General features: G+C 36.2%; 2 protein-coding genes across 5 annotated transcripts; one reads left to right on the top strand and one right to left on the bottom strand.

The window, feature by feature from the left end:
- Positions 1 to 18,280: 18,280 nt before the first annotated feature.
- Positions 18,281 to 24,824, top strand: LOC131594830 (phosphatase IMPL1, chloroplastic). Its single transcript, XM_058867039.1, has 10 exons — positions 18,281 to 18,565; positions 18,656 to 18,723; positions 18,795 to 18,928; positions 19,877 to 19,965; positions 21,795 to 21,852; positions 21,987 to 22,039; positions 22,128 to 22,226; positions 22,305 to 22,418; positions 23,482 to 23,583; positions 24,523 to 24,824. Exons 1-10 carry the CDS (start codon positions 18,326 to 18,328, stop codon positions 24,619 to 24,621), a joined length of 1,056 nt encoding a protein of 351 aa, XP_058723022.1. The 5' UTR covers positions 18,281 to 18,325; the 3' UTR covers positions 24,622 to 24,824.
- Positions 24,825 to 35,648: 10,824 nt separating this feature from the next.
- On the bottom strand, positions 35,649 to 46,518 carry LOC131594829 (putative lipase ROG1). Of its 4 annotated transcripts, none has more exons than XR_009281544.1 (10): positions 46,098 to 46,518; positions 41,751 to 41,818; positions 41,242 to 41,312; positions 40,818 to 41,096; positions 39,009 to 39,172; positions 38,867 to 38,922; positions 38,524 to 38,576; positions 38,314 to 38,434; positions 37,523 to 37,615; positions 35,649 to 35,991 (listed from the first exon to the last, which is right to left on the bottom strand). XR_009281544.1 is itself a non-coding variant. In XM_058867037.1 (10 exons), exons 1-10 carry the CDS (start codon positions 46,403 to 46,405, stop codon positions 35,920 to 35,922), a joined length of 1,290 nt encoding a protein of 429 aa, XP_058723020.1. In that variant the 5' UTR covers positions 46,406 to 46,517; the 3' UTR covers positions 35,649 to 35,919. The 4 variants fall into 4 exon arrangements, 2 of the variants coding, with proteins under 2 accessions (XP_058723020.1, XP_058723021.1); XM_058867037.1 differs by having other exon boundaries at positions 37,523 to 37,620; positions 46,098 to 46,517; XR_009281545.1 differs by having other exon boundaries at positions 35,952 to 35,991; positions 37,523 to 37,620; positions 38,314 to 38,382.
- Between the last annotated feature and the right edge of the window lie 25,571 nt (positions 46,519 to 72,089).

Below are 72,089 nucleotides of genomic sequence, written 5' to 3'. Positions count from 1 at the left end.
TTCCTAAGGTTCATACAAGGTCTTGATATTTTCTAGACAAAATAAAACAATCAATCAATTAATAACAATCTGTTTGACACTGTCCCACTGGGCGTGCCAATTTGTTTACGGTGATTTCCGGTAAACAACCGCTAGTCCTCCAAACTATAAAATATACTTTGGTTACTCGTAGGATCGACTAGATTGATCCTAGGACATAGTCAAACAATTGTAATTTGATATGTTTTGGTCCATATTTGTTTGTTCTTGCTTCGAAAACTCGTTTGTGATATGATCATATGACTATTCATGTGAAACAACACTTGTTATACATGTTAATATAACTTCGACAAAGAAAACATAAAAAGCGTGTAAATTGCAGAAATATAAAGTGCAAGAATATAACGTGCAAGAATGTTAAATGCAGAAACGTAAAATGCTTCGAAATGAAAGTTAAACGAAAACAATAAAGGAATTGGAAAGATACTTGAATAAAGAAAGATACAAATGTATTTAAAATGGTGTTGGTGTCATACGTACATTTCTCAGCGAACTCGTTCTCTTAACACTTGATACTTGAGTAATTTGTGAGTGATTTGTACAAAATGAACACACGGAATCCTAACATTAAGACCCTTATTTATACTAATTTCGACCCTAACGGTCCTACACTAATCTGATGCCGCGTTGCTCACATGAATCCTTGGGATGCCATATGTCCTTGTTCGGTTACACAGACTATTTCGAAATTCAAATCCTCCCGCCTGAATCCTCTTTCGATACATGGCAATGTGATCAGAACCGAGAATGCCACGAAAACACGTCAAGCTTCAGTACCCTTCGTATTTCGCAAAACGTTTAAGTCTTAAAGACAATTCACTTCGAATTAGCTCCAATTCTAACCATCTTTACTTCAACTTAAACAACATCCTCGAAACATGGCCATCAGTAGCCATTTTTAATCTCAGAAATGGTCATTAGTAACCATCTTTCTTTGAATTCTAACTCTTCAAAGAATATTTTCTCTAAACGAAATCTCTAGCCAACACTACGGAAGTAGTTTAAAATGGTAAATGTTGGGAAAAATTCAAATTAATTTAGTTCAGGGAATCTTCCATAGATATATCTCCGGAAAGTCTCAAAAACAAAATATTTCGTAGATGTACCTACAGAACGTTCTGTTATATTTTAAATCAACTATGTTTCAATCCAAAACTCTAATTTTTTTGTTCAACGACAGAATAATACAGCAAAACAAAGTTCATAAACTAGTGTAATGTCAACTCAATGTTATATAATACATCATATACATCATCCAACGAGTGATATGTCATATACATAATCAAAATAAAGTAATCAATGTAATAAAAATACAGACATCAAAATAATCAGCACCATCACTACTCCGTGTACTAGGCAACATCTGCATCCTCTCATCTTCCTCTCGCACCTCCTCTGTATCCACCACCTCCTCTGTCGGCTCCTCTGCCTCTACCGTCTACTACCCCACATGTCCTGGCACGATGTCTACGGTACACCAGTGCCCCTTATGCCACCTCCATGATATCATCTTGTTTACGCCTGTGACCAGACCCCTCAGGGAAGAAACCGTCGTCTATGCCTGCCCGAGCTATATCAACTATCCGATGACAACGAGGAAGCGCATCCTGAGTTTGGTCCAACAGAGACTACTCCTCCTGCAATATATCCTAATGAGCTGGTATGGGTGGTGATCCCGCTGCAATGGGGACCATGTAGGGGAGTGACACAATGGAGAACCAACTGAAGTACCCATCGACGCAACTCCAGTCTGACTCTGCTTTGGTCACCCTTGCCTCTTCTGGAACCATGTGATGCAGATAGCCAACAAAGATCTCATCTATTTGCCAACGGGTCAACCCGAGAGGAGTGGAGACAAAAGAGTGGTGAGGTATCATCTAATAGTAGTTGAAATGCCGCATGACGCACTCCGGAATATAAGGAACAATGATGTTCGAACTGAATGCCAGCCATCTAGAGTATAATGCAATGTCATCCAGCGGGCGCGTCTCACGGTGAGCAGCGTAGTAGTCGTAACGGGTGTCCTCGACAACCATGCGGTCCAGATATACTCCATATGGCTCCATCGCCTGGTTCCCTCTAAGGGGGGATGAAGGCACGAGCACGTGGCCAAGCCTCAGTATAGCCATCCACCTCTCCCTAGCCAATGATCATCGAGAAGTGTTGTAATATCCAACCCTGAAATGAAAATAAAAACACCGGGATAAAACATTATCACGAATATAAAATGAAAAGTAGTGAAAAAAATATAAGGATATAAGATTGTTACCACTAAGAGTGAACAGATGCCTGCGACAATTCTGGTCTTCCACATGCATTCCTCTCACAGTCTCGAATAAATCTACACCAGCGTTGTCGTCCCTTAGTTGTACTCGTGGATTTGTGCGGGATCTAAAAAGTACCTCAGGTAAGCGACATTCGTATACGTGGATTTCGTGTCCATAAACAGTTGAGTGCCAATCAAAAATAGGAAGTAACACCTAAGCACACGATGTCTGCGTATCTCCACCTCAAGTGGGTCACCAACAGGTTGTCGTGCCGCACCTAGCTCCTCATCATATCTCCGTGTCAAGAAGGAACATGCGCATCGGGGGTCTTATCGACCTCCTCTAGCGCATCGAATGGATCAGCCCCGAGCTCCTCAATCAAAATCTCTCTCGCTTCCTCCTTCGTCATCCTACCGTGACAGAGGAGGGTACCCTTGATAGGTATATGTAGTAGGCATGAGACGTCGTCCAAGGTAATAGTAATCTCACCATGAGGCAGAGGGAATGAGGACGTCTCTGAGTGCCATCTCTCTGCAAATACCATGAGCATCCCGTTGTGGATAGTGGTGTACCCAATCTGGCATAGGTCAACAGATGAGATGCTATGAGGACATCCTGGAACCACGGCTCCAAAGCTGCTCTAGAGATAATATCTTCCGCCCGTGGTTATTGAACTTCTTGGGCGCCCTATCCTAAAAATTTCCAATGAAAACACTGTTAATAATAAGCAATATTATAAATAATAAATTTCCATTGAGGACAATGTTAGAAAAAGGTTGAGAATCTGTGTTCAGAATCTGGTTTTGATGATAACAAACATATATTTTGTTAGTAACAATTTTACTACTAATGTTTTCATTAAGTGTGCAGATATTATGCTATAAGCCTTATACAACAGCATCAGAAAGAAAAGCACAATATCAGAAAGAAACTCAAACAAGCTTCAAGGAATTAAACAGAAATATCAGATACATGAAGTCTAAAGTTACAACAAGAAGATCACATGAATAGATGATTAGAAGTTCTGAAGGTGTAACGCAGTGACATACAAAAAGCAAACAAAGTCATATGTAAACCAAAAAATACAATCTCATCATACAAACTACAGATGTTCAGAATCAAGAGGAAAGCCGTTAAAAACATCATCATTAGCAAAATGGTTGCAACAATTAAATGGAACAACTCCCAAGGTTGATTGAAGAAGCAACCCACATGCAACGCGTTGAAAAAAACAACTTTAACCAAGGAAACACGCGACCAATTGTCATCATCATGCTAGAGATAAGATCTTGTTGTGAACACGTGCAATTCCTTATCCAATAGAGACAAATATTCAATGAAATCCTCAAACAGATTTCAACGGCTATGTTCCAACAGTAACACATCAAAGCTATATAAAGAGAGCAAACTTCAAACTTGAAGAAATATGGACTAAGGATAGCGTGCAAGATAAAGAAATATCATACTCCAGAAGATACACAAGAGGCAACACATACTCAGTATGTGATGAAATAAACAATAGTGTTGTCATACACGAATCATAAGCCTATGTAAAGAAAAGACTCCTTTAGAAGAAAATTCCGCAAGCAATGCAGATTCATTTGAAGGGAGCACTGGGTGAAAAAGAATGAAAAGATTAAATCATAATTCACTCTACATTAGATTGACTTAGAAAAGTTATATACACTGAGTTGATGCTCAACAGTGTAATAATTATGTCTGAGATCATTAAACTGCTATTTGCTTTTCAAGAGAATCATGATCAGCAATTGAAGATGAAGATCAGTTCAAGAAGCAACTCAAAGCAGAGCTGTAGCTCTGAATCTGCTTTTAGAAGAAATGAAGATCAAATCAAAAGCAACTTACAATAGAGTTGTTGCTATAAATCAGCTTAAGAAAATTTGAAGACGAAGATCAGCTTGAAGAAGCACTCAACATAAGGAGCTGATGCTCTTATTCTGCTTACCACCAAGAAACAAAGACTCGTTTAGAAGATGTAGACAAGAAGACTCCAAAGGTTATTCATTCACTTGAAGTGATTACTTGTCATTGTATCAAAACAATTGTACTTAGACATAAGAAAATCTACTTACTGAGAAGCATTATGTTGTAATCATTGTAATTGGTTAATGATTTCTTGAGCGACCATGTAAAGGTCAGAAGCGTAAGAAGACAGTGATGGTGGTCATTATGGAAATCCTCTTGGAGACCAAGTTAAGTTCAGAAGTCCAGAGAGGTCAATGAATGTTATATTTCTGGATCAGATCACTGAACAGTTCATTGTAGTCAGTTACAACAGTTAGTTGTGCAGGGTTAGTCACGAGCAGTTGGCTTGTGCAGGGTTACTAGGTTGATGAACGTTATATCTTGTTGAGATCACAGAACGGTTCATCATCTAGGGGTTAGTCACTTGGGGTAGCTTGTACATGTTTAGTCACAACAGTTGGTTGTGCAGGAAGTTAGTCACAACAGTTGGTTGTGCAGTTGTAATCAAGTTTGGTTATAGTGGATTAAGTCCTCTGATGAGAGAGGCAAAATCACATGAGGAGGTGGACTGGAGGTAGCCTTATTGAGAAGGTGTACCAGGATAGAAATGAATGTGTCTTTTACTTTCTGTATCTTTCATTTTAACTCAGAATATTCACGCTGAATATCTTTAGAATTTTACTAAGCAGAGTCAGAAGTTCTGATGATATAAAGAAGTTTAAAATGAATGTCTCATTGGTTATGCAACACTATGTCAAACGTGCTTCCGCAACATTAAAGAATATCCATAAGATGAGATTCTAAAAGTAAGAAAAGAATTTTAAGAAAGGGAAAAATAAACATTGAAGAACACAATTCAAACCCCCCCTTTCTTGTGTTTTTCTCCACCTTCAATTAGTATCAGAGTATGACTCTGTTATTGACTTCAAGGTCAAACACTTAATCGTGTAGAGAGATCCACAAGGAGAAAAACCACACTGAGTAGAAAACAAAGTCATATTCCAACACTCAGTATAATCAGAAGATGTCTGAACAAGATCTCAAGACTCTGTGAACATTATTTACACATCATAAGGAGTTTTTGGATAATTAGATAATCTTAAAGAGGCTCAAGACATCATAAAAAGGAACATGTGCTAAATGAAACATTCAAAGACAAACAAATACAGCTGACACTGGTCTTCTGGTCAAGTTAAATTCTTCAGAGCAAAGGGAGAAAACAAGGGAGTACAGACCTTCTGAAGCAGGAACATACATAACTTCTACATAAGAAGATGCTCTCTCTCTCAGAAAAGGCAGGAAGAAAGGTTTATCTTCAAAACGGTCAGATCTTTCTAAACTCTTCTCTTATAATTCAGCTTATTAAAATATGTAGATAAAATACTTTTGCATGTCTCGTGTTTGTCGCCACCTACTCTACTATTTGTACTATTTCTCTATGCGTGTGCTATAACTCTAAATTAGCCTTAACAATTGTGTTCATTTCATATTTATTAACTAAACAACCACCTCATTAACTCATCTATTTATCTTTTAAAAACTCGATTCCCTTAGAGATATAAGTTCCTACATCATAAGCTCCTCAATAAGCCACGCTCTTCTTAAAATGCCGCTACTAACCTATCTAGGTAACGAAAATCTTCTTGAAGTAATTTTAGAAAATCAAGTTGAAATCTCATCTGTTGAAAACAGTTTTGCATGTAGTCTCATGGGTGTAGTCTACTGTAAAAAATGGACAAGATATCTCTCGATGCTTGAGAAACCTATCTATGAGAATCTTGTTAAAGATTTTTGGAAACATGCCTCTCTTAACCCTGAGGATAACTCAATCTCGTCCTTCATATTTGATATTCTGATTTCTATTAACTGTTTCTCTTTTGTTCTTGGAACTGGATGTGAGAACCGAGGAATCACTGTTAATTCTTTTGAGACTCAGTTCATTAATCGTGAGATGTTGAGGACTCTTCATGATGTTTCCTTAGGATACAATCCCATTGATCCCTAAAATCTTCTAACCATTCCAAAAACCTGTTTTAAGCTTGTTACTTCAAATTTCCTCCAGAGAAAAGAAAACCAAGATCTTCTAACATATGGTGATCAGGCTTTCATCTATCTATTGATGAATGGCACGCGCATTAATCTGCCTCAATCTATGTTCAATCATCTATGGAATTCAATTTCTGACTCCAGAAATCGCACTAAGTCCTACATTTCGTTTGGAAGAGTGCTGTCAGAAATCTTCATTTAAGATGGAATTGTAGAACTCATCAAAGAAATGATAGAGGAAGATGAAGTTGAAAACTACCCTGAGAATATGTTATTAAGAACTAATGGTAATTATTTTAGAAATTAGTAAACAGAGTCAAGTTTGTAATTCTGTTTTCAAATGAAAATATGCTCTGATATTTGCATTAGGGTTTACATTTTTTACTCTGTTTACTTGGATATACCATAAGGAGTTAGACATTCTGATCTAGCTAAATTACTTAAGCATAAACTACATTAAAACATGCTCAAATACTGTCATCAGAATCTGAACTATGTGTGAAAAATAAACCAACTAAATTAAGAGAACAGATAAATCAAAGGGATTAGAAGGTTAAGAAAAAGTTAGAACTTAACCCAGAAGTCATGAGTAGAATATCTTACAAATCAGAAGTTCATAACATTAAAATTTCTCACACCTGCAAAGACACGTGATTAATGAACATGTGTTCGAAACCTCCTGAAAAGACACGTGCGGTCAAGCTACTGAGACAGATACTCTAGGAAATTGTTCCAAATCTCACAAAACATGCCACCCTTTTCGAAACGGTCAAATTCAATTAATGCCCGACAATAATTGTTTTAACTCACTATTTTCCTTCCATTTCCAATACACAGACACGACTGTTATAAATCCAAAAACCCTAAACAAATTCAACTCCCATTTCTCGCTCTACTCCGTTGTTCTTACCCTTGTTTACTCGTCACTCCTCAAATATCTTCTTCAAATGGATTTCCAACCTCGTCTCACCATCATTAAAGAATAATACATAGGACTGGCTGAAAGAAATGATTACTTCATGGAACTTCTGGAGAGACAAGGAGGGTTTGACTATGTTGTCCTTCTTAAGGACCAGTCTTCACCAATTTTGTAAAGACCTTATGGATGGAAGCATTCGTAAGAGAAGACAACCGCAGCATTAACGCCAAAATCTATGGCATTCCGTTTATCATTACGGAAGAATCCATCGCTGAAACGATTGGATATGAACCTAACCCCTCTGCCATATGCCTTGCTGCGTTTGAGTGTTGGAATGCAAACCACACTATGAGTAGAGATAACATACGCATTTTCAATAATGCTGCATTTCTGACTCCTTTCAGACAAGTTCTGTTTAGGTTTGTGTTATCCAACATAACACTCAAAGAAAATTTCCATCAAATTCTATCGTGTAGAGATCGCTTCCTGATTCACCGACTTAAAGATGGTCGTCCACTGCATCTCCCCAAAATCATCTTCTATCATCTGAAATAATCTCTCACTGCATTTGGTTGTGGTCAGAGTTTTCACATTCCATATGGAAGAGTTCTATCCGCTCTGTTTGGATCTGCTAAATTAGTTCAAATCATTCACAATGCAGAGTGTGAAGACAATGATGACATCCTTGTTGAAGAAGAATGCGAAGCTTTTTATGCTTAAACTGTTGTATTTTTTCTATTGTTCAATGAAATCAATTCTATCTTATTTCTACACTAAAACTTCATATCATTCTAACACTGTGTAATTAAGTAAAGCTTAGTTTAGAAAATAAGTGAAAAATCTAGTTGAACTTATTAATAGATATATATCTCTAAAGAAGGTGAAAATTGAAAATTAATAGAAAAATACTTCTGAATGATCTGAACATGATCTGACAAATCTTAAGGAATCAAAATATCAAACAATCTCTGAACTTATACACAAGAAGTATTTGCTTTGAAAGTGTGTAGGAAAATCTTAAACTAAAGGAATATATCTTCAAAACTTCTAGAAGATGCGTACATGCATAGCTACATCTATCAATCTTATGAAGAAACAAACTGAAGAATTTACCTCAGGGGGAGCTATAAATCAGTACTTAATTCATATGGTTATCTAACTCAGGGGGAGATTATACATCTCAGAGGGAGAAATCAGTCCTTGAACCTGTTTCATCTCACCTGACCCTCTTAAAGCTTTTTGATTATGACAAAAAGGGGGAGAAAGAGAAGAGTAGATTTTGATGAATTAAATTGTTGCTTGATTGGACATGTAAAAGGGAATGAAATATACTTGCTTAATTATTATCTTCTCATAAAATTGTTCCATCAAAATACATGGTTTTTGTCATCATCAAAAAGGGGTAGATTGTTAGAACAAGAATGAGAATCTGTGTTCAGAATCAGGTTTTGATGATAACAAACATATATTTTGTTAGTAACAATTTTACTACTAATGCTTTCATTAAGTGTGCAAATATTATGCTATAAGCCTTATACGACAACATCAGAAAGAAAAGCACATCATCAGAAAGAAACTCAAACAAGCTTCAAGGAATTAAACAAAAATATCATATACATGAAGTCTAAAGTTACAACAAGAAGATCACGTGAATAGATGATCAGAAGTTCTGAAGGTGTAACGCAATGACATACAAAAAGAAAACAAAGTCATATGTGAACCAGAAAATACAATCTCAGCTTACAAAATACAGAAGTTCATAATCAAGAGGAAAGTCGTTAAAAACATCATCATTAGCAAAACGGTTGCAACAGTTAAATGGAACAACTCCCAAGGTTGATTGAAGAAGCAACCCATATGTAGCACGTTGAAAAACAACTTTAACCAAGGAAACACACGACCAACTGTCATCATCACGCTAGAGATAAGATCCTGCCGTGAACACATGTAATTCGTGATCCAATCGAGACAAATATTCAATGCAATCCTCAAACAGATTTCAATGACTATGTTCCAACGGTAACACATCAAAGCTATATAATTGAGAGCAAACTTCAAACTTGAAGAAATATGGAGTAAGGATAGCATGCAAGATAAAGAAATATCATACTCCAGAAGATACACAAGAGGCAACACATATTCAGTATGTGACGAAATAAACAATAGTGTTATCATACACGAATCATAAGCCTATGTAAAGAAAAGACTGCATTAGAAGAAAATTCCGCAAGCAATGCAGATTCATTTGAAGGGAGCAATGGGTGAAAAAGAATGAAAAGATTATATCATAATTCACTCTACACTAGATTGACTTAGAAAAATTATATACACTGAGTTGATGTTCAACAGTGTAATAATTATGTATGAGATCATTAAACTGCTATTTGCTTTTCAAGAGAATCATGATCAGCAGTTGAAGATGAAGATCAATTCAAGAAGCAACTCAAAGCAGAGTTGTTGCTACGAACCTTCTTTTAGAAGAAATGAAGATCAAATTAGAAGCAACTTACAATAGAGTTGTTACTCTAAATCAGCTAAGAAGATTTGAAGACGAAGATCAACTTGAAGAAGCACTCAACATAAGGAGCTGATGCTCTTATTCTGCTTACCACCAAGAAGCAAAGATCTCATTCAGAAGATGCAGACAAGAAGACTCCAAAGGTTATTCATTCACTTGAAGGGATTACTAGTCATTGTATCAAAACAATTGTACTTAGACATAAGAAAATCTGCTTACTAAGAAGCATTATGTTGTAATCAATATAATTGGTTAATGATTTCTTGAGCGACCATGTAAATGTCAGAAGATTAAGAAGACATTGATGGTGGTCATTATGGAAATCCTCTTGGAGACCAAGTAAAGGTCAGAAGTACAGAGAGATCAATAAATGTTATATCCGTGGATCAGATCACTGAACAGTTCATTGTAGTCAATCACAACAAATAGTTGGGCAGGGTTACTCACGAGCAGTTGGCTTGTGCAGGGTTACTAGGTTGATGAACGTTATATCTTGCTGAGATCACTGAACGGTTCATCATCTAGGGGTTAGTCCCTTGCGGGTATCTTGTACAGAGTTAGTCACAACAGTTGGTTGTGCAGGAAGTTAGTCACAACAGTTGGTTGTGCAGTTGTAATCAAGTTTGGTTATAGTGGATTAAGTCCTCTAATGAGAGAGGAAAAATCACCTGAGGAGGGTGGACTGGAGGCAGCCTTATTGAGAAGGTGAACCAGGATAAAAATGAATGTGTCTTTTACTTTTTGTATCTTTCATTTTATCTCATCATATTCACGTTGAATATCTTTAGAACTGTACTAAGCAAACTCAGAAGTTTTGATGATATAAAGAAGTTTAAAATGAATGTCTCATTAGTTATGCAACACTATGTCAAACGTGTTTCCGCAACATTAAAGCATCTCCAGAAGATGAGATTCTAGGAGAAAGAAAAGAATTTTAAGAAAGGGAAAAATAAACATTGAAGAACACAATTCAAACCCCCCTTTCTTGTGTTTTTCTCCACATTCAGACAACAAAATAATAAGTCTAAGCAATGTTACCTCTCTATCCCAGACAAGTCTGGCGATATGATCAGCGTACCCTTTCAACAGGGATAAATTAGAGGGACCCCCGGGTAACCCTCAGGCGCATCAGCATGTAGTGGCACAGGAGAAGCAGCATCACCTAGAGGTGGCACAGACATGTCCCGACGATGTCTACGTACAGGAGGAGGGCGCCCCTGATGTACCCTCACCATCATCCCGATGCCTCCAAGATGAAGAAGTGCAAGTGGAAGGCGTGTGTCCACTAGGATGCGGATTGCTCTGCAACGTGACCTTCACGGTCACCTATACAGGAACAGAGGTATCAGCTACCTCTAGGACTATCTGGCTCCGTGCACGTCGCACTGAGGCATGTTGTACAACCATCCCATGTATCAGTCAGTCAGTTTCATCAGCTATAATGTCTACACGGTATAACAAATAAATACGAATTAGATACAATTAATTGGTGAAAACAAAATTTAAAAAAAAACAAATTTTAACTCCGTAGATACAAATGTGGAAAGCTTCCATAGATACAGCCACGGAAGCACCCAGCATTCTAAAAAATTGGGTTTGTTATGGAGTTGCATCTACGGAACATTCTGCAACTTCAGAAACGCAACAATGACGTCCATAATTGTTCACTTCCTTGAAAAAAATAATTTTTGAGGCCATGGTCATCTATTTTACACAACAACCAAAACCTACATTGTCTCTAAACTATGTTACTAAAACTATCTAATGATTTATGCACCTAAAAGTGTATTCTAACTATATTATAGGAAATACTCGGAAATACCTCAGAAACTCAAACACTTACCGATTAAATTGAATTTTAAACGAGTTAGACTATGGTGATAGTTGATGTTGATGTTCACTACTGAACTCAAGGGAAAAAACAAGTTTGGTGGAAATTGATTTTTGAGGTTGAGAGAGAGTTTGAGTAGAAAAGATGAAAAACGTTGAGAATGAGGGAGGAGACGAGTCTGGCGTGAGTTTAACATCAAATTATTTCGGAGGTACAAAGCTGGAAACATTTTGTAGATATACCTATGTGTGAGATATTGGATCGAACTCTAGTATGGCCGAAGGATAGCTTCTTGGTTCGACAGGGTTAAGCATGAAGTTGAAGGTTGTTCACATGCTTGTGTCGAAGATGCTAGGGTTGTTAGCATGTTAAATTAGGTTTTAGTGTTTAAACCCTAATTTGTTAAGTTAGCTTGTTTATTAAGTTGGCTTGTGTAATGGGCCTTGTGGAAAAAGCCCATTAGTTAGTATGTTAGGTTTTATTATAAATAGCATACTAGTCTCTCATCATTGCTAAGCTGCAAATCCTAATTTAGGGTGAGAGAGGTTATTTGTTATTCTTGTAAACTTGTAATCTTGTTTTAAGAGAAAGTAAAAGAATAGCAGTTATAACCAATATTTGTGTTCTCCTCTTCTTCCTTGTCCTTTATTCATCCCTTATTTTATACTTTGTTCGTGGCATTGAATTCACAACAAATTGGTGCAGTGAGCGTGGAGAAGATGCCTTCAACAAAGTATGAGATTGAAAAGTTCACCGGAGTGAATGATTTCGGTCTGTGGCGCTTGAAGATGAAAGCCCTACTGGTTCAGCAGGGTTGTTTGGAAGCGTTGAAGGGAGAGGCATCCATGAATGCAGAATTGACGGCAGCGGAGAAGACGAATATGATCGAGAAAGCACACAGCGCAATTTTGTTGAGCCTTGGTGATAAGGTTCTCCGGCAGGTATCAAAGGAGACGACGGCATCAGGGTTATGGGTGAAACTTGAAATTTTGTATATAACCAAATCACTGGTAAATCGACTCTACCTGAAGCAAGCTTTGTATTCATTCAAGATGATTGAAGACAAAGTATTAGCTGAGCAGTTGGATATGTTCAACAAGCTGATTCTTGATCTTGAAAATATTGATGTGAAGATCAATGATGAAGATCAAGCGCTGTTACTATTGTGTTCTTTGCCTCGATCACATGCTCACTTCAAAGAAACTATCTTGTATGGAAGGGAGTCCCTGACGTTTGAAGAAGTTCAATCAGCCTTGTACTCTAATGACTTGAATGAACGAAAGGAGCATAAACCTTCGACTGTTGGCGAAGGTTTGACCGTTAAAGGAAAACTCTTACGAAAGGATGGTAAGTTCGACAAGAAGAAAGGCAAAAGCCAGTCAAAGTCTTACAGTGGCGAAGCATCTAGCATTCGATGCTACCATTGTAAGAAGGAGGGTCACACAAGAAAGGTGTGCCCTTAACGCCTGAAATATCATGGAGGTAAGGATAATGGCAACGCTGCCATTGTTCAAGATGATTTCGAATCATCTGATGTTCTTGTGGTTTCAAGCAGTGACTCTAAGAAGGAGTGGATTATGGATTCAGGTTGCACTTGGCACATGACTCCAAACAAAGACTTGTTCGAGGAATTATGTGATCAAGATGGTGGATCAGTATTGCTGGGAAATAACAAGGCTTGTAAGATTGCTGGTGTTGGATCTGTGAGATTCAAGCTCCATGATGAGTCAATAAGGTTGTTGACGGAAGTCAGGTATGTTCCTGATTTGAAGAGAAATCTGCTTTCTCTTGGTGAATTCGACAAGAAAGGATATGTTTTCCAAGGAGAGAAAAGTATCCTAAGAGTCATGAAGGGTTTGAAGGAAGTCTTGAGAGGCGTGAAGAAACAAGGCTTGTATACCCTTGAGGCTGAAGTTGTAAGTGGTTCGATAAATGTTGCATCCACGAAACCTTTGTCGAAAACAGAAATCTGGCACATGAGATTGGGCCATGTCAGTGAAAGGGGTTTGGTCGAATTAGGGAAACAAAATCTGCTTGGTGGAGACAAAGTCGAAAAGCTGAAGTTTTGTGAACCCTGTGTACTTGGAAAATCTTGCACATTGAAGTTCAACAAAGGCAAACAAAGAACACATGGATCCCTTGATTACATCCATGCTGATCTTTGGGGACCTGCAAGGTGTCCATCACATTCAGGAGCAGGGTATTTTCTATCCATAGTAGATGATTATTCTAGAAAATTATAGGTATTCATCCAGAAGACTAAGGATGAAACTTTTGAGAATTTCAAAAGTTGGAAGACTCTGGTTGAAAATCAGACTGGCAGAAAGGTCAAGAGGTTGAGAACCGACAATGGCCTTGAATTTTGCAATGAGGCATTCGACAGTTTTTGTGCTTCCTCTGGTATTGCAAGGCATAGAACTACTGCAGGTACTCCACAGCAAAATGGTTTGGCTGAAAGGTTTAGTCGAACTATTTTGGAGAGAGTCAGATGCATGTTGACTAGTGCGGGGTTAACGAAGGTGTTCTGGGCTGAGGCTGTTTCGACAGCAACATATCTGATAAACAAATGTCCTTCGACAGTGTTAGATATGAAGACACCTGAAGAAGTTTGGTCGGGACATCCACCAGATCTCGAAAAACTGAGAGTATTTGGCTGCGTAGCGTATGCTCACATTAGGCAAGACAAGGTCGAACCTAGAGATCTGAAATGCATGTTCATGGGATACCTAGAAGGATTCAAAGCTTATAGGCTATGGTGCCTAGAGCCAGGTCACAGGAGGTGTATCACCAGTCGAGATGTAGTTTTCAATGAAGCTGAAATGGCTTTTAAGAAAACTGATGATGTTGGTCGAAGTACAGAAACATCGGACGAAGAGCTGGAACAGGTAGAGATTCCTGTTGAGGTGGAGCATGTTGATGCTGAATTGCATATCCCTGATGAAGTCGAAGAAGAAGCAGAAGATGCTGAGAAAGTTGAGGAAACTGACGATGACTACCTATTGTCAAGAGATAGGTCGAGAAGAGTCATAAAGGCACCTCAGAGGCTTGGGTATGCAGATCTTATAGCTTATGCCTTAATCTCTGCAAGTGAGGTTCTAGACGAAGAACCTAGAGACTACAAGGAAGTTATGAAGAGTCGAAATAAGACTGAATGGCTGAAGGCCATGGATGATGAGATGAAATCTCTTCATGATAATCATACTTGGGAACTGATCAAGAAACCTGTTGGGGCAAGGTTAGTCAGCTGTAAATGGATTTTCAAAGTTAAGGAAGGCATTGAAGGAGTGACGTCGAAAAGATACAAGGCAAGGTTAGTTGCAAGGGGTTTCACTCAGAAAGAAGGTGTCGACTTCAATGATGTGTTTTCTCCTGTTGTGAAGCATAGGTCCATTCGAATGTTACTTGCCATGGTAGCACAGTTCAATCTTGAACTGGAACAGATGGATGTGAAGACTGCGTTCTTGTATGGTGATCTAGATGAAACGATCCTGATGAGGCAACCTGAAGGGTATGTCAAAAAGGGAAGGAAGATTATGTGTGCAAGTTAAAGAGATCTTTGTATGGGCTGAAACAATCTCCTCGACAGTGGAATAGGAGATTCGACAAGTTCATGGCACGCATAAGTTTCATTAGAAGTCAGTTCGACCACTGCGTTTACTTCAGATTTCGACCTGGTAATTCATTTGTTATTTTGTTGCTTTATGTGGATGATATTCTCATAGCACGCAACAATGTTGAAGATGTGATGAGGGTGAAGGCTGAACTCAATAAGGAGTTCGATATGAAGGATCTGGGAGCTGCTTGCAGAATTCTTGGAATTGACATTCGAAGAGATAGAAAGAAGTCTAAGTTATGTTTATCTCAAGAGGCATACCTACGGAAGATTCTTGAAAAGTTTGGTATGTCGAATTCGAAGCCAGTTGTGACTCCAACAAACCCTCAATTCAAGCTGAGTATTGATTAGTGTCCCAGTACTGATGTCGAAAAAGCTTATATGAATAGCATCCCATATGCTAATATAGTTGGTTCTTTGATGTATGCTATGGTCTGTACTAGACCCGACATAGCATACGAAGTAAGTCTTGTAAGCAGGTACATGGCGAATCCTGAAAAGGCTCACTGGTAAGCATTGAAGTGGATTTTAAGGTACATAAATGGGTCTCTGAAAAGAGTCCTAATTTATGGTGGAGCCTTGGGTGAAGATGGTAAAGCAGCAATTGGAGGATATGTCGACTCTGATTATGCAGGTTGTATGGATTCCAGAAAATCTATTTCTGGATATGTTTTCACTATGTTTGGCAAAACAATTAGTTGGAAAGCAACACTTTAGAAGGTTGTTGCTCTATCAACCACTGAAGTGGAGTATATTGCATTAACTGAAGCTGTGAAAGAAGCATTGTGGCTTGAAGGTTTTGCGAAGGAGCTGAAACTTCAAGGTCGAGGTATCACTGTTAAATGTGATAGTGAAAGTGCAATACACCTGTCGAAGAATTCAGCCTATCATGAGCGAACTAAGCACATTGATGTGAGGCTGCATTTCGTCAGAGGAGTAATCGAGCGTGGAGAAGTTCAAGTGCTGAAGGTTTCGACTGAAGACAATGCTGCTGATATGATCACCAAGACATTACCGAGTTGCAAGTTTTTCCACTGTATGCAGTTGCTAAAGCTGCATGAAGAAAGCTAGTTTGTTCCCTTGATGTTGTAGAGTTAGATCCAAGGTGGAGATTTGCTAGATATTGGATCGAACTCTAGTATGGCCGAAGGGTAGCTTCTTGGTTCGACAGAGTTAAGCATGAAGTTGAAGGTTGTTCACATGCTTGTGTCGAAGATGCTAGGGTTGTTAGCATGTTAAATTAGGTTTTAGTGTTTAAACCCTAATTTGTTAAGTTAGCTTGTTTATTAAGTTGGTTTGTGTAATGGGCCTTGTGGAAAAAGCCCATTAGTTAGTATGTTAGGTTTTATTATAAATAGCATACTAGTCTCTCATCATTGCTAAGCTGCAAATCCTAATTTAGGGTGAGAGAGGTTATTTGTTATTCTTGTAAACTTGTAATCTTGTTTTAAGAGAAAGTAAAAGAATAGTAGTTATAAACAATATTTGTGTTCTCCTCTTCTTCCTTATCCTTTATTCATCCCTTATTTTATACTTTGTTCGTGGCATTGAATTCACAACACTATGAAACAAATAAGGGTGTGCATGGTTCTAAAACCAATCCAAATTGAACAAAATATATGGTTCAGTTTGGTTCTTAGAACTGTTTATATAAAATCGGTTTATGTTTTTAAAATCAGTTTATATTTGGATTAGTTTGGTTCAAAACCGGTTTCTATCAAAAACCAGTTTTTAATTTGGAACAGTTCTAAAACCAGTTTTATCAAAATCAATTATATCATAATCACTTTTCTGTCATTTACAAGTTAAACCATTTACCATAAAATCAATTTATCTGTTAAATAGTTTCAAATCTGTTCAAAATTATGTTTTTTAACTATAAATTATGTTTTTTAGTTCAAAATTAGTTTCTATTAAAAATTAATTTTCTGTAATATTTATATTTAAGGAACGAGATTTATTCATTTATGGGTACTTAAATGAAATGGAAGGCTCTATTAAAGAATTATGATGGAAAGTGAAATGGATTTTGAGCGAAAGCAGGTACGAATAGAAGAAGGCCCTGAATAGCCGTGAAATTGCAAAGGATTTTTTTCAGAAAAAACAAAATGTTAATGAAACACTAAAGAACACGGAACCAGTATGGTAAAAGATACAGTATAAATGAAGTATAAATGAGGGAAAATAAAGTTAACCGTGGTTCTTTATAATGGGTACCGGTTTTATTTTGGTTTAATAAAATGGATCTGGGTCGGTTTTTAACTAAAGTGGTTTGGGCTTTTAAAATAGGTGCACCAAATTTTTTAAAGTGGTTTGTATAAACCGGTTTTTTTCACACCCCTAGAAACAAATCAACTTTGAGAAAATAAAAAGGTGCGTCATGAGATACACCTCCGGAAGCAAGGGGTATTTTTAGAAACGCACATGGTGCCTAAGTACCTTCATGAGATGAGATGAGATAAGAGTTTCTCAAATTAAAATCATAGCATGCGACATATGTTTCTTTGGAATACCAATCATCCACATAGTCTGATGTGCTTTGGTTCCTAAAACCTAATGCAGACACCGCATGTCTACAACCCTTGTCACATTAATTTTGCAAGTGTTCCCTGAAATGGCCCTCCTTAATTTTGCAAAATATCTCCACAATAGGGTATATTATTTTGCTGCATCTACTTCAACCAAAACTTTGGCAATTTGCTTTGCCTTTCATACCCTATTCATAGTTATACCAAGAAAGTAAGTACTCCTAATTTCAAAAACAATATCACAAATCTTAATTTCATCAGAAGATGTCTTCCTAGTCGTCACAATATTAACAACCCACTTGAAATTGTCTCGACTTCACACATCAAACTTGAAAACAAACAACAAATGCAACCAAATTTCTAAATAATATTTTTTTACCATTAATTAAAAATATTTAAAAATTATATAATTACTATGAATGATTTCTAGAAAATAAAATCCAATAATAATAAAAATAAGTGTGAATAGCCAATAGAAAATGAAGATGATAAAAACAATATAAATTACAAATAAGTGGAGGAGTTTCCTTATATTTGAGAAAACACAGTCTGAGAACAAGAGCTGACTAGCAATCGTGATGTCAATTGTATTCTCCTCCTCCGCTACAAAACTTTCTCAACTGTTTCCAACTTACCGTCAAACCTCTCCGTGCCGTCGTTGGAGCTTGAAATCGAGAACGCATCTATGTAACAACTCTCTGCAATCTGAAATTTACACCAATGACAAGTTTCCAAGAATTGCTGCAACCTCCACCGGACCTATTCCACCCGCTCATCTCATTCAAGTCGCTACACTTGCTGCGAACACCGGTGCTCAGGTTCCATTTTTTCCTAGTTGAGTAGGGTTTTGACTTGACATCCAAATTCCAATCGTGTTTATATGAATTCCACCACTTTGTTATATACAGGTTGTGATGGATGCTGTTAATAAGCCGAGGAATATTACATATAAAGGATTAACTGACTTGGTGACTGAGTAAGGTCATATTGAATCTCCAATTAATGCTTATCTCTTTAACCAAACAAGAGTCATTTGTAAATTAACAGGACGGATAAAATGAGTGAAGCTGCCATATTAGAAGTGGTGAAAAAGAATTTTGAACATCACCTTATTCTTGGGGAAGAAGGAGGCATTATAGGAGAAGTAGCTTCTGATTATCTCTGGTGCATTGATCCCTTAGGTTTGTCATTTCTTTCAATGCTCCTTTAGAAACTAAAATCTGCCTTTCAAATATATTTCTTCACACAGGCCTTACTTGAATTTGGAGTTTTTTTATGATAGAGAGGCATCAATTGGACTTCTTTATTGTTGGAATTTCCACCTTCATTGTGGTCTGCCACTAGTCGCCTAATTGCCTTCACTGCAACCTCCAACATCTTCATTGTGTTGGATTCGAAGGGGTGAATTTAGCCACACATTGCTTAGAGATATGGTCTGTGTTGTGTTTATAAGTGGAGTTAATCATCATCTTACAAGTCAGTTTTGTATGGATGCCCAATCCAAATTCTAAATTGGTATCAGAGCTTATCCTAGATCCGTTATTGGCCTATCTGCTTCAGTCTCATTGAGACATGATCGTGAGGGGGGACGACCTCCTACACTTCCCACATCGTCCATGCTTCAGCCTCATTGAGACTTTTGCGTGGGGGTGTGTTGGATTTCTACCTTCATTGGGTTTGCCCCTAGTCACCTAAGTGCGGCATTTGGCTTGCCTTTATTGCAACCTTCAACACCTTCATTGTCTTGGATTTGATGGGAAAGATTTAGTCCCACTTTGCTTTTTTGAGACATTTATCTACCTTTTCCGACACTTGACAGACTATTTCGATACATGTTGTATGAGCAGTGTAGTCGATGGCGGATGGCCACAATCCTGCCATACCGACCGCTTTGTGGCGCTGTTATAGCGGATTATGGTAGAAAACCTGGTATATCGGACGATATTTACTATTGCAGAGAGCCCAAAAACCGCCATTATATCCGCCGTAGTGGCCTTGGCGCCGCTATTTGATAACATATAACATATTATTCCCTCTGTATTAAAATACATTATTTCTCATGCATTTGTTGTAATATGCATCACTTGAAAGTTGAATATTTCGATTACAAATCTTGTATAATTTTGTAGATGGGACAACAAACTTTGCACATGGCTATCCCAGCTTTGCAGTCTCTGTTGGGGTTCTATATCGAGGAAAACCTACTGCTGCTACAGTGGTGATTTATTATTATCTTTTACTTCTATTTCATGCTGCTTAATGCAAACTTCATTGATAATAACTCACTCTTGTGCCATAACTTGAAATTGATCAAAAAACTACACTTTATTTTTTTTTCTTTTCCATATGACAAGATATCCTCTAAAAAGCGTATCAGAATGTGTCATTTCTTCTATTTACCGCTATGTCCTAGAAGAACCTCCATTCACACCACTAAATTTCCATGTAGAAAAGCAGCTATTTTCTGATGGAGTGGTATGAGGAAGGATATTAAATTCCACGGCAGAATATTTGATTTGCTGAAGAAACAAATACTTTAATCTTTATCCCATTGGGGTCTGGCAACCACTATCCATCTTGAGTCATCTGTGGAGTGACATTACTCTGATGATGATTGTGGATGAGGTATCTAACTCATAGATGTCTAGCCTAGATAGTGGAGCGGCGATCCCGAAACTGGGATAAAGGGATAGCTGTGGCAGTATGTTATTTGAATATTTTATTTTATCATCTCTAAACAGACTTTAGATAGATCAAACATACCACAAACAACTCAAAATCATAAGCATTGAACAATTTTCAGATCATTACTCTTGTGATGATGAGAATCCAAACCATTTGTCACTGCACTGCAGTCATACCCCTTGCTCATACAAGGGTTATCAAATACAATTAAAAGCACAATTACACAACTAGGAGTCATGAGAGTGTCTAACCCCAACTAATATATCCTCGTATACATTAGCCACTTTCTCTCCCGATATCTTAACCTTGTATTGAAATCGCAGATCCAAGAAGGAAAATAGGGCTGGCATTGCAAATTTTGGCGAAGGTTCTGCCACACGGCGACATTTGTCCCAAAAACATTCTATAATTAAATGTTAAACCTGAAAAGGTATACAACACCAACAAGTCAACAACTAAGTCTTACTCTTATCCTACTAAGTGGGATCGACTAAGTGGATCAAACAACGCCATAATGTTCATTCAAAAACCAGAAAAGGCATAAGAGATTAGGGATAGAAACACATATATTACTTGGTTACAGAGACTGAAAATCTCCGAACAAAAGTCAACAATAGCATGGTAACAATTTCAGCAAGCAGCAATGGCGTCCTTAACAAAGAATATGCAAAACATAACTCCTTGATTGATGAATCTCAAAGAACTCACACTAGTAAAATAAATCCTAGAGAATAGGGTTCAATTTAGAGGCACAAGGGTTTTGCAATGTGATTAAGGTGTTTGAACATATTCTAGAATGGAATGGGCTGGAAACAGAGAGCCAGTGAATTTTCTGCTAGATAAACGCAGTCTAATCAATTAAATCTTGAGTTCTAATCAGCTAAATTAGCTGTAACTCATCCTAATCGAATAAGGGTGCTAGCCTAATCGATTAAGTTGTATCAATTTTTAAAAGAAAATATCCATAACGTGTGTTAATCAATTAGGGGCTTCAATCTAATCGATTATCTATTCTACTGCTGCTAAAATGAACATTGCTAAGGGTCATACTACCCCAAGTTTATTCTAAACAGCTATAAAACACAAACATTCAATGAAACATAAAGTCTAGGGTGTTACAGAAATTATGGTATTAGTAGATAATTTGGATTTTTAGTTTTCAAATGATCAGAGGCCAAACTTTTTTTGGAACTGTTTAGTCTTTTTTCCTTCATTTTTCATAATTGAGAAATTCCCATTTTCTCTTTCCTTTTCGTTTAATAGGATCTGATGTCTACTTAATTTTCTATTATGCTAAATATTGAAAGAGAAAACATAGTTAGGACAAAAGAGGATATGCTAATAAGATTTTATTAATTTCAGGTTGAGTTTGTTGGCGGTCCTATGTGTTGGAATACTCGCATTTTCTCTGCAACTGCTGGTGAAATAAATTTCCATTCCAACTTTTATCAACCCCTTAGAGAAACTACAAATTATTTAGCAAACTTGTTTTCTCTTTTTAGTGAATAATTGTATAGTTTCTGCATTGATATAATTCTCTTGCGTACCTTGTAGGTGGTGGAGCATTCTGCAACGGCCAAAGGATCCAAGTTAGTGCAACTAATCAGGTGATTATGACTAAATAATACCTTAGAATACAGAAAGTAAACTGCTCAATCCTGTATCATGTTATTATTTTGGTGTTTTTTTTCATAGGTGGAACGATCTCTTCTAGTAACGGGTTTTGGGTATGATCATGATGAAGCCTGGTCTACTAACATAGACTTATTCAAAGAATTTACAGATGTCAGCAGGGTATTCATCTAATATATACAAAATATGTTTCTCATTTCTCTGCCTTTCACTAATCATTTTCTTGACTTTGATTATTAGGGTGTAAGACGGCTTGGTGCAGCGGCAGTGGATATGTGTCATGTGGCTTTAGGAATTGTAGAAGCTTATTGGGAATATCGTCTAAAGCCATGGGATATGGCTGCTGGTGTTTTGGTGAGTTATACATTATCAACAATTACTCTCGAGGGCTACTTTTGATATTGAATTAAGTGTCTGGGTTTTGTATGGAAAAGTAATTTTCCTAATGAACAAACAAGCTAGAATTTATTTGTCTAAGGATTATAACAGGAAAATCTGTTAGAAGACTCACAAATTCAAAGGCTCTAGATTAAGAACAATAAGAGCGACTGAAATCTGAATATTTCATGTAGTTTTCAAGAATTTATAAAATCAAATATACAAGTGAAAACAGAATCAGGATCCCTGGATTTTGGGATTAAATCAATGAGCCCAGACTATCTGTGGTAATCGATGACGCAATGACACGATACAAGTATCGGATATGATGCATATCCGATATTGTAATACGTCAGTCATTGATACAAGTATAGGATTCGATACATTTACAATTCGTATATAAAAATTAAAAATTACTCCAGCAAAAATCAATTGAATTTGCAAAATTTGATGATTGGTAAAGTCATTATGAAAAATATAAAGGTAGTACGAGTATATATATTCACGAGAGATGTCATTGAAATAGGAATGTGGCAAAACTAGCTGAACCCGACCGGCCAACCCATTCTTTAGGCGGGATGAGTTGATATGTTAGAGCATACCACTCAACTTTGTCCGTCCAGCTTAACCTGCTAAAAATGGGCAGTGACAGGGCGGGGCTGGTTAGGCCTCTTTCATTAAAAATAAAAAATACTTATTGACTGAATCACTTATTTTTACAACCCATTAATCATTTGAGGCACATTTTCTCTAAGGAGAAGTAAATTAGGCTAGTTATAATCATTTTATACCCTTCTTCAGTTCTTCCCAGTTCCTCTTTATCTTTCTGCGCCGCCCACAGACGGCGCGAGCCTGAACCCTGCTAGTCACCTTCCTGCGCTGCGCAGCCGCCGTGATTTCTTCTTCAGAGTTAACAAAAGCAGGATTATAATCAGAAACATGGCTTATGAGCATTATGATATCTATGAAAAGCTTTCAACATTTATTGAATCATATACTTGTGATAATTTTGCTCACAGTTTTTTCCATTAACTTATAGATGGTAGAGGAAGCTGGTGGCACAGTTTCTCGGATGGATGGAGGAAAATTTTGTGTTTTTGATAGATCTGTTTTGGTTTCAAATGGTGTGCTCCATGGAAAGGTTAGCCTCTGATTCTGCTGTTGGGATATGTGAAAAGTAGGAATAAGAAATTTTCTAAATGTGCATGAGTGAGTAAAGCACTCGGCAACCATGATAATTATACACACTTACATATTATGTTTACAAAGAGAAATAAATACTAGTTCAACTCCCTAAATGCATGAATCTAATCAATGAGAAACATACAATGAAATTTACTATTTCCAACAGGATATGTTTAAGTTGCAACTTTTTTTCAACTATGAATTTGTGGTCCATTTCACCCGCTCTAATGAGTTTTATTAACATTTTGAAAATTTGCCTACGGCTACTTTGTCCATTCGTTAATTCATCCTCCAATGAATATATTTGACCACATATTTGAATTGTGTTAACCATTTTACTTGTTATCGTCAAAATTGTCTAGAAATATGTTTTTGTAAAATATGGTATCCTCAGTAATCGGTTTTTTTCCGGTTGTGGTGTGCTGAAATGTGAACAAATATAGACAAACACTAACTTGGGGTCAGCCTGGTCTAGAATTGACAACTAAGCTAGATATTATTGTAAAACCCCTTAGTGGTATTGAGACTCTATTCATAACACACTGACAGTTTCATGTTGCCTCTAACATCTTTGCTATATCATAAGCTAATATTAAATTATTAAATTTTATATTCCTCATTGATAGCATTACATAATGAAGAGGAAGTTAGCAGTTACTTACTAGGCTTTTAGTTAGTTATGATTCAGTTAAGGTTAGTTACTTGTCATGTAAGTAACAATCATCTAGAGCTTAGAGAGCTTTGTTAGTTGGTTCCAGTGATCCCTCACTATCTTGTATAATAACTCTTAACTGAATTGTGCTAATGCAAGAGAGATTGATTCTTTATTCTTCTAATGTTGATGTTCAAGTTCCTTACGAGTTCATTGGGGGTGTTTTATATGTGTATTTGACAGCTTCTGGAGAGAATTGGACCTGCGACTGAGAAATTAAAAAGCAAGGGAATCGAGTTCTCATTATGGTACAAACCTGAGGACTACACAACTGACTTTTAACGAGACAGCAAAGGCACCAACAATTGTTTTTCTTGTTTTACGCCGACTCGGGTGATATTAATGTTCAATTACATTTTCTTATCAATGGTAGAAATCTTACGAAAATTGTTGATATAAATTATTTCTGAGTATATTGATTTATACTCTTTGTTCAAAATTTCAATAATTTGGACATTGGAATGTCTCCAGTATATTTCTACAAATGCGCCATTTCCAAATAGCTGTACAAATTTGAGAAACATTTATAATTTTTCACGGAAGTGTGTAAGCACTACTAAATATACATTGAGCAACCCCATTACTTTTGTTAGTGTTGGTTTGCCCACGTGATATACATACCCTTTCTTGTAGGATTGAAGAAATAAAAAAATGTGTTACCTCATCTTCAATCATATTCTCATTTTTGTATTAAAATTAATACTTTCTTAGTTTCTTATATGTTATTAAAAAAGTTTGATTTTTTTTTAGGAAAATACTATAATTTTTTATTAGAATGAAAATTATAAAATAAGCAACCAATGTCCACCAAAATACAAAGAGTCCTAGCAATTAGCATAAGATGTATCAAGCTTAAACCACTAAACACATCAAGTAAAAGTTTTAATTGCAATTTTTGTTTCCCTATTATTCTTTTTCTTTTTTTGGATTTTGATCTTCTCATTTTAAAATTTAGAATTCCAATCCTTTTATTTTAATTTTTTTTGAAGATTTTAGTCTCCTCATGTCATCAATGTGAGCTGTCATATCATAAAAAATGCATGCAAAGCTGTAGGGGGACTAAAATCCCAAAAAAAACTAAAATAAAAGAATTAAAATTTTGAATTTTAAAATAGAAATCAAAATCCAAAAAAATTATATATAATCAAAATTGCAATTAAATCAAATAAAAACTAACCGAACAAAATGAACAATCAAACAAAATAAAAAAAATCACAAATACATATGATAAATCAGCCATTTTATCAAGCAAAAAAAAAAAAAAACCAAAGCAAAAAAACTCTACTTCTAAGTGTTAAAAGAATCTTATGAAAATCCAAAAATATTCTTTAAATTCTAAAAATATAGTTTTCGAACACATTTGAATCACACCAAAATATATTAAACTTTCATATTTTTTATAACTCATATTTACAAAACCGATCGGTAAGGTGAGGAGTGTCCCTTTATATATACTCTTTCAATGCTCTATCTCCAACCAATATGGAACATTAGGATCTTCCTAATACTCCCCCTCACGCCCAACACTCTTTTTGGGCTTGGTGCGTGGATATTAACGATGAGCGGCCCATGATTCGGTCGATAGGCTCTGATACCATATTAGAGATTGACCTAACTCATCCTTACAAAATTGGTTGGTAAGATGAGGAGTGTCCTTCTATATATACTCTTTCAATGTTCTATCTCCAAATAATATGGGACTTTATGATCTTCCTAATAAGAAGTACTGATAGCACCCCGCCATAAGAACAAGGTGAAAGATTCTCAATTGTTTGATTCAGACATATGATAGAGTTTTAAGTCAAGCAGAGAAAGCACAAGAGTTAACCACATATCTATTAAGATACCATTTTTTAAGTCAGGAAAATATTTTTTCTTACACATCCTTGACATTAGTTGATGAACCAGAAAAACTAATATCATTTTTGAATTTCTAAATCAACCATACTACAAAATGTCAAATCATAGCAAGTCTGCTCCAAATCGTAGAACCCCACCTAGAGAGATAAATAACTCAAAAAGAGACCTAAAAACCTTAGGGAAAATCAATAATCGCTCTACCCTAACCACTTTAAAATCTTGGCTTAATTATAATTTTAGTCCCTCTATTTATCTTTTTTTTCGACTTTGATCCCTCCATTTTAAAAACCATGATTTTGGTCCATTTTTTAAGTTTTGTGTTGAATTTTAGTTCCCTCTCCAATTTGAGACTTATTTTTAATGATGTGGCATTCAATTTGCTGACGTGTCAATGCCAAGTCATTTTAAAATTAATTCAATTATTTTTCTGAATTTATATATATATATATATATATATATATATATATATATATATATATATATATATAGAGAGAGAGAGAGAGAGAGAGAGAGAGAGAGAGAGAGAGAGAGAGAGAGAGAGAGAGAGAGAGAGAGAGAGAGAGAGAATGGGATATGCACTGACAGTGTAAAATATTTTTACACTGTCAACCAATCACAACCATGTATCTAATTAAAACACAATTTTAATTTAAAAAAATTAATCTGACATGGCATGTGTAAGGATTTTGATTGGATGTATGTGTAAAATTAATTTACACTGTCAGTGCACTATCTTTAAACTCATATATATATATATATATATATATATATATATATATATATATATATATATATATATATATATATATATATATATATATATATATATATATATATATATATATATATATATATATATATATATTTTAAATTTTCAAAAATTTTAACCTAATATCATAAAATAAAATTTTAAATTATTTATTTATATATATTACTGTTTTTTTATAAATTTTCAAAAATCTTAATCTAATATCATTAAATTATTTATTTATATATGTTAATGTTTTATTATAAATTTTCGAAAAAAATTAATCTAATATCATTAAATAAATTTTTAAATTATTTATTTTGGCATATACTGGGAGTATTAATCCTTTTGATTGATTTTAGATTTAATTGTTTTTACCTTTATGTGATGAAAAATAGTTACGGATGAGCATAACCAAACTTATGTTTTTTTTGTGAAATTGTTGGAAGAATGGTTTAAGAAAGAAGATGACTTTTGAAAAGGAAGTGACCAAACAAAATGAAAAGTAGGAGATTTACATGCAATAGAGGAGGAAGAAGATGAAGAACTGAAGTTTATCTTGTGTTCTATAGATATTGAATCCATGCAGAAAAAGAGGAATTTTTTAAGATCCAGTTCTTCACCCACATCCGAAAATCCAGTTGCCATGGCTATTCTTCCTCCACTTACAGTTTCATATTGTTGTATTTTAAAGACTAAAACATATATCCTAAATCCAACTTTCCTTTTCCTTTAATTTTTTATCAGATCTACAACACATATCTCACAAATAACAGAACATATTTAAATCTCCTGGTATTACAAACCCAGTTCCAAACACAGATATAAAGCTTCTTGTATTACAAACCCAGAACACAAACACATATTTAAATCTCCTTGTATCACAAACCCAATTCCAAACACATATCTAAAGCTTCTTGTATTACAAACCCAGAACAGAAATTGATGGAAGGTGAAACACATTCTATTGTTAGGGTTTGTAAGAAAACATTTTGGGAAGGCAGTTAGGGTTTGTAAGAACACATTTTGGGGAGAAGGCGGAACACGTTTTGGGAGAAGAAGGAGAACACGTTTTTGAAGATTCTATAGTTTACAATTTTTAATAGCTTAAAATTAATTTGATTAATATTTAAATGAATACTTTTATTATTAATAACTAATGAAATAATTTTATTTTTTTGGTTGAAAGGAGGGCCGAGGCCCAGAAAAAAAAAACAACTACACCGAAAGCTCCAGCGAGCCGAAGATTCCTAATGCATCATCCTCCAGATAGCGACTTAAAAAGTGAGGCGGCTGATCAAAAACAGTAGAAACCTTGTTCAGACACCCATGGTTAGCTAGCATATCTGCACTTCTGTTCGCATCTCTGTATGAGTGAGAGATAATAACCACTTCATGATCTTCAATAAGATTTTTGATATTTCGCAAAATGGTAACACAATCTAATTGTCGTATCATACCATCCTCAATGGACTTTATAACAGTTATCGAGTCCACATTCATTTCCACCCTTTGCATTCCAAGCATTTTGGTTAATTTAAGTCCTTCAAACACACCCCAAAATTCCGCGAGTAAAGAACTGCATTCACCTAAATATTTAGAGAAACCAATTTTCCACACACCCGTATGATCTCTAACAAGCCCACCACAACCAGCCATTCCATTGCTCTTTCTAGCTCCATCAGTATTAATCTTTACCATGTTCATTGTTGGAGGTTGCCATCGACCATCTGCCACGTTTCTTCTATCTCCCTCCAAGGATCGATAAAGTTGCTGAGCTTTAGCATACTCACTTTTCCTCTTTAGAATATGCATGATAGGTTCATAAGGCCTTTCAAATCCTTCAATGTGAGTTTCCTTATTTCTCCACTCCCACAGAGCATGACACGTCATGGCCCAAACAATCTTCCACTCCTTATTTTGAACACCACGATATTTAATGTTTATAGTAATCCACTCTTTGAGCTCTGCAGCAAAGAATTTTTCATATATGTTACTAGGCACCAAACGTTTCCATATGTGATTTATCTTGTAGCAATCCCGAAGAGCATGCAAAATATCTTCACAAACAGCACCACAAAGTTGACACCCTGCATCACCTAATCCTTTTCTACTCTTGCTTAAATTAGTCAACAACCTTTCATGCTTCAGCAACCATAGAAAACTTCGACATCGCTCCGGAACCTCCAACCTCCAAATCAACTTCCATTCATCATCAATGCTTATATCGTTATAGCCTTCAAGTTCGCGGAACATCTCTAACTGAAAAGTTGCCATCTCCAGTACCTGCAAAATAAAACACGTCAGGGTTTTCTCCGTCACACGGAGGAACACAAGAACGAAGCTTGTCAATCCAGTATTCAGGAAGCCAGTTTTGTAAAATATCAAAATTCCATTCTCCATGTTGATCAACTAAGTCACACACTCGAGCTCCACAAAGATTGTTCGGAATTGTAATGTCAGAATTGGTCAAACAAAATTCAGCTCCCAACCAATTATCACTCCATGCCTGAATACTCGAACCATTACCCACAGTCCACCTTCCTGTTTCCTTCATGATTGGCATCAAACTCGTGAGATCTTTCCACAAGCTTGATTCATAATTTTGAGCGCTGTTAATGTTCATATCATCCTGAACCTTTTACTTTTTACGCAGGATTTCGCACCACAGCTCCTTCGAGCCACTGCAAATTTTCCAGCTCAACTTCATTAGGCACACCATATTTAATTTATGGAGATCTCTTAGCCCTACTCCACCTAGATCCTTTGGTGTGGTTAAAGTATCCCATCCTATAGCATGTATGTGATTCTTATCATGGCTATCACCCCATATAAACTTCCTCTACAGCTTATGAATATCATCGATACACGCCATTGGAATCATATTCGTCATCATCGGATAAAGAGGTATTGCTTCGATGACGCTTTTAGCCAAAGTTATCCGTCCTGCCAAAGATAAACTATTCCGCTTCCAACTATTAAGCTTCATCGCAATTTGATCTACAATGTATTGTAGCTCCGGTTTCCGCAACTTCTTGCCACTAAGAGGAACACCAAGGTATTTTCCAAGGCTGTTTGTAACTCTAAAATCAGACAGCTGCACCAGTCTTGTTTTGGTACTACGAGATACATTTTTGGAGAAAAGAATGCTTGTCTTCTCTTTACTAACTTCTTGCCCCGACATCTCGCCAAACTCCTTTAATATTTGCATAACACATTGCATCTGCTTTTCGTCGGCTTCACCAAATAAGAGCAAATCATCAGCAAACATAAGGTGTGACATCGTCAAACCGTGTCTTCCTACTTTAATGCCTTTCCACTTATCACACTTGCTAGCATCTTCTATTAAATGAGATAGTTTATCCATGCATAGCACAAATAAATACGGGGATAAAGGATCACCTTGGCGAATACCCCTTTGAGGCCGAAAATACTCATTCCTTGTACCATTCCAATTCACATTTGTCTCCACGCTTGTGATTGCATGCATGATAACTTTACGCATATGCTCCAGGATACCAACTTCGTTCAACACATTCCATATGCAATCCCAGCTCAGCTTGTCATATGCCTTGGATAAATCAACTTTAATAGCAAAGTATCCTTTCTTCCCTTTCGCTTTCTCCATGGAATGTAACACTTCCTTAGCAATAAGGATATTTTCATGAATTAATCTCCCTGGTACAAATCCAGTTTGAAATGGAGAGATCAACTTGTTCATATGTTTCTTCAGTCTACTCACCACTATCTTACTGATTGTCTTATAAATTGTGTTACATAAGGATATCGGCCTGAATTGTGCCACTGAAGTAGGATTTTCAACCTTTGGAATTAAGCAAATATTTGTTTGATTAACAGTGGCTATTGCAGCTGGATTCTCCCAAAGTTTCTGTACAAACTGACATACATTATCTCCCACTAGCTCCCATGATTTTTGATAAAAGCCAGCAGGAAATCCATCGGGTCCCGGAGCCTTCCATGGTTTCATATCATGAATAGCATGCTTAATTTCTGCCTTTGTAATCTGAGCATCCAATATATCAATTTCCTCAGGATCAAGACTAGGAAAAGTTACTTTCGTTTGCTGCCAGCTTTTCCAAACATTATTATGCTTGAATAAGTTAATGTAGAAAGCATTAACCATAGTTTTTATATGCTCCTCATCTTCTACCCATATACCTTCATCATTCTTTAGCATTACAATTTTATTTCTTCTTCTTCTTCTTGTAACAGCTTTTAGGTGATAGTACTTTGTATTACGGTCTCCGTCAGCCAACCATTTGGATCTTGATAGTTGAAACCACATCAGCTCCTCCTGTTCAAGAATAACACTAAGATCTTTTTGCAGCTTTCTCTCCAAATTCAGCAAGGCTCTCACATTCTGTCTTTCTTGAATGTTCTTTTGAATTCCATTCAGCCGAGCCATGATTTTCCTTTTACTTCTTATGACATGATTTAAGGTATTGCAACTCCAATTCTTTGCATCACTCTCAATCTGTCGTAAGTTATCCAACAGATCAACTTTAGTTTTCCAAATGCCTTTGATTCTATCATGATAATTGGCTTCAACCATCCATGCACTTTCGAACCGAAACTGTCTATTGTTTCTTGCACCATGACATTGCAGAGAGATCATGATTGGGTGATGATCGGAAAAATTCACTCTAGTAAGCACTTTAACATGTGCCTCACTGAATGATAATCTCCAATTTGCATTACTTAGCGCCCTATCCAATCTTTCGTATATTCGCTGATCACCATGAAATTTTGGTCCCCTCCAAGTATAGATAGGTCCACTAGCTCCCAAGTCAATAAGGTTACACTGCTCTATATTATCTCTGAAAATCTTGCATTTTTGTCCTACTGCCGAGGCTCCTCCTTTCTTTTCACTAGCTAGAGCAATATCATTGAAATCACCTACAAGTAGCCAAGGTAGCTGGACATTCGAGGCTATCACTTTCAATTGATCCCATAAGAGTTTCCTGTGAACATTATTTGGATTGGGATAGATAATTGTCAATAGCCACTGCTTTCCAGTCTCATCCTCCACATTGAGATGAATGAATTGATCCTGTTTGGCACATAAAGTAATGTTCAAAGTATTATCTTTCCACACAACAATAATTCCTCCCGAAAAACCATTATTATCAACATTTATACAATGTTGATATCCTAGCTTAGATAGAGTTGTTTGAACTTTTTTTGGATTGCACCGAGTTTCCATAAAAGCAAAGATCGAGGGTTTATAGATATCAACATAATGCTTACTATATCTATAGAAGTCTTTACCAGCTGCACCTCTGCAATTCCAAGCTATTATGTTATGATTTATCATCATCATAAAGTTGAAATTATGTTGAAGAGCATCCCCTTAAAGTTCAGCAAGTCTCAGGTGTCTCCTGGACATACTCGACCTCATTCTCCTTTTGAATATCCTCTTCCTCTACCTGATCCTTACTTGTCTCAGCATCTGTCCCAATACTTTCCTCCATCTCCCTTTCCATAGCATGTATATCTGGTGGTCTCTCTTCTTCTAGTGTGTTAAAGGCTCGAAACTTATGTTGTTGCCCTATATTACTTGTTGCTTGGAGTTTTCTAGCTCTCTGTTTCATGTTTCTCCCACCATCTCCTTAGTGATACCTTGGCTATTAGCATCTATTGCATGCATGTTAACTATGCTGTCCCCCATAAATTCTAGATTTTTGTCTCTTCCATATAGTCCTTCTATTTTCTTTTTCCTTATTGGCTCTTCCTTTTTTTCTTTAAAACCACTGGCGCCACGCGTTGCAAGTTTGTCTCCCATTATTTTGCCTTTTTTACTTTTAGTACTACGTTTCTTGATATTCTCTATCTTGCTTCCCTTTCCTTTTTCTGTGACTGTTTGAAGACTGGTCCCACCATCACCTGCCTTTATTGCTGTAGCATCCTTATCTTGAACATCTAATAGTTTTAAGGAGGCAATTAAATTCTCATCATTGCTCTTTAATCCCTCATCACTATTTCCTGTATGGGGCATTGTTGTTTCCTTAATAGCATCACGTTCATTTTCAACCATATTTTTTTCTCCACTAACTTCACATTCATTGTCTCCCAGAAAGGCAAATCTCGATCCCGATACCATTTTTGCATTTTTCTCATTAATACCTCCCGGAGTATTGTTCCTCCGGTTTTCCGGCATCTTCCTTCCTCGACGTTGCTTCTGGACGATTTGCCAAGGTCCATCACCCACATCCAGACTCTTCTGTGCAGCTTGTGGATTTGGATTGCCATCACCTCCTCCTGTTATCATCTTCATATTACCATCATGGGCATTCACTTCTTTTCCTTTAATGGTACTTTGGCAGCCCTCTTTGTAGTGACCAAATTTACCACACTTGAGACATAGCAGATGCAGCCCCTCATATTCGATCTTATACCTTCTTCCTTTGATTGTAAACATGGCCAAGAGAGTCTTGGTTATGTTCAGCATACTTGCCACGCTCTTGTTGCAGTGTGTTTTTATCCACCTTGATTGTCTTTCCTACCCTATCTCCCACGAAATGAAGAAATTTAGGATCATAATACTCAATGGGCAATCCAGCTATTCTGATCCATACGGCTACATTCACTATCATATCACTATTAGGTTGGAAATCCGGTAACCATTCCTTCACTGTCAAGTAGTGATCGTAAATAAACCAAGGTCCCTCAGCCAATGCAGCATTTTTATCATCCTCATGTGTGAATGCTACCAGGTAGTAATCGTTTCCCACGTCAATGATATTGATGATTCCCTTTCGCACCCACATTTGCTTCAACCTTGTGTCCAGAGCTTTGTACCCGATTTTTCTCCCTAGAAGCTTAACAATGACTCCTCTCCTCCATGGTCTATGCATACGTGATTCTTCATACTTCGACAAAACAAACTCCGGACAATCATATCCTCCGATGCTAACTTCGTTTACCTTCATACCTTGGAGATCAACAACAGATGTATCATGTTCATCCTGATCTGTTTCTTCTTCCTCCTCAACCTCCTCACTCATATGATCATCACTCTCCTCTCCTGTAACAATGTTTTTGTACGAAACTACACTTCCTTTCCGTTCCCCCAGTGCATCCACCCTCATCACCATGCTCATGTTGCCAGCATTCTCCTGCTTATCAGACGTAATTATTCTTTCTAGTATGGGGCCAGAAGGCGGATTCGGTGGCACCACTGGAATTGACCGTTCAGACATTGACAAAACCTTGAAACCCTAGCAGAGCTCTCACGTGTTAAAAAAATAATGAAATAATTTTAATATAAAGGAAATATTATAAATTAAAAAATAGCCGGAATAAATTAATAATGATTTGTCAATGACACATCATCAAGTCTAGTGCCATGTAGTTAAAAATAAGTCTCAAATTGGAGGGGACTAAAATACAACACAAAACTTAAAAAAAAATCAAAATCGTGATTTTTAAAATGGATGGATCAAATAAAAAAAAAAAGATAAACAAAGGGACTAAAGTTACAATTAAACCTAAAATCTTATATCACACAATCAAAATCATCTCACAAATAATGAAGAATTGATAAACAGAATCTACCAACCTCTTACGCATAGTATAAGAAATCTCAATTGAGTCAACTAAAATCATATGTTTAAACAAATTATCTATAGTATTGATCTTTTCTTGCAAAAGTTGTTAAAAAAAACCATCACTTTAAAAAGGATTCAGTTTACCCAAATGAGAGGAAGGTCAAGTTAACATACTAGAAAGAGAGTGCATCATATTATCACTATCTAGGTATCGTGTCATTCCTTGAATAATTGAAAGTATGTTAGCAACCATATCCTGCTCATAAACAAAAAGAGATCTCTTTCATCTTAGATCTCAAACTAGAACATTGTCCTCTCACGAATCTACCTCACCCACTGATCAATTTTGTTAAAAAAACCTAATCTTAAGGGAGGTAGACCTAACCCACAGGTCAACTCAAAAATAAGTGTGAAGACCACATCACATTCTCTTACTAATATTATCCAAAAATCAATTAGAGGAATCATTTACTTTGAATCCAAAAAGATATATTAATTTCTACTAAGTAGGCACAAAACGAAAGCTAGAAGACCTACCTACATGAAAAAGAAAACGGCATGAACATCATATCTAACATATAAGATATCACACTAAAGACCAGAGGCACTTAAGATCAGCCTCCACCTCCATTTATTCAAAAGAGTCGAATTAACAAAATAGAGATCTGGGACATCCAATCCAATTTTTGTTGTTTTCTTCCATAAAAAAGAATGTTCATAGTTGAATACTTCATATATGTCTTAGACTATGTACAATGGTTACATTATTCAACACCCTACTTTTTCACTTATTCTAAAACCTGGATGATGACAAGACGATTTTGATTGATCAAACAACAAAAACAACAAAAATTCATAGTTGCAACAATAGCACTTCAATACTATTTGAATATGTGGCATTGTAACATAGAAGAGAAATTCTAGTGAAGATTTGAGTTTGAATAACTCAAACAATACAAGATGGGGCTATATGGGTTTGTTACCCTTACTAATTTATCTTTACAAAAGTATAGTAAGTAGAGCACAAATAGTAAAGAAATTGCGTGAACGCTTTAAATGTTGGAACGTTAGGTTGTATGAGAACAAAAAAAAAAATCATTGCATAAATAGATGTGCAGTTATTAGGAGTTAGATTGAAGTCACCAAATCCAAGCATGCTATAGGAGTTGTTTGAAAATAAATCACAATGGTGTACAGCATACAAAAATATAAATATACACAATAAAATATATCAGCTTTTTTAATAAAATTAATAATTTATGAAGAAATCACTAAATAGTAGGTCTCATATACATAGAAAGGCATTCAAATATATAAATCTAACAGACCATGATGCTACAATAAAATGTGCAACTCTTCATCCGTGATGATGCAAAACATACAACCAACATTGATTTGTTGACCTCAAAGATGGAAGTTGTCTATCATATGGTAAACCACATCAGCACCATCTGAATTCAGCCAGTACGTTTTCACCTGAGAGCAACCACGCACACAAAAAAAAAAACATAACAAGGAACATCAATCTAAAGTGATATATCTTTGAAGCATTTTGACACTAGAGTTTTGCAAAAACAGCCTATTCCAAAGCTTGAAAGTTTAATGGCTTCCTCTCCAAACACAAAATGTGAGAGAAGATTCAGAGCAAGTAAATAATACGGAGAAGATGGCATGATAACGAAGGATTCACTACCGGAGGCCATGATAAACTTTAAAGAAAGAAAGAAAATTCTATCAAGAAAAATATCCAAATCTTAAATATATATTGGAACTTCAGTAAGATGTATCAATGCCCAGCAAGTGCCAAATTCAAAATGATATTTTGACACCATTTTAGATGTTTAACGCCTTGTATGTATACGGTGTAGATACAATTTTAATTTTTAATTAGTTTTTTCTCTCTCTCATCTATCAAATCAATAATTATAAGTAATGTATTTTTATAGTGTCAAATTTTGGATGTTCAAATAACAGTATAACACTATTCTATTGGCATGTAACAGAAGCGAGCAGAAGCAATGTCAATAGAGTACACAATCCCCTCATGCACAGCAATGAAATTATTATAGCATAAGGTGAAATTTCCATGTGCTATTTAGAGTATTGTTTTTATATTCAGTATTACTAGATTGCAATACTTTATAGACTTTACCAAACCAAAATTGTTTAAGATCATCAGGTTTAGTCTTAAGACCTGGTTATCTGCAGTTCCTGTTTATAGTACCAAACTGAATTTGGGCTTTAGTTAAAGCTTTCGTATTTTTTTGAATGTTTTCCAAGTGTTCCTAATTGATCAAGTTAGAAATATATTGTAAGACGTGAAAACTTCAATTAGTTGTTTGGCATAATGCTCTTCTTTCAAGAATAATCATCATCACTGTTCACAAATTTATTTTATGAAGTCACTATTTTCCAGGTAGTGTATGAACAAACCCCGCAAGCACAGTGTAGAATTTTAAATTTAAATAGAGCGTTCTAATACGGCAATACCCCTTATATTTATCTTTGTATGAGTCAACTAACCCAGACTTATCGCCTTGTCGCACAGAATATAATACTTTATCTCATAAACCTAACTTAACTTTTAGGAAAATGTTCCCCACCCCCGACATGAGTTTGTATGTTGAAATATGATTGATTTGTATACCATTAGAATTGATTTGTATACTGATTTATCCCCTTTAATCAAGAAAATCTCATTGCACAATACTCAATATAAATAACCCCGGTTTGTGTGATAATTCACTTTTCTAAATTCACCACGGACAGAAAATCCACTTTTGGATATTGCGTAATCATTGGACATAACTTCATTTCCTATAAAAGCAGAAATTGAATGTTGCCACAAATAATATGATAGCTAAAGCAGAATATCGACATTGTAAAGTACACAAAATCTATCTATTTTCATGAGTCAAGTACAAAACATGAAGAAAGCATTTGGAAAGACTGCATCAAATGGAAATCACACAAATTTTGTAATGAAGAGCTAAGATACAAAGCATACCTGAATTGTACTGTGAGCAACGTATCGCTGTTTACTTGTATGAAAGCTAACATCCACACGCTCCCAAGATACCTTAGTGAGACCCCTTATCATCTTCTCTACATTAAGGAAAAATAAAAATATCATAAAAATAAGAACTTGATAGTAGCCTAAGAATCAAAAGAATCAGATACTGAATAGTTTGTTCACGCCAATTCATAACATATCAGAGAGGCAATTAATTTTGTTAACAGATCCCAATCCACTTTGAACATTATTTCTGAAAATTAGAACTTCTTAATTAGGGACCAGCTAACGTATTTGCACAGATTTAATTAGAGAATACCAAGTGACATATCTAAGTTTAACATACTCCACTCATCCAATCGAGATAGACAAAAAAGGGGAGAAATTTGAAAATATGTTTTGTCCTTTTAAAATAGAAAATTTTCAATTTTGGGTCCATATATAAAATCTATTCTGCTTAACAAAATCAATAAGAAAACTGTTACATGCTTTAAATATTTTTTTATGCTTAATAGTATAATTTGCAAAAGGTCATAAAACATACAGGTAATGAAAAACAAAGAATAGAAGATTGCACTTATTTTATTTTTTTAATTCTTGAAGAGCTAAACTTTTGTACTAATTATCAATAATTAAGAATAACGCATATCGACCCTCAAGACATGGATCCAAATGAAGTAGTTATGCTCCTAGATATTCAGTACATCCTCCTTTGTGCAGGAGCAGTACAGAAAAACAACACAAATCATTATTATGGAATTAATTTGCGTCATAAAAGAAAGAACCTTCTAAGTCAGCTGTTTGGCCTCCAACATTTGAAGACTCTGTATTATAAATGCCGTTGGTGTTATCTCCTTCAACATAAACAATGTGTGGGTATTTTTCATCATTTACAATAAGATTGGACTAGCACAAAAGGAAACAGAATTTAGTCTCTGAAGGCTAGGTGAATTATTAAGGTAGAATAATATTATTAGATTGGACTAGCACAATACCTTTGGAAGTTCGTGTTGACGCCGGATCGATGAGGTACGCCATCCAACCATCTCTTCAAGCTAAGTCAAGAATCATCAGTGTGTAAAAGTATTTCCTTATTTGAAAGTTTTATCAGCACCTTTGTGCCAATTTATACTTGAAAAATTACCAATTCATTATTAGCCAATATGCCATGGTTTCTAGCTGTCTATAAACACTTTACAAAGCACATAAAATTGCCTCTTCATACTTTGACATATGTGGTTGACTCTAGATTCGTAAATCTTAAGCTTTTGTAATATTGGAAATTTAATAAACATCAAAGATGAGTTATTATTTAATACCTAAATTAAAAAAGGATACGATCATAATTCGCATTTGCATATGCCACCCGACGCTTGAATGCATGTAAAGCTGACCTACATCATCACAAAAAGTTACATTGGCAATATTACAGAAATGGATAAAATGATCTGTTGAAATTAACTGATGCATTAGTACTAACATAAATTTTAAATCGTCTGAGTCATCAACCATCCGCAGGAGCAAAGGAGGTTTTCCACCATCATTGTCCATGAGGAAGAGATGCTTCCCAGATCTCCCGGCAACTAAGTGTGCAGTTTGGGATGCTCTTCTCTCAAGGAAAGGAAGACCGCAAAGTAAGGGTAGCTAAAACAAACAACCAATGGAGAAAAGCAATGAAAGATTTTACTGCAACTTCAATATATGTACTTGAATATTAGTGTTATAAAATAAATAGGTTAGTTATAAGTTTTATAGTATTATGTAATTAAAAGTGATTATGATAACAGCAAATCATTGTATTTGTTGTTTTAATTTATACACAAGGTAGCCTACTAAGTAGTTGAGACACATTAATTCTATCATATACCTCCTTTATCTCATTTTATTTTCTCTTAACATTGTATCTAAAACCTAAACATGAAACAATCCTAATCCATGAGAAAACAGTAGAACTATGGCCTGCAAGTATACAAGTATAATGTAATTTGCTGAAAATTGTGTTTCACCTCTGCTTTCCAGCCTCCCTGCTGTGTATATCATTCTCAGAACTTAAAACTCATTTTTTTCGGTTCGCAATTCCCTGCTATCATCAGTCGCCTTCCCAACCAGCAACCACTGGATCTGAAGCGCCTTGTCAAGCCTAACCCATCATCACTAATGTTGTCTCCAACGGACCCCACTAACTCACTGTTTTGTCTCCATTTGCCTTAGTTTATTTCAGTGTCTGTCATATTGTGTCTACATTGGGGGGAATGGATTCTCTCAAGTGTGATTTACACTTGATAGAGTAAAGTGCAGGAAAATATTTCTTCTTAAACATAACCAACTTTCACGAACTGCGGGAAAATTAAACTACGATGATATTGGCCTAGACATTGTTCTTATCCTAAAACAACCAACTGCTGTTTGGAAGATGTCATGTTAACAGTTCTGTGACTGCTTCCAGCAGCACAACCATGGTGATGATCAGACGACAAAAACTACCAAAACAAACTTAAGTTGGACAATTCATTTTTTACCCATGCTGATGAATCAGCTTTAGACGTTTGCTGCTCTAAGGGACTACAGGAGACTATTGAATGTTTTCTAAGACCAATGACTAGATAGTATGCCATTAGATACCAAATTAGGAAAAGGATAAAAAGGACACTAAGTTAAAAGTGACCTAGACATATGACATGACCAACAAACAACTTGAATCTGACAGCAAGACAAACATAGTCATTTGGCTTGAGAGAAGAAAGAAATAACCCACAAAGATGTGCAAAATCTAGGAAAACAAGCCTAAGACTAAATGCTAATCCCTATTTATAGGCGTAGAAGACACCTAAACGTAAATATATAGGGAAATAAGGAACAAATCATAATAGCTAAAATATTTTATTAAAAAACTAGTCCTAGTAGATAATCGAAGATATTCTACTATTATAATTTGATCCTACTAGATAAACTAAGGTGATATTCGAACATAATATAAGATATTTTCTAATATTTTAACAATATCTAATGGGAAAAGGATACAAGTGTAACCAAAACAAATTAAAAAAAGTATATCATTCTAAAGCTGTACCTATAGGGTATAAAATGATTGTCAGAAATTAAACGTCAAAAGCTATAACCAAACCTAACAATTTCCCTAATTGCAATGAGTTTCGTCTTAAATGCAATCCACGTTTGTGTTTCTTCTAAAAAAAAATTTAAATGACGAAGTTTTTTTTTGTTCAACAATTTTAAGTGATTAAGCGACAACCTCAACCAAATCTTGAGCTACTGTTAAATATAAAAGTACCTGTTTATTTCCTCTTGAACCAAGATGAGGTGTTGCAAATGTTATAAAGTTCATTGCTTCTAAACCAGCAATTTTGGCTTCATAACTTTGTTTAAGGCATTGCGTTGAATAGTCTGTCTTCTCTTCATTGAAACAATTTCTGGTGGTACCAACATGTTCCAATTTTGAAGAATTATCATAAAGTCTCCCAATTGCATATCTTGCCACCAAGCCTCCTAAAGAATGTGCGACAAAGGATATCTTCTGCACCTCTGGCCATCGTCTAGCAACCGATAATACCTGGTCATATACGAAGCAAAACTGAAGGCTTAGATACAAGTGAGTAATGGCATAACAAAACCAACATTACAAATGAGATTTTAAGGGAGTATAAAAACTTAAGATGAGCAAAGAAAAAAAAGTCATATTATTATTACCAAAATACCTCTTCAGCTAGCCTCTCACCCATTGTGTCAACACCATCAAATGTCAATCTTGAAGAATTGCATTCACTGCCTGTCCATAAATTGTCGAGTAAAATGAAACAGATGGTTTTTCTTAATAGACAGTGCAAAAGATAATACAAGTTAAAGATTGGAAGACTTGGGAATGTCAGGGCAAGAATCAGATGAATATTAGAGCAGGATGATTTAATATTTTGAAAAATAAAAAAAATAAAAAAATAGCTGATAAATTTATCTGTCACATTTCGGTTTGTGAAAAATGTTTATATCATCTAGGTTACAGAAAGATGGAGAGAGTTCAGCCAAACAACAAACTATCCATTTGTAACTCAACAACTGACCCAGATCAGATCATAAACCCAACCAAAAAAATTAACATTTCAGTGATATGCTGCATTTCAAATTCTATAAGGTATAAATGTAGCAGATATACTTATGAAGGAAGGGGGAATGTAGCAGCTATATTTATAAAGGAAGTGGGAAAGCTTACGGTGCACAATAACTTTATCTGGAAGCCTCTTCACAAACTGCTCTGCAGCATATCTCCAATCAGAAGCACTGAAAAACAAAGCATGTTTCATTGTAAATGTAATCATAGCCTCTCACATTTCAAAATATCGACTAAAATTCATCGTACCAAGGAAAAATGAGATAATGTTGAATAGGTGTTCAACTAAATTACCCAGCTAACATCATCATAGAATAATGGAATTCTAGTTAAAAAATCAAACTGCTCCAGAATCATTTCTTTTAATCATTTCTTTTTATTGGCAAATGTTAATAATTAGTTGTAAGAAATGTTAATGGTGTTAACGATAGATAAAACAAAATAGAGAAGAACGAGGCTAGTGTTTTAATAATGTGAATATCATAACTCATGAAAATTGTTAGAATGTATGGGTTGGGCCTAACTCATCCCTAAGGTGGAAATTCCGCAATTTAGGCGACTGGGGGAGAACCACAATGAAGACGAAAATTCCAACAAAAATAAGAATTACAGAGAGAATATATAATAAAACATAAATAGACTAAAATATTAGCCCAATTAAAACAAAAGGCTCATTACATATATCATCTAACATCTTTCTCTCTCAAACTCACAAATTACTAACATGAAGTACTAAGACTCAGTCAAACAAGAAATCAAACCAAAACAACTAGCATCATAGTCAACCCAAAGAGAAGTAGCCAAAGAAAGGAACCAACCAACATAGAGAGGAAAAGCAGCAACCAAACTGCAGTCAAACAGAAGAACACATAGAGAGAAGCAACCAAACTGCAGTCAAACAGAAGAACACATAGAAAGAAGCAACCAAACAGAATAACTAATAGAGAGCAGCAATATGGACAGGAGCAGTCAAACGAAAGAACCAATGGAAAGAAGAGAAGCAGCCAATAAGAAGGACCATCCGACACAAGAACCTCTGTTGTTAAACTCGGCTGTTCCGACCATTATCTCGGTACGGAACAGCAAAATCAAGAAAACCGCGTCAGGCCGTACCGTTCCGTCACATATGGGCGACTCGGCTGGAACGAGCGCAATAATAGGATTGGATTCAGAATGATGCCATGTCAAAGCGGCCACTCCCGCCGCGTCAGTCCTAAATGATATTACCCTTAAATTTTTATGAGTAGCAAGGTTATTTTATTGAATTTTATCGGCATTTGCAAATATGTTTTGCTCAAGACTTTGACTTTTATTTCTAAATATGAATACTTCATTAATTTTGATTAACTTATTTTAGTTTTTGAGAATTATGTGTTTATTAAAATTAACTATATTAGTATCCGCATCACTAAAATATCGGTCGTTCTGCTTCCATTTTTAGAGATGGCCGCACTGTGCTGCTATCCGAGATTGATAACATAGACAAGAACCGGACCAAACCAAACTATCTGAACTAACAAATCCAAACTGTTAAGAAGTGTGGTTAGGCCTAACTCAACCCTACAAAACCGGCTTTAAAACCGGCTAAGTAGGGTGAGGATTGTCCCCACTTATAAGGACATGTTCAGGCCATATATTGTCCGATGTGGGACTCTTAACACACCCCCTCACGCCCAGGACTAGACAACTGGAGCGTGGAAATAAATGGTGGGTGGCCCGATAGCGGAAACCATAGAAGGTGGCCCACCGGATCTTAAACGAGGCTCTTGATACCATGTTAAGAAGTGTGGTTAGGCCTAACTCAACCCTACAAAACCGGCTTTAAAACCGGCTAAGTAGGGTGAGGATTGTCCCCACTTATAAGGACATGTTCAGGCCATATATTGTCCGATGTGGGACTCTTAACACAAACCAAACTGATTCAAAACAAACTAAACGAAACCAAACTGACTCAAACCAAACTAAACTAAACGATACCAAATTGAACCAACAAAAAATTCAAATCACAATGAAGAGAGAGAAGCAACTGAAAGGTATACATGATCAATGCCAAAACCAACAGTGAAAGGATCAACCGAACTCATACATAACTCAATCTCGATCTTCAAGCATACAACAAAGTGGAAGACGGCATGCCGAGAACAATTTAACGATTGAAATCAGTAATCAAAACAAACATATTCTCAAACTTTTGGAAACTCAATAGCAGAAGCAATAAGTAGTTCAAGGAAAATCAAAACAAGGGTTACAATAGATATAACATATGAAAATAAGGGTTGCAAAGAAAATATATACTAAAATATAAATAGATCAAACTATGCTTAACACAATTAAAAGAAAAGGCTTATTACATATTATCTACTACTACCTCAGAGTCATTGAATTGAACCCACAATCAGTTATTGCTCCAGCTATTGTGTTCCTCCCCTCAAACTACCTTATCAGTTATCACACTTTCCTACAATCATAACTGTCATTTGGTTGTTTGTGGTAGTATATCAAAGACATCTATGTCTAAGACTGATGGCTTGCCTATCTCGGGTGTTAGTTAAGGGACCTGGATTCGCTGCAATAATAATATCATGCTGTAATTAACCTTGCCAATAACTCAAGATTGAACGACTTAGATTACACATTAACTGAATCGATATTAAAGGTTTTTGATAGTTGATTTAGTATATTAGTTCGGACAGTCACGGTTGAGATTGATAATTGCATTATGCAGAGAATCTCTTTTGTTAGTTAAGCCTCACTAATTAGGATTTCGTCATTCCTTAAGCCTTCTATAAATAACTAATTAATGTATCGGAATCAACCAAAGAGTCTTTTTTTTTTTTTTTAATTTTAAGCACTTACACCAAATATTAAGAGTTTAATTATCATGCACTCTCAGTGTAAAAAATTTTAATGATGATACATCACAATCATTCATATGTGTTATTTTAAAAGAAGTTGAAATAAACTTCAAACATTTCAAAAAATTCAACGGCGGTAATTAAATGATGGTATAAGTAGCCAATAAAATATCGAACTAATGGTTGATATTGTTGGGACTTGGGATAACTCGAGGAAGAAGAGAATAAAACAGTAATCCTTGATGATTAATAAAAAGTATAGTCTTATAGAATTTGAAGAGTATATGGATTAATTAGAATTGCAAAAACTAAAAAAGTTACATAAACTAATATGCAGCTTATATATGAGTTGCGTTCTATGAAGCACGGACACTTCTAGAAGTAGGCGTGTCACAATGTCCGATACTTGTATGACACCCGTACAACAGGTGTCGAAAAAGTCAAACAAGTGTTGGAAAAGTCAAACAAATGTCAGAAAAGTAAGATAAGTGTCTTCAAAAAATTGATTTTTTTTCTTTGCTTCGACACATTTTGAATCGGTGTCTGATACCTATATGACACTCATACAACACGTGTCCGGTAATTCAGACAAGTTTTCCTTTAAAAAAATTGTGCTTTTCTTTTCCTCATCACACTTTATACATTTTGTAGACAAAGCTCACGCTCGATTAAAAGACTTAAACATGTATATCAATCAAGAATTAAAGACATTAATTTTGATTAGAATATTTTTAACTCTTCCTATATCAGATGAAAAAATGAAACTCAAATAATATGACAAATACAGCAGTGTCGGTGTCCTGTGTTTTTGAAATATCGGTGTTGGAGGAGTGTCCATGTCCGTGTTGTGGTATCCGTGTCGGAGTCTGTGCTTAATAGGTTGAGTTTCTAAGTCTAACTAATTTAGCTAACTTGCACAATGACATAACAAAACAACTTCCTAACTGATTAGTGTTGCAACAAAAGTAATCCTTAAGATATTATATGCATTGGATAACAAATCATGAGTAGTTATAGTATACTTTACCTTTCTCATTTTACTAACTACACGGGGCAAATCTTAACTATAAACCATTCTCAGAACTACTGATGTTTAAAAAAACAAGAACTGAACCGAACCGCCAAACAAAGCTGATGTTAAAATAACCAAACCATTGTGTTTGGCTATAGAACCAAACCATAATGCACAAACAGTTCAAGAACCAAACCGAAACTGAAAATGAAAAACACTCAAAACAAGTTTTAAATTCTTTTAAAAAAAAATATAGTTTTACGGTTCGGTTCTTTAATAAATGATTCTGTTTGGAAAATTTTGTAAAGTAACGGTTCAGTACGGTTCGGAATGATTTTGGTTTGCTTCAGTTCCGAGTAAATTGAAACCGTTCAGTTCAGATCAAATAATTTTTTTGTTTTTTACTATGATTCCCTTCGGTGTTTTCACTGAACAATAGCGTGAACATCAGTATAATCTAAACAATGATCAAAGTAATAAAAGCTACTATAGTTATTCCTAATTCCAATAATCCGAAAAAGGAAAGCAAATTTACGCGAAAATGAAACAAAACCCTAAAATGTATTAAAACCATTTCATTACCTTCCAGTTATACCATTAACCATAATAACAAGGTGATTCGGAGTTCGTTTATCCGTGGCAGCAGCGTTGAACAAGTCTTCACCGCCGATTTCGGCCTCAACCTTGAGGCGGGGGCTATTGAAGCAACCGGTTCGGCGGAGCAGTTGCATTTTGATAGAATTGAGAGAAAGAGTGGGACCCACGGAGAATCTGGGTCTCGATCGAGTTCCTCGTGAATCGAAGCAGCAAGTGGTGGTGGAGGTGAAGAGTGAGCGGGTCGGGTTGCGAACGGGTATTCGAAGCACGACGGTGGGGTCCGTGGCGAGCATGAAAGAGTTTATTTGTTTATTGTTTAGTGAAGAGATGAAAGTTTGAAGATGTATCGATAGAGGTTGAAGTTGAAGAAGTTGAGCGATCACGAGTTTGCAATCACAATCAATTTGTCAACTACTCTTATTCAAAGTCTAAGTATTACTACTACCCACGTTTTTCTAATGAGCACGTGTAAAAATTAAATTTTTTGTTTCATTTTGATTTTAATTAATAGTTTGATATAAAACAAGTAGAATAAAAAGAATATGTAAAGTGTTTTACATTGTTAGTGCAATACAAATTCAGGTTTGAAATAAATTAAAAAAAAAAAAAAAGTGTATTGGAATACTTTCATTTTGTGCTAGAGAAGATAAACTAAAAGAAGGTAAATTATTTCTCGGCGAGCAAGCATTGTTTTGCCGCCCAATGTTAAGGTTTAGTCGCCTCTTGATTATAACGTGCATCTATTATCTGTAACATTCGTCCTTTAGTTGAATTTTTCGCCTTACAATGGGTTTGGATAAAACTTTGAGTTTTATGAATGTTTATTTTAGCTATTATTATATTAAGGTGGATGTGTCCAAGGCAGCATTCATTTCAACCATGGAAACTACTACTACTACAATGTCATGTCTTTGTGGCTAGAGAACATAGGTGTCACCTATCAAAGGCTTATGGGCGCTTTATTTTCAAAGTAGATAGGGAATAACCTAGAAATCTACATTGACAATATGATTGTAAAGACACCAAAAGGGGGGAAAACCACATTGGAGATCTAGAATGCATCCTAGAGTTAATCATGAGGTATAACATGCGCTTAAGCCCTATAAAATGCTCTTTTGGCGTACAGGTGGATAAATTCACGGGATTTATGTTAAAATGGAGAGATATAGAGGAGAAGCCAGATAAGTGTCAAGCCATCATCAAAATGAGGAGTCCATTAAGTGTCAAAGAGGTTGAGCAACTAACAAGAGGTTTAGCCTCCTAAAACATGAGGTATATGTGAACACTATAACAACCAGAAGGAAGAAAGAAAATAAGAGCCCTTAAAAAATTTAGAGGATATTTCGACACCATTTGAAAAGGAGGTTGTCTAAAAGGTTAAGAAGGAAACACCTTACGTTGCTCCTTATAACACCCATATATAAATACATATATCAAAGCATATACATATACATGAATCCAAGTATTTGGTACTGAAAATACTTATAAGTTCCTAGTCAACACATTATACATATTACCCTAAATACCAAGTTCTAACAACGGCATAATACATACAAGATGTTCAAAACAAAATACTAAGAACTAGATCAACAATGATCACAAAAGAAAAATCCACAACGGAAGCTTCGCCATATCCAAAACAAGCATAAGGAATAAGGAAATCAAACTGCTTTCTCCTTACCCTTCGCGGAACCTATAGTACCTGAAATCAATATATAATGGGGTGAGATACAAAATCTCAGTGAGTTCCCTATCCTATGGATCCTCTCGGCTTTACAAGGTTCTAACCTATAAGTCTCAAGTCATAAAAGGAACTAGACCTTGAGTTCTCATACTAACATTATATGGAATCATACTTAGAGTTCAACAACTCAACACAAGATTATTAATCGGAAACCAATACCAAGGCATCCCTATATTCCCGTCCCCTTCTACGTCTAGGAGGTGGCACGAGTCATGGATCCTTTGGAAAATCTTGACATACGAAATGGATTCGGATTCATGAGCCTTTCCCCATGAATCGTCACTTCACATGGCCCGTACACCATCACAAGTCTCTACCCGTAGGTTCCATTCGTACACAAAAGCGGGAATCAAACCTGCCAAGATTATTAGTGCCTCTCTGCACAGTGCCTCTCTGCACGAAGTATGCCTGTTAGCATTCAAAAGAAAATAAAGAAATAAAGAATACAATGGTTCCGATTAATACATCATACAATGGTGATCGCTCACGCAAACCACTAGGCTTGTTAGCCTTTTCCTCAGAAAATTCAAGTACCCGTATGTTCCATATAATGTGTCATCCTAGGTTTCTTTGTTAAGCTAAATAACCTAACAATTCCTAGTTTCCTCACTTAACCTTTATTCATATAACAATGAAGTTATTCAAACCTCTCTGATATAAATATATATAACAAAGGTATACTAATCCACCTGCAATAGAACTCAACCAACAATTATTATCATTGTCCGTAAACAAATGGTAATTTATCACAATTATAGAGTACACAAGCATCATACAAAAGCATAACGTTCTCATGATTCCGAACGAAAACCAACCCAAGTAATCAAGCAAATTCCCGACTCTCGATTAAATAATTCTCCCTTGTTCCCAAAACCTACACTACTAGAAAGTACACGCTTCTAGCCTACTACTGCTTCGAACGGTGATTAAAACAGAGTTACGGTTCAAAAGTTACGATCGAAACAATTTATCTCATTAAACTAAAGAATTGGCTAAGAAAGCTTCAATTCGCGCCTGTAATACGGTGAACTGACTTTTAAGAAATGTTGCGGATAGCATGAGTCGCCACCGACTTTTATTTTATCCAATTTTAGGAAAGGCTAAAAGAACAGAAAAATACCTTTTAAAAGATTTTGAGTTCGGGGGGGTAAGTTATGCAAAGGGAAGGTGTAAGGCACCCTTTGCATCCATGGTTATCCATGGGCTCTTAATTGCTTAGCTCACTTTGAAAATGTTCGATTTGTTTAAAAAGCAGTGTATGAATAGAAATTCGGAAAAAGAACTTTAGCTTGTAAATAAGCGTAGTCTTTGTTCGAAATTGTTTTGAAAGTATTTGAAAAAGAGTTTGAATTTTGAATTTGAATTTGAATTTTGAATTGAGCAAGCAATTAATAGCAACTTACCCTAAGTTTAAAAATTTGTTCTTTTAGCTTTTCAGGCGAAAGGATCTGTCCATACCATAAAGGGTAGGAAGTCTTTCAATTGGATGTGTAAGGGTCATCGGGTAATCGTTCGCCATAAGACTGTCCCATGCCATAAAGAGGCGGGTAGTCTAAGGGAAGGATATAATAGTCATTAATCTTTTTAGGCATCATGCGAGGATACCTTAGCAATTGGGACAATCATCATGTTTTTACCGAGGCAACTTCGAGGGACAAGATTGATGATAATGAACTTAGGGCAACAATTGTTTTGCTTTAGGTATCCTCGGAATTGAGGGACTTTGACTATTTAGTACAATTAGAGGCAACAGGCAACAAGGCAACAGAAGAGGTTACCCTAAAGGTGAGTGTGTGTACCAATCGTGTGGTTATGTCCAGATAATATTTATCTTGTATAGTTAGTAATCTATGTTCAGTTCATGGTTTGCACTCCCTAAATTACTAACCACGCAGTTTAAAATTGCAGAAAGTAAAAGGCAGAAATTGAATTCCTACGCTATTACAATAAACAGGAAATGGGGGGAATTAAAAGACGGAAATAAGAGAAATCAATAATTAGTTTTATCCTCTCTGCAAATTAAGAGGAAAATAAATAAGGGTGAGTGCATTACAAGTTCAACAAACCCTATTTTAATCAAAAAGGGAAAAATAAAAGCTAAAATGATATTTTAAACCAAAAGAGGGTTAGACACTTAGCTTCGATTGACCAAGGTTGATGGGCAAAGAATCGCCTTGAGCCCCAAGCATTGACCCTGAACATCTGAGGATTGAATTGACAGAAAGAACAAAATACAGTGAGTGTGTGAAAGTTCTTTCATTATCAAGGCAGAATAAATATTTAAAAACATAAAAGATAAAAATAATATGGTGTTAAATACAGAAAGAAAAGAAAAATAAATAATAAAGCGAATTTAATCGGGACTTAGCTTTATGAAAGGCATGGCGTGTAATCGGAAGGCACCTGAAAACAAACCCTGAAAAGGACACAAGAAAATATTTTTAGTGTATGAATGATCTAAAACAAACCTCACAAACCCTAATCAAGGCAAATACCAAAGTTACGGAGAAAAATCGAGAGTTTGAATTGATAAATCAACTAAATAATTATTGGATGTAATCCTAATTATTCAATTGATAAAAGGTTTATTGGAAAATTAAATTGAATTTTAAATAATAATAAAATAATTATGAATAAAATCATGAAAACTCGAACTTTTGATAAAATAAATAATTATGATTTATTATGATAAATAATTTATTAAAATAAAATTATACTAATAATTATGGTGGAAACAAGAAAAGAAAATAAAAATAGAATGTAATTAAAATTAAAAAAGAATTGAAAAAAACTCAGCTTTTAATTCCATGTGTCTTGCTTCTGCCGGGGTATGATAGACTGGCGTTTAGGTCCCCTTGGATCTGGTCTATGGAGAATCAATCGGTCCACACCTGAGGGTGCATCTTGGTCGCTCGCGGACATGTACCACCGGATCTACAGCCAGACAACACATTAGAAAAAAAGATGAATTAAAGAGTCGCAGCAGGGAATCGAACTCAGTCCCAATCGGTCCCTCCATTACGCCTTTTGCCACCTGAGCCAAGGAACTCACTTGTTAATTTATTGGCTGGATATGAATATATATAGAAATTATGCAAAACCAAAATTAAAAAAAAATAACAGTGAACGCGCGCTCCCTTCTCCTTCTTCGTTGGGATTTTTCTTTTTTAGAACACAGAACCTTTAGCCCACGGTTTCATATCGTGGCCATAGGTATCTCACTCTCCAATCTGCAAATCACTATCAAATAATGCAAAATAATAACCCAGACTAAGTAAAAGACGTATTCTGAACACGATGGGACTATCAGTTTTGGACAATTTCGCTTCTATTCGAAACCCCCAATCGGAAGCTCACAAAACCTAGCCATGGTGAATTCTGGATTCTGTAACGAAACTCAAATCAAAGCATCCAGATACGTTGTAAGCATGAAAGTGAACACAAATATACAAGTAAATCACGTTTACAGCTTGTGAAATTACGAAATCAAAAATAAAAAAAAAAATCACGCAAACCGTGAGCGTGTGGATGATGCTTCCGAGTGCTTCAGGCTTTGATCTCGACCGGGAAACGATCCATAATACTCTAGGAACACGTTTGAATCTCCAGAAGCCTCTGAGTCTCCTTCAAACTTCCAATCGGCATCCAAAATTTTCTTGAAAATTTTTGAGTTTGGTATCAATATTTCTGGGCTGCGAATCCTTGTCTCTCTCTTGGTTCCCTTGCATTCTTTTGCATCTTTCACAAATTCGTCCAACTTTAGCAACCTATAACTTTTGTTTAGGAGGGATGTCTTTGAGTCACTGTGCCTTGATTTGAACTTGGATAGGAGAAGTAGTGTGGGCAAATTTCGGGGTATGACAGCTGCCCCTGTTCAATTATCTTAAACCTGAAGATGTAGAGTGGTTTGTGTGCCAGTCGGTATCTGAAGGTGGAAGATGATTGAACACTAGAATACCAAGAAATTTGCCCTATTTGCAGTAGGGACTTTTTGTCGGAGATGGGCTTGTAGATGCCATCTGGTAGTTGTTGGAGTATGGATTGTTGCGAAATTTCAGCTTTTGCCGTCTTCTCTTTTTTGTTTGAATGTTGAGGAACCGTCAAAGGTGTCGACTCAAGTCTGTGTTGGGTTATTTAAGGAACCGTCAAAGGTATCGACTTAAATTTGAAATACATCGTTAAGGAACCGTCCAAGGTGTCGACTTAACTCTTGATGTGGGTTGTTAAGGAACCGTCAAAGGTGTCGACTTAACTTTGAAGCATATCATTGAGGCACCGTCAAAGGTATCGACTCAGATATGTAGATAGATTGTATAAGGAACCGTCAAAGGTGTCGACTTATATCTGAAGCATATCATTGAGGCACCGTCAAAGGTATCGACTCAGATATGAAGGTCGTTAAGGAACCGTCAAAGGTGTCGACTTAACTTTGAAATGGATTATTAAGGAACCGTCGAAGGTGTCGACTTAATTCTGAAAGGTCGTCAAGGAACCGTCAAAGGTGTCGACTTAACTTTGAAAACAGAGACAGCAATATCCTGAAAAGTAAAGGTTAGTTTTCTTATGTCATGATGCATGTGTTATGTAATGAGTACCTCAAAATAAATGAGAGACTTTGTATGTTTATGAGGTGATGTATGCGATGTATGAATATGTTTGTGCCGTATGGTATGCGAAATATGATTTATGTTGTCTTTTTCGAGAAAATAAATCTCTATGTCTTTGTGATTTTGACGTCTGATCTTGTCTTGAAGATGTTTATCTGGGGATTTATGACTTCTGCTTGGGGATGAATAGTAATTTGATGGATCCTGACTGGGGATGAAAGATATTAGTAAACCATGTTGGAGAAGAGCAAAGTGTTGAAGAACCAGCAGTGTTGAAGATGTAAACTTTGTTGGGGAGCCATGTCTTTGTCGAGAGCGTTTGAAGATATCTTCTTAATGATTACTCTGTGGGGATATGATCTTGTGAATCTGGCTCTGTGGGGAGACATGGGTGTCTTGAAAGTTGCCCCCAGTATCATAGTAACTTACTACTTGATTCAGGACACGCCACTGAGTATTGATCAAGATGTTGAACTGGACTTGCATAGATTTGCCCTAGTTAGCAGGGAACTTTGGAAAGATTCGCCTTGCGAGGACTTTATGAGATGTGCAATATGGGTGGCATGCCCCTAGTAATCATAAACTTAGGATAATGCCCCTGACTGATCGAGCGACGGCTTCTGACCCACTTGGGTGCATGCCCCTGATTGTTTTGGCATCCTTGAGAGATTCTCGGAATCTTGACTTGATTTCCCCGGATTGGTCGGGAAATAGTTTGAAACCCACTTGAGATGTATGCCTTTGACTGTTTGGCATTTGAGAGATTCTTTGAATCTTGACCTGATTGTCCCAGATTGATTGGGCAAAGCGTGCCATGCCCCTTGTATACGTAGGAGAAATTGCTTCTCGGAGTAATCTCGTCTGTCGGGATAACTTTCAGTCATTAGTTGTACCCTGTGCAAGTTCTTTCTGATGCAAACATTTGAAATTATGTAGCAGAATATGTTTAATAATGCATTCATGAGATGCAATGCATACGTTTGTCTTGAATTTTTTTGAAAAACGTTAAAACAGAAGATGTAAAGGCGTGATATTTGTAAAACATGATATTTGTAACAACGTGATGTTTGTAAAAACGAAATATCAACTCGGCATCTTTAGTAAACCTTAAGGAGTCAGGATACCTTTTTTGGTGAAAGTATGCTTTCGAACTAACCATGCTTCAGTTAGGACTTTCAAGGGTTGTAACGTGGCTTGGTTCACGGTTTAAGAAACAAAGGATAAAGGCTCAAAGTTTATTTATACCCACCCCTCTTCGTGATGATCTTCAGTCCTAAACTCAGTTTATTCGGCTTATGCATTCAGGTTCCAAGAGACTTTTGGATTTGCACCTTTGATAATGATGATGATTCACAAGCAGAGAGAATTTTTGAGATGGCAGTCACTTCTTCCTTTTAGTAGTCATAACATCGTGTTGTTCAGGAATTTATTGACTTCTTTTTTTCATCTTTTTGATATCCCTAACTTGTGCCTGAACTGTCTATTTTGAACTTACAGTCAGCGGGATGCCTTGATTTTTTTTTGCCTAAGTCATCTTTTGATTTTTGACTTAGCAGGCTTTTCTTTGTATATATGTTTTTTCATTTTTTTCTTTTTGAAAGATATTGACTGCCTTGTTTAATGATTGATGAAACCTCTTTGGGCTTTTGATTGACATCTCCAACACTTCTTTGATGTGTGCGGATGAACGCTTGTGGTTGAAACCTTTGTTGAAAGGTGTACTGAATGATTTCTCTTAAAATAGAATGCAAAGCCAAATTAACTGAGAACTGCCCTGCCCCAGGTTATGATTATGGGTTTTAATTAGCACAAGAAAGAAACTTCTACTTCTTAGGCTCAAAAGGGGTTGACAAGGGATTAACATCCTTATATCTCCACTGTTTAGGAATTGAAACAATGCCTGTACATCGTCAGCATAGTCTATTCAAAAGCAAAATGTATGAGGTTGCGGTATCGTTTTCGTCATCCTCCCTCAAAAGGTATACAACTTTAGAAGGAGTTGAATATCACAAAACATATGCAAAGTAAAGACATAATTTAAAATGAGTGATAGCGAAATAATTTATTCAAGACATACATATGCAATGCACTGATGATGATTATTAAAACAGATAATGTCTATCATGAGTCAAATGTTTAAACAAACAGAAAAGAAACATGCAAATGAAAGTAAATCTAATGATCCAAAAGTTTGCCCGTCTAGATGTCAATCAGTGTTGTCGTGACTAGGCATAGGAGCGGTGATCACCATATGATTTTCAGGAGGGTTGAATTTGACTTCTTCGCCATTGATCAGATCTTGAATCTTAGTCTTCAATGTCCGACAATCGTTTGTATGATGTCCAGGAACTGTTTGTGTAATGTCTAGGAATGTTGGAATGGTACGCGCACCTCGCGTTGAGTTTATAGTCAGGAGTGGAGGTGTTGGAATTCTTAGGAGGGTCTCTCAGAGTAATCAATTCGATCTTCAATAGATGTTGTAATGCCTGAGCCAACGACATGTTGATCTCGGTGAATTGACGCTTGGGTACGTCTGGCTTTCTTCGTTGTTGTGGAACTGGTGTAGAGATTCAGAGTATCCGGGGTTCGAGCTTCTGGAATGTATCTAGCGTAGGATATCAGAACGAGTTATTCATTAAACCATATCTGAAGAGGGATAGCAGAACGAGTCGTACATTAGACCATATCTGTTGGACTGTCAGAACGAGTCATACATTGGACCATATCTGAGGGAGGATATCAGAACGAGTCATACATTAGACCATATCTGTTGGAATGTCAGAACGAGTCATACATTGGACTATATCTGTTGAGAAATATCAGAACGAGTCATACATTAAACCATATCTGATGAGGGATAGCAGAACGAGTCGTACATTAGACCATATCTGTTGGAATGTCAGAACGAGTCATACATTGGACCATATCTGAGGGAGGATATCAGAACGAGTCATACATTAAACCATATCTGATGAATAATGCCAGAACGAGTCATACATTAGACCATATCTGATGGATAATGCCAGAACGAGTCATACATTTAGACCATATCTGACTAAAAATACCGGAACGGGTCGTATATTAGACCATATCTGATGGATAATGCCAGAACGAGTCATACATTTAGACCATATCTGACTAAAAATACCGGAACGGGTCGTATATTAGACCATATCTGATTAAGAATACCGGAACGGGTCGTATATTAGACCATATCTGATTAAGAATACCGGAATGGGTCGTATATTAGACCATATCTGATTAAGAATACCGGAATGGGTCGTATATTAGACCATATCTGATAGAGAATGTTTGTTTGTTAGGGTTGATGAGTTATTTGACGAAGTTTTGGAATGTAAAAAGGCTTGTCAGAATGAATCTCCAGCTCGATTATATCTGAGAGGAATGATTGTCGAGGCGGAACCTGAAAACAAAGTATGCAATGTCATGAATGCAAATGAAATGTTTTCAAGGATCTATAGGAAATTTAGTTAGCAACATTTAGAAAATGATTTGGTTGCGTCTTTGTCTGAAGAATTCTGGACTTTGTCTTGGAACGTCCTTCCTTGAGAATCGAGATCACCATATCGAGTGGGTCATCGCCTCTGATTCGGGAACTTCTGAATTTGAAGGTACATACATGGCTAGAGGAAAGTAAATCCTCTTGCCCCTTGTTAGGTGCTACACCTTTGAATCGGAAGGTATGTGGCTAGAGGAGAATAAATCCTCTTGCCCCTTGATAGGAATTTAGTCCTTGATAAGAGTACCTGAAATTGAGCGCCCTAAGTCCCTAAGATCCTTGAAAGGGTTAGTTAACATGCTATGCTTATGATGTCATGATGTCATGATGTTATGCGGATGCAGTTCATTAGCCATAGTGTGAGATAGTAAGGGTAAACATGTCTTTTAACAAAACCTGCAAGGAAACAACAGTTAGTATGTTATGTGAATGCAGCTCATTAGGCGCAGCATAGAATAGTGAGGGCAAACAAGTATTTTAACAAAAACCTGCAAGGAAACAGAGGTTAGTAGCAAACACAAACAAGTCACACAAGTGCCCTTAGGTTTAGAGGCTTGCATGAAGTTCGTAGGTAAGTACCCTCCCCACTGAAGTTTAGTCGGTTCAACCTGTCCTATATAAAGATCGGGTTCTAGGGAGCTCATATCACTGATCTTTCTCGTGGGCATTGTCTCAACATAGCGCACAATCGGCCAGCAAAAAGCATCCCTTGAGTCCAATCTCAATGAGTGTAGCATCGAGTATCAACCGGCTTCAGTCAGGAATCCAAAGCCAGCCATCTCGCTACTTCTTATAGGCCAAAGTCAAGTTCAACTAAGGTTCTAAGGGCGAATTAATGCTTGTGACACCACACGGTAGCCAAATGTCTCCTCGATCATATTCAAGGGCCATCAGGACAAACCAAAGCGTCGCACTAACGGTGGCCACCAGTTCAACCATAACGATACATGTCGTACAGCCTCCCTGGTCTCATGCCACATACCTAAGGTACACTAGATCCGGGTGTAGGATCTTTCACACAGCAGAATACCCAAAACAGCCTTTAAAGATAAAGCAAACAATTCAAACAAATTTAAAGTGATCCTAGCTCTAAGGTAACCCCTCTTTTAATCGAAAGCATCCCCAGCAGAGTCGCCAGTTCTGTAATACGGTGAACTGACTTTTAAGAAATGTTGCGGATAGCATGAGTCGCCACCGACTTTTATTTTATCCAATTTTAGGAAAGGCTAAAAGAACAGAAAAATACCTTTTAAAAGATTTTGAGTTCGGGGGGGTAAGTTATGCAAAGGGAAGGTGTAAGGCACCCTTTGCATCCATGGTTATCCATGGGCTCTTAATTGCTTAGCTCACTTTGAAAATGTTCGATTTGTTTAAAAAGCAGTGTATGAATAGAAATTCGGAAAAAGAACTTTAGCTTGTAAATAAGCGTAGTCTTTGTTCGAAATTGTTTTGAAAGTATTTGAAAAAGAGTTTGAATTTTGAATTTGAATTTGAATTTTGAATTGAGCAAGCAATTAATAGCAACTTACCCTAAGTTTAAAAATTTGTTCTTTTAGCTTTTCAGGCGAAAGGATCTGTCCATACCATAAAGGGTAGGAAGTCTTTCAATTGGATGTGTAAGGGTCATCGGGTAATCGTTCGCCATAAGACTGTCCCATGCCATAAAGAGGCGGGTAGTCTAAGGGAAGGATATAATAGTCATTAATCTTTTTAGGCATCATGCGAGGATACCTTAGCAATTGGGACAATCATCATGTTTTTACCGAGGCAACTTCGAGGGACAAGATTGATGATAATGAACTTAGGGCAACAATTGTTTTGCTTTAGGTATCCTCGGAATTGAGGGACTTTGACTATTTAGTACAATTAGAGGCAACAGGCAACAAGGCAACAGAAGAGGTTACCCTAAAGGTGAGTGTGTGTACCAATCGTGTGGTTATGTCCAGATAATATTTATCTTGTATAGTTAGTAATCTATGTTCAGTTCATGGTTTGCACTCCCTAAATTACTAACCACGCAGTTTAAAATTGCAGAAAGTAAAAGGCAGAAATTGAATTCCTACGCTATTACAATAAACAGGAAATGGGGGGAATTAAAAGACGGAAATAAGAGAAATCAATAATTAGTTTTATCCTCTCTGCAAATTAAGAGGAAAATAAATAAGGGTGAGTGCATTACAAGTTCAACAAACCCTATTTTAATCAAAAAGGGAAAAATAAAAGCTAAAATGATATTTTAAACCAAAAGAGGGTTAGACACTTAGCTTCGATTGACCAAGGTTGATGGGCAAAGAATCGCCTTGAGCCCCAAGCATTGACCCTGAACATCTGAGGATTGAATTGACAGAAAGAACAAAATACAGTGAGTGTGTGAAAGTTCTTTCATTATCAAGGCAGAATAAATATTTAAAAACATAAAAGATAAAAATAATATGGTGTTAAATACAGAAAGAAAAGAAAAATAAATAATAAAGCGAATTTAATCGGGACTTAGCTTTATGAAAGGCATGGCGTGTAATCGGAAGGCACCTGAAAACAAACCCTGAAAAGGACACAAGAAAATATTTTTAGTGTATGAATGATCTAAAACAAACCTCACAAACCCTAATCAAGGCAAATACCAAAGTTACGGAGAAAAATCGAGAGTTTGAATTGATAAATCAACTAAATAATTATTGGATGTAATCCTAATTATTCAATTGATAAAAGGTTTATTGGAAAATTAAATTGAATTTTAAATAATAATAAAATAATTATGAATAAAATCATGAAAACTCGAACTTTTGATAAAATAAATAATTATGATTTATTATGATAAATAATTTATTAAAATAAAATTATACTAATAATTATGGTGGAAACAAGAAAAGAAAATAAAAATAGAATGTAATTAAAATTAAAAAAGAATTGAAAAAAACTCAGCTTTTAATTCCATGTGTCTTGCTTCTGCCGGGGTATGATAGACTGGCGTTTAGGTCCCCTTGGATCTGGTCTATGGAGAATCAATCGGTCCACACCTGAGGGTGCATCTTGGTCGCTCGCGGACATGTACCACCGGATCTACAGCCAGACAACACATTAGAAAAAAAGATGAATTAAAGAGTCGCAGCAGGGAATCGAACTCAGTCCCAATCGGTCCCTCCATTACGCCTTTTGCCACCTGAGCCAAGGAACTCACTTGTTAATTTATTGGCTGGATATGAATATATATAGAAATTATGCAAAACCAAAATTAAAAAAAAATAACAGTGAACGCGCGCTCCCTTCTCCTTCTTCGTTGGGATTTTTCTTTTTTAGAACACAGAACCTTTAGCCCACGGTTTCATATCGTGGCCATAGGTATCTCACTCTCCAATCTGCAAATCACTATCAAATAATGCAAAATAATAACCCAGACTAAGTAAAAGACGTATTCTGAACACGATGGGACTATCAGTTTTGGACAATTTCGCTTCTATTCGAAACCCCCAATCGGAAGCTCACAAAACCTAGCCATGGTGAATTCTGGATTCTGTAACGAAACTCAAATCAAAGCATCCAGATACGTTGTAAGCATGAAAGTGAACACAAATATACAAGTAAATCACGTTTACAGCTTGTGAAATTACGAAATCAAAAATAAAAAAAAAAATCACGCAAACCGTGAGCGTGTGGATGATGCTTCCGAGTGCTTCAGGCTTTGATCTCGACCGGGAAACGATCCATAATACTCTAGGAACACGTTTGAATCTCCAGAAGCCTCTGAGTCTCCTTCAAACTTCCAATCGGCATCCAAAATTTTCTTGAAAATTTTTGAGTTTGGTATCAATATTTCTGGGCTGCGAATCCTTGTCTCTCTCTTGGTTCCCTTGCATTCTTTTGCATCTTTCACAAATTCGTCCAACTTTAGCAACCTATAACTTTTGTTTAGGAGGGATGTCTTTGAGTCACTGTGCCTTGATTTGAACTTGGATAGGAGAAGTAGTGTGGGCAAATTTCGGGGTATGACAGCGCCGCGCAACAGATACGTCGCGCCGTGAACCCTCTGGCAGTAGCCAACCCTCATAATCTTCAACAATGTTCGCGCCGCTAACAGATGTTCGCGCCGCCAACCTCTGGCAGTGGCAAGTCTCTCAAGGATTCCCATAGTGTTCGCGCCGCGAACCCCTGTACGCGCCGCGTACTGATGGCAGAATCAAAACCTCTAACAACCTGCATAGTTCGCGCCGCGCAGCCTCGTTCGCGCCGCGAAGTGCGCGAAAACTGAGTTCTCAGCTCTGTTTCTCACACAGTACTCACGGTTCAAACCGGCCAAAACCATTCCAAACCTGCTCTAAATCATACCAATGCATGAAAACAACATATATATGATATACTTGTGGATTACCAACAGTTATTCATGGACATTGATGATTTTTGTTCAAAAACCTAGATTTCTCTATGAAATCCCTAATATCCAAACTTATGATTTCTCATCCACAATCAAATCTATAAGTTTCTAACTAGAACCCACCTCGATTATGAGTCGTTGATGTCGAAGATGAGTTGATTCGACGGAGAAATGATGAAGATCCAAGCTTCTCCTCTTTGCTCCTCTTGCTCTTCCTTCTCTCTACTTTTCTCTCTAACTTTGCCTTTGAAGAAGAATAATGAAGAAGAAAAGCAAAGTGAAGGATATAAGAAAATATCTTAAGTTAGCACTACTAACTCATATGTCCAAAAGTATCTCTACTGCACCAATTAATAAAACCTCAGTGTCAGCTAATAACATTAGAGCATTTAATTTAATACGGGGTATTACATCCTTCCCCCCTTAAATAGAAATTCGTCCTCGAATTTAAGAATTACCTGAAAAGGTGAGGGTAAGCATCCCGCATTTCCAATTCAAGCTCCCATGTAGCGTCACCCGGATGTGTCACATCCCACTGAACCTTGACAAGAGGAATCTCCTTGTTTCGTAACACTTTAGTCTCTCTTCCCACGATGCAGCTCGGTAAGGGTTCAAAAGTCAAATCTGATTCTATCTCAATTGCATCTGGTAACACCGGCTGAAGAGGATCGGGAATAAACTTCCGCAGTTGAGACACGTGAAAAACATCATGCATTTCTGATAGAGAAGGTGGTAAGGCTAAACGGTAGGCAACTTCACCAATCCTTTCTAGAATCTCGTACGGTCCCACGTATCTCGGACTTAACTTCCTTGACTTAAACGGTCCTTTCAACCTCAATCTCGGAGTAACCTTCAAGAATACATGGTCACCTTCCATAAACTCCAAAGGCCTCCTACGGTTATCCGCATAACTCTTCTGACGATCTTGTGCTTGCTTAACCTTCTCACGAATCATTCTAATCTTGTCTGTGGTCTCTTGAATAATTTCGGGTCCCAAATTTCTATCCTCACCAACTTCTGACCAACACAACGGTGTTCTACATTTTCTCCCATACAGTGCCTCATAAGGTGTCATACCGATACTCGCGTGATAACTGTTATTGTATGCAAACTCAATCAATGGTAAAAGCTCCTTCCAATTTCCTCTACTTTCAAGCACACAAGCTCTTAACATATCTTCCAAGGTTTGTAACGTTCGCTCCGTTTGACCATCCGTTTGAGGGTGGTTCGACGTGCTCAAACATAATTTAGATCCCATCGCTTGTTGAAAAGCTCTCCAAAACCTCAAAGTGAACTTTGGATCTCTATCCGACACAATACTAGAGGGTACACCGTGCAACTTCACAATCTCTGCGACAAATAACCGTGCAAGATGACTTGCCTTGTAAGTAGTCTTCACGGCTAAGAAATGTGCAGATTTCGTCAACCGATCTACAATCACCCAAATAGAATCATATCCACCTTGAGTACGAGGTAAACTAACCGCAAAATCCATTGAAATACTATCCCACTTCCATATTGGAATCTCTAGTGGTTGTAACAATCCACCTGGTCTTTGATGTTCAATCTTTACTTGTTGGCATATAGCACACTCCGATACGTACACCGCGACATCTCTTTTCATTCCGGACCACTAATAATCTCTTTTCAAATCTTGATACATTTTTGAAGAACCCGGATGTATAGTGAAAGCACCCTTGTGAGCTTCATCCAAAATCCTTCTTTTCAATAACGCATCATCCGGAACACAAATCCTCTGATTAAACATAATCACTCCATCTGTAGCTCGAGTAAACCCTGGTTGAACCAACACCTCTTGTAACTTAGTATCAGACACTTGTTCTTTTTGGATGTCATTTCTCAAAATAGAATTAACATTCAAGTTTCCCATCAATACTCCATTTTGGGTCCAAACAAATTGAAGGTTGAGATCTCGAAATTTTTCCAATAATGCATACTCTAACATCATCAATTCGGCCCTCTTTAACACCTTCCGACTCAAAGCATCCGCCACTTTATTTGCCTTGCCTGGATGATACTTCAAGTCAAAATCATAATCCTTCAAGTATTCCATCCACCGCCTCTGACGCATATTCAACTCCTTTTGATCGAATAGGTACTTTAAACTCTTGTGGCACTGAACATTTCAAAATGAACTCCATACAAGTAATGACGCCACACCTTCAGGGTAAAAACAACCGCAGCCAATTCTAAATCATGCGTTGGATAATTCTCTTCGTGAACTTTTAACTGTCGAGATGTGTAAGCTACCACCTGACCATCTTGCATCAATACTCCTCCTAATCCTTTCTTAGAAGCATCGCAAAATACTTCATAGGACTTATTTGGATCAGGAACGATTAAAACAGGAGCAGTCGTCAATCTTTCCTTCAAGCCCATGAAACTCTGTTCACACCCCGAATCCCAATCATAAGGACACTCCTTTCGGGTAAGTCTAGTCATTGGTAAAGCCAATTGAGAAAACCCTTTTATAAATCTTCTATAGTAGCCGGCTAAGCCCAAGAAACTTCGGACTTCTGAGACATTACTCGGTCTCTCCCAATTAATCACCGCTTCAATTTTTGACGGGTCCACTGCCACACCTCCTTGAGATATGACATGACCAAGAAATCTTACCTCCGTCATCCAAAACTCACACTTGCTTAACTTAGCAAACAATTGATTTTCAAGCAATACCGACAGAACAATCCTCAGGTGTTCTTCGTACTCTTGTGGAGTACGAGAATAAATAAGAATGTCATCAATAAAGACTACCACAAATTGATCTAAGTAAGGCTGAAATATCCGATTCATATAATCCATGAAAACAGCTGGAGCATTCGTCACACCGAAAGGCATCACCAAGAATTCATAATGGCCATAACGAGTTCTAAATGCAGTCTTTGGCACATCTGAGCTCTTCACACGGATTTGGTGATAACCTGACCGCAAATCAATCTTCGAGAACACACAGGCTCCTTTCAATTGATCTAACAAGTCATTTATCCTTGGCAAAGGGTATTTGGTCTTGATGGTGGCCTTATTCAACCGACGGTAATCAATACATAGCCTCATCCCACCATCCTTCTTCTTTACTAACAACACTGGAGCTCCCCACGGTGAGACACTAGGTCGCACAAAATGTTTAGCCATCATCTCCTCCAATTGCCCCTTCAATTCTCTTAATTCAAGCGGTGCCATCCGATACGGAGAAACGGATATAGGAGCCGTTCCCGGTATCAGGTCAATAGAGAATTCCACTTCCCTTTCCGGAGGAAGAGAAGTGACATCCTCGGGAAAAACATCAGGAAATTCTCTAACAACAGCAATTTGCGAAACCTCTAACTTGTCACCCGTCTCCTCAGTGAGAACCAACAGAACAGACTTCTCTTTCTCAAACAAGAAATTAATCATGCCTACCGTACCTTCTAGTATAATAGTCAACACATCCTTCGAAGTAGCTTCTTCAGATGGAATAATGATTAACTTCTCTTCACACCCAATGAACACCGAATTAGCAGAAAGCCAATCCATTCCCAATACAACATCTATCTTCTTAAGTGGTAAGAAAACAAGATCAATCTGGAAATTCCTACCACCCACAGATAACACACAATTTTCACACACCAACGGTGTCTCGACCATCTCATCCATAGCACTAGTAACCGCCATAGGAGGAAATAAAGGAGTAGCTTGCAACCCAAGTCGCTTCATACATTGTAATGACACAAAAGAGTGTGTTGCTCCACAATCAAATAGAATAAAACAAGAATGCCCATTAATGAAACACGTACCCGCAATCAAAGAGTTATCACTCTTGGTCTTCTTAGCATCCAAGGTGTAAACTCTACCAGTACCTCTTCCTTGTACTTGATTCCTATTCTGAGGACAATTCCTAGCCATATGCCCTTCTTGCTGACAATGAAAACATTTCACCCCTTCAAAGCTACACCTTCCAAGGTGATTCTTACCACAGCTACGACACACCGGAGGTGCACTAGACCGAGAACCTTGCACTTGCTTCCCTTTGAAAGCTTGTGGCCTAGGCTGAAATTGTTGGCTTGGCCTTCCCCTCTCATGTTGATTCTTCTTCTTCAAATCTTCCTCAGCTTGAACTTTCTTCAAACTGGTCTCAGCCACATAACATTGTCGCAACAACTCCGTATAAGTAGTGAACTCCCTATGGGACACACTATGTGAGATATCAGCCCTTAAACCAAACAGAAACTGGTCCACCTTCCAACCCTCATCAGGAGCATACGCGGCCTGCCTAGAGTAAGCAGCCAAAATTTCAAACTTCTCAGCATAAGTAGCCACTGACATATTTTCCTGCCTTAACTGTTGGAACTCCAACTCCTTCTTAGTCCTCAGTGAACTAGGAAAGTATTTCTCCATAAAAGTGGTCTTGAAATTTTCCCATTCGTTAGGTACTTCCTGAGTAGTCATCAAAGCAGAAGCACCTTTCCACCACCTCATAGCTGGACCTTTCAGTGAATGAGAAGCAAACACCACCTTGTTCTCTTCACTACAATGCACGATCTCAAAGATTCCTTCTACATTGTCCACCCACTCATGCGCCTTTATAGGATCTAATCCACCATGAAATTCCGGAGGATTCATGCGAATGAAATCCCTATAAGTCCCACCTACAGCTTCGGGCACAACCACTAGAACATTATGACCGCCATTCATCTGTTGCATCATCTGCAGCATGAACTGATTCTGCTGCTGTTGCATCTGTTGCATGAACTGGGGCCATGGAACATTCGCATCGCCATCCGGTGGATTCACCTGTGGAGGTCGTGTGGGGGGTCGACCACGAGTCCTGCGTCCGTCCGCCATGTTCCTGGAGGTCATCAAAATGGGATTAAGTTGATCAGGCTCAATACCATAGTCATAACACAACAAAACTCATGGGAACACAACACATATTGGACAGAAAGAAACACTTATAATATCTCATGGCTAGGTCGAGGATACGACCTGCTCTGATACCAACTATAACACCCATATATAAATACATACATCAAAGCATATACATATACATTAATCCAAGTATTTGGTACTGAAAATACTTATAAGTTCCTAGTCAACACATTATACATATTAATGCCCTAAATACCAAGTTCTAACAACGGCATAATACATACAAGATGTTCAAAACAAAATACTAAGAACTAGATCAACAATGATCACAAAAGAAAAATCCACAACGGAAGCTTCGCCATATCCAAAACAAGCATAAGGAATAAGGAAATCAAACTGCTTTCTCCTTACCCTTCGCGGAACCTGTAGTACCTGAAATCAATATATAATGGGGTGAGATACAAAATCTCAGTGAGTTCCCTATCCTATGGATCCTCTCGGCTTTACAAGGTTCTAAACTATAAGTCTCAAGTCATAAAAGGAACTAGACCTTGAGTTCTCATACTAACATTATATGGAATCATACTTAGAGTTCAACAACTCAACACAAGATTATTAATCGGAAACCAATACCAAGGCATCCCTATATTCCCGTCCCCTTCTACGTCTAGGAGGTGGCACGAGTCATGGATCCTTTGGAAAATCTTGACATACGAAATGGATTCGGATTCATGAGCCTTTCCCCATGAATCATCACTTCACATGGCCCGTACACCATCACAAGTCTCTACCCGTAGGTTCCATTCGTACACAAAAGCGGGAATCAAACCTGCCAAGATTATTAGTGCCTCTCTGCACAGTGCCTCTCTGCACGAAGAATGCCTGTTAGCATTCAAAAGAAAATAAAGAAATAAAGAATACAGTGGTTCCGATTAATATATCATACAATGGTGATCGCTCACGCAAACCACTAGGCCTGTTATCCTTTCCTCAGAAAACTCAAGTACCCGTATGTTCCATATAATGTCTCATCCTAGGTTTCTTTGTTAAGCTAAATAACCTAACAATTCCTAGTTTCCTCACTTAACCTTTATTCACATAACAATGAAGTTATTCAAACCTCTCTGATATAAATATATATAACAAAGGTATACTAATCCACTTGCAATAGAACTCAACCAACAATTATTATCATTGTCCGTAAACAAATGGTAATTTATCACAATTATAGAGTACACAAGCATCATACAAAAGCATAACGTTATCATGATTCCGAACGAAAACTAACCCAAGTAATCAAGCAAATTCCCGACTCTCGATTAAATAATTCTCCTTTGTTCCCAAAACCTACACTACTAGAAAGTACACGCTTCTAGCCTACTACTGCTTCGAACGGTGATTAAAACAGAGTTACGGTTCAAAAGTTACGATCGAAACAATTTATCTCATTAAACTAAAAAATTGGCTAAGAAAGCTTCAGTTCGCGCCGCACAACAGCTAGGTCGGGCCGCGAACCCTCTGGCAGTAGCCAACCCTCATAATCTTCAACAATGTTCGCGCCGCTAACAGATGTTCGCGCCGCCAACCTCTGGCAGTGGCAAGTCTCTCAAGGATTCCCATATTGTTCGCGCCGCGAACCCCTGTACGCGCCGCGTACTGATGGCAGAATCAAAACCTCTAACAACCTGCATAGTTCGCGCCGCGCAGCCTCGTTCGCGCCGCGAAGTGCCCGAAAACTGAGTTCTCAGCTCTGTTTCTCACACAGTACTCACGGTTCAAACCGGCCAAAACCATTCCAAACCTGCTCTAAATCATACCAATGCATGAAAACAACATATATATGATATACTTGTGGATTACCAACAGTTATTCATGGACATTGATGATTTTTGTTCAAAAACCTAGATTTCTCTATGAAATCCCTAATATCCAAACTTATGATTTCTCATCCACAATCAAATCTATAAGTTTCTAACTAGAACCCACCTCGATTATGAGTCGTTGATGTCGAAGATGAGTTGATTCGGCGGAGAAATGATGAAGATTCAAGCTTCTCCTCTTTGCTCCTCTTGCTCTTCCTTCTCTCTACTCTTCTCTCTAACTTTACCTTTGAAGAAGAATAATGAAGAAGAAAAGCAAAGTGAAGGATATAAGAAAATATCTTAAGTTAGCACTACTAACTCATATGTCCAAAAGTATCTCTAATGCACCAATTAATAAAACCTCAGTGTCAGCTAATAACATTAGAGCATTTAATTTAATACAGGGTATTACACTCCTCATCCTTGTAAGCTACCTATCCATTTTCCGCAAAAATTTGCAAAGGCTAAGGTAGAAGCATAATTTAAATTTTTTAGAACTTTTAAGAAAAATTCATCTTGAAGCATCTTTTACCGAAATTGTGACCCAAATGCCCACATATGCCAAGTTTCTTAAAGAAATTATGGCCAACAAAAGAATATTAAAAGGAAATAAAACTATAGCGATGAACTCTAATAGTAGCGCAGTGATTCAAAATTTGTTGCCTACTAAGATTAAAGACCCAGGAAGTTTTTCTATTCCCTGCTCTATATGCAACATGAATTTTGAAAGGGCACTTTGCAACCTAGGGGCTTGTGTAAGCCTAATGCCTCTATCAATATGCAAAAAACCTTAATATGAGTGAAATAAGACCCATTGACATATCACTGCAACTTGTTGATCGAATAGTCAAGTGTCCCACGAGTGTACTACAAGATGTTATAGTTAGAATAGGGGAATTTTATATACTTGTGGATTTTGTCATAATGGATATCGAAGAGGATTCTGAAATCCCAATAATTTTAGGCAAGCATTTCTTGGCTACGGTTGGGGCCATCATTGATGTTAAAAGAGGAAAATTAACTTTTAGTTATGAGAAGAAAAAGTTGAGTTTATGTTAGCTAAACTTGTGAAGAATCCTTCTATTAGAGATTCTTGTAATTCGGTCGATATTATCGACGCTTGTGTTAAAGAAAGCACATTCGGGCGCCTTCTAATCTATGACTTGGATGTAAGTTTGCTCGGTAGCACTAAGATTAATAAAAAACAACTGAAGTAGAATACTATGAGTATTGGAATAAAGTCCCATTTCCTCTAATCAAAACTTTGAAATTCTCATGATACAAAGCGACAAATCCAAACAACAAGAACCACGAATAAAATTTAAGCAGATGCCCTATACCCTAAGGTACGAGTTTTTAGATGAAGGATCAAACTAGATTGTGATAGTAAACGCGAGTTTAGGGGATTCCAAAACGGTGCAATTACTTAGTGTTTTAAAAAAGTACCAAAAAGCCCTAGGATATACCATTGACGATTTGAAGGGTATTAACCCCTCTATTTGCATGCATAAGATTCTGGTAAAGTACGATTATAAACCCTATAGAGAATATCATAGGAGGCTAAATCTCAACATGAAAGAAGTTGTTAAAAAGGATGTGGTGAAACTCCTTGAGGTCTGGGTGATATATCCCATCTCCGATAGTAAGTGGGTTAGTCCTGTTTATGTGTTACCTGAAAAACAGGGTAATGGTAATAAAAAATGAGAAAGGAGAGCAAGTAGATACTAGGACGGTCACATGATGGAAAGTGTCTATTGACTATAGGAAGCTAAACAAAGCTACCAAGAAAGACCATTTTCCTCTCCCGTTCATAGACCAAATGCTTGAGCGCAATGCCAAACACTCTTATTTTTGCTACTTAGATGGCTACTCAGGATTTTTCCAAATCCCCATTCATCCTGAAGATCAAGAAAAACAACATTTACTCGTCTTTATGGTACATTTATCTACCGGCAAATGCCCTTTGGGCTATGCAATGCGCATGCCACTTTTCAGCACTGCATGATGTCAATTTTCTCCGATTTCCTCGAGGATATTATGGAAATCTTCATGGATGAATTATCGGTGTACGGATCCAGTTTTAATGATTGTTTGAAAAACTTAGAAATGGTTTTAGAAAGGTGCGTTAAATCCAATCTGGTGCTAAATTGGGAAAAATGCCACTTCATGGTGAAGGAAGGCATAGTCTTAGGATACTTAGTGTCTGCAAGAGGAATAGAGGTTGACCAGGCTAAAATTGAAGTTATAGAGAAGTTGACTCCTCCCACCACTGTGAGGGAAATAAGGAGTTTTCTTGGACATGCGGGTTTTTATCGTCGGTTCATCAAAGATTTCTCTATGATCTCTAAGCCCCTAACTGAGTTGTTAATAAAAGATGTTGAATTTGAGTTCAATAATGAATGTCTTGAACCCTTTCAAACCCTAAAAAAAGCACTAATCTTTGCCTCTATAATTTAGCCTCCCGATTGGAGTGCTCCCTTTGAGATCATGTGTGACGTCAGTGATTACACGGTAGGCGCGATGTTGGGTGAGAAAAAGGATATGAAGATGCATGTTATTTACTATGCTACTAATGTAACATCCTCAATTTTGACGAACTCAAATTTAAGATTTTTAGCCGTAACAAAAATTGTTATAAAATTACTATTATTATTATTAGTAATATTATTATTAAAATTTTTATTATCCTTATTATTAGAATTATTATTAATTATACTTATTATTATTATTATATTATAAAAAACTAAAAAGTAGAAGTGTGATAACATACATATATGATACTATGCAAACATGATATATCATTAAGCTATTAAATTCAAAGAAAAATCTAGAAATATGGATGATCTCATACACGAGCTCATTATTTTTTTAATGAGTAAGAAAAAGTAGAATTTTCTATAAAGTAATTTAATATTATTTTCCTAATAGTATAAATAGGGGAGTTAATACCCCATATTTCTCACCTCATCATACTAAATTATAATCCTACAACTTCTTTCCTCTAAAAAATTTCCGCCAAAATTTATCATAAATTAATTTAATAAATAAATTATACTATTTAATAAATATAATACTAATTAATAAATAAATAATAAATCATAAATTAATTAAAAATAAATAATAATACTATTTAATAAATTATATAAATTAAAAAAATTATATAAATTATAAAAAAATAATAAATTATAAAAAAATAAACCACTCACCACGTTTTAACCCTAAAAAAACTACTTTCATTATTTAATAAATATAATACTAATTATTCTTATTTAATAAATTTTTACGATTATAATAATTAAGAAATTATATAAATTAATAAATATAATTTATAAATAAATAATACTATTTAATAAATTATAAAAAAAATAAAACTCAAACCAACTTCCCTCTAAAATTTTCCCGCCAAAATTTATTATAAATTAATTTAATAAATAAATCATACAATTTAATAAATATAATACTAATTAATAAATAAATAAATAAATAAATAAATAAATAAATCATTAATTAATTAAAAATAAATAAATAATACTATGAGAAAAAGGGATATGCACTGACAGTGTAAAATATTTTTACACTGTCAACCAATCACAACCATGTATCCAATTAAAATACAAATTTAATTTGAAAAAAATAATATGACGTGGCAAGTGTAAGGATTTTGATTGGTTGTATGTGTAAATTGTTACGATTATATTAAAAATTTATCATAAATTAATTTAATAAATATAATACTAATTAATAAATAAGTAACAAATCATAAATTAATTAAAAATAAATAAATAATCCTATTTAATAAATTATATAAATTAAAATATTATAAAAAAATAATACTATTTAAGAAATTATAAAAAAAATAAAACATAAATCACTCACCACGTGTTAACCCTAAAAAAACTAATTTCATTATTTAATAAATATAATACTAATTATTCTTATTTTTTATTCTTATTTAATAAATTGTTACGATTATAATAAATTAAGAAATTATATAAATTAAGAAATATAATTTATAAATAAATAATACTATTTAATAAATTATAAAAACATAAAACACAAACCACTCACCACTCACCACGTTTCAACCCTAAAAAAACAACTTTCATTGTAACCACGTTTCATTACTAATTATTAATTTATTAATTATATCAAATGAAATAAACCCTAAAAAAAACTACTTTCATTGTTTCCTACTTTTTAGTTGATTTAAACCGATTAAACACACTAATTATTATTAAATATTAAATATATTGAATAAACCCACATTCTTTGATACGGTTTCAAAACCCCACATCCAAATTCTAAACCCACGTTTTTTATAAATCATAAACCCATGTTCCAAATCGCAATCTTATTTTATTCATGCGTAACTCCTCCACCAAATTGGTATAAATTCAGTTCTCCTCCATCAAAATAGGATAAATTCATCTCTCCAATATTCAGCTTTCTTTTCCATAGTTTATTCAATGGCACTTCCTATAATTACTTTCATTGATAACATTCACGCTGGAAAGATTGACTGGAATTTGAAGGTTCGAATCATTCGTATGTGGACTCAACCTGAATTCAAAAATCCATCTGAAACAAACAATTGGGAGATGATTCTACTTGACGAAAAGGTATAAATATTTTACATTTTTAATTTCATAATAATATTTACAATCTATAATTATTTTTTTTGTATTTTCATCTCTTTTTTTTTCATTGTAGTATGGAAAGATTCAGGCTACAGTGAAGAAAGGACTTATCACACAGTTTCAAGAATCCTTAAAGGAAGGTTCTACTTATTTAATTGAACCTGTCTTAGTTACCAGAAATGAAATGAAATTCAAACCAAAAACACACAAGTTCAAATTGAACTTTATGGGAGCTACAAAGTGCTGTAACATAGTTGCGAATGAAATTCCAACAAATCATTTTGATTTTTTTGCTTATTCATATATCCTCTCAGCTACAAATGGTGATAATCTAACCATGTTACATATAAATTCAAAAATCACAAATCCAAT

This window comes from Vicia villosa, linkage group LG4, assembly GCF_029867415.1.
Source record: "Vicia villosa cultivar HV-30 ecotype Madison, WI linkage group LG4, Vvil1.0, whole genome shotgun sequence".
Classification (NCBI taxonomy): Eukaryota; Viridiplantae; Streptophyta; class Magnoliopsida; order Fabales; family Fabaceae; genus Vicia; species Vicia villosa.
Note: the sequence above shows the minus strand (reverse complement) of the source record. Positions and strands in the feature narration are given on the sequence as shown.

What these genes read in the sequence shown, in the direction of transcription:
- LOC131594830 (XM_058867039.1), top strand. Translation starts at nt 18,326, where the DNA reads ATGTCAATTGTATTCTCCTCCTCCGCTACAAAACTTTCTCAACTGTTT. An exon ending in CATTTTCTCTGCAACTGCTG is followed by an intron (nt 21,853 to 21,986) that starts GTGAAATAAATT and finishes CGTACCTTGTAG; the next exon opens with GTGGTGGAGCATTCTGCAAC. An exon ending in AAGTTAGTGCAACTAATCAG is followed by an intron (nt 22,040 to 22,127) that starts GTGATTATGACT and finishes TTTTTTTCATAG; the next exon opens with GTGGAACGATCTCTTCTAGT.
- LOC131594829 (XM_058867037.1), bottom strand. Translation starts at nt 46,405, where the DNA reads ATGCTCGCCACGGACCCCACCGTCGTGCTTCGAATACCCGTTCGCAAC. An exon ending in TGCAAATGCGAATTATGATC is followed by an intron (nt 38,577 to 38,866) that starts GTATCCTTTTTT and finishes CTTAGCTTGAAG; the next exon opens with AGATGGTTGGATGGCGTACC. An exon ending in GTCAACACGAACTTCCAAAG is followed by an intron (nt 38,435 to 38,523) that starts GTATTGTGCTAG and finishes CTTTTGTGCTAG; the next exon opens with TCCAATCTTATTGTAAATGA.